Consider the following 72,089-nt stretch of genomic DNA (forward strand, 5'->3'; position numbering starts at 1 on the left):
GAGCCAGGCAGCAGGGTGAAGTATGGACTGAAGCGAGGAGGGACAGCAAGAAGGCTGATGCAGCAATCAAGGCAGGATAAAGATAAGTGCCTGATTAGCCTGGTAACAGTTTGGATGGAGAGGAAAGGGTGGATTTTGGTGAGGTTGGGAAGGTTGAACCATCAGGCTTTGGTGACGTGTTGAATGTGTGGGTTGATTGGGAGAGATAAAGTGGTGGAATGGGCAGAGGAAATGGTGTGGGGCTTCCAGGATGGAGAAGGGCTGTGTTTCCTTGCTCGGCTCCCAGCACCTGCTGTCTGCTATCTATTGGGTCATCAACAGTCAGAGCCCTCATTTTCTGTTATGCCGTTGAGTTGCCTCCGACTCATAGCAACACCGTGGGCACATCTCTCCCAGAATGCCCTACCTCCATCTGTAATCGTTCTGGTAGTGGATCCCTGGAGTTTTCTTGGTAAAAATACAGAAGTGATTTACCATTGCCTTCTTCCCTCCGCCCTTGACTCTCTCCCATGCTGCTCCTACTCAGCACAGAGGAGTTTTGACTTGAAGCAGATTGCCTGCCACTCGCTAGCCACTGGTCAAGCTAAAATGGAGTGGGCACACCTCTGCTTGACTCTCCCTCCTGCAGCTAAGACTGGTAGTATAGGAAACTCTCCAGATGCCATCCTGAGAGGGGTAGTCATGGCCCTACTTCTCCCATTTTTCCCCCACACCAAGCCCTGTGTGATGAGTCTAGACATCTCAGTAAATGACCGACCTCCCCTGCTCTTTTGAAAACTTACTCACCCCCACCACCGACAACTGGCTGCCACCAGTTGGCCTCTGGGGAGGGGAAGACAGCTGGAGGTGCTGCTGGTGATAATGATAAGAATGATAAGAATAATGATGGTATTTGTTAAGCGCTTATTATGTGCAAGGCACTGTTCAAAGCGCTGGGGTAGATACAAGGTAATCAGGTTATACCCCATGTGGGGCTCACAGATTTCATCCCCATTTTACAGATGAGGTCACTAAGGCACAGAGAAGTTAAGTGACTTGCCCAAAGTCACACAGCTGACGGCATTGGTCAGCACTGGTCTTACGGAGTGAGCTGTTTCTCAGCCCTGGAAACCACTGTCCCCTCGGGAGATTTGCCAGTCCTCTACCAGTCTCGACTATTCATTCAATTCATTCAATTGTATTTATAGAGAGCTTACTGCGTGCAGATCACTGTACTAAGCACTTGGGAAGCACAAGTTGGCGACATATAGAGACGGTCCCTACCCAACAATGGGCTCACAGTCTAGAAGGGGGAGACAGACAAAAAAACCAAACATGTAGATCGGTGTCAAAATCATCCGAACGAATAGAATTATAGCTTCCATATTGGTCATGGATAGGGGACAGATTCATTCATTCATTCATTCAATCGTATTTATTGAGTTCTGACTGTGTGCAGAGCACTGTACTAAGCGCTTGGGAAGTACAAGTTGGCAACATATAGAGACGGTCCCTACCCAACAACGGGATTATAGTCTAGAAGGGGGAGACAGACAACAAAACAAAACATGTGGACGGGTGTCAAGTCATCAGAACAAATAGAAATAAAGCTAGATGTACATCGTTGACAAAATGAATAGAATAGTAAATATGTACAAGTAAAATAAATAGAGTAATAAATCTGTTCAAACATATACACAGGTGCTGTGGGGAGGGGAAGGAGGTAGGGCAGGGGGAATGGGGAGGAGGAGAGGAAAAGGGGGGCTCAGTCTGAGAAGGCCTCCTGAAGGAGGTGAGCTCTCAGTAGGGCTTTGAAGGGAAGAAAAGAGCTATGGGAGGAAGAGTCAAGAAGAGGCCTACCCATTCCATTCCTAGCTTGGCTAGTGGCTGGCGATTGGAAGACAATCTGCTCCAAGTCAAAACTCACCCGTGCTGGGCAGCAGCGGCGTGGGAGAGAGTTGATGTCAGAGACTCAAGTTGACTGCGTGGAAGGAGGCAATGGTCAACCACTTCCAGATTTTGACCAAGAAAACTCTATGGATTCGCTCCCAGAACGATTGCAGATGGAGGTGAGGCGTCCCGGGAGAGATGTGTCCATGGCATCGCTATGGGTCGGAGACAGTTCGGCGGCATAAGACAAGACAAAAAACCTCTGAGTCTTTCTCTTTTATCTATGAGAGGAGTTAGCCTAGCTTGGACCAAAGCCACTGGCCTAATGGATAGAGCCCGGGCTTGGGAGTCAGAAGGACCTGGGATCTAATCCCAGCTCCGCCACTTGTCTGCTGTGTGACCTTGGGTGAGTCACTTCACTTCTCTGGGCCTCAGTTATCACATCTGTGAAATGGGGATTAAGACCGTGAGCCCCATGTGGGATACCTGATCACTTTGTACCTACCCCAGGGGTTAGAAAAGTGCCTGGCACAAAAGAAGCACTTGACAAATACCATAAAAAAAATTAGATTTCTTATTTCCAAGTTCCCCATCATTGCTATCAACCTTGATGACTGGGAGTTTTCTTTAGAAGGCAATGCATTTCAACTGCTCTTTCCTTTTATTATTTACAGAAGGCTTCATCTGATCTCTCTGGCTGAAAAGCACACTAAGTGCTAACACCCTGCTGAACACAGAATTTGTCTGCAGCAGTAGCGTGTACTGCTAGATGCAGGATTGCCTGAGCACAGTGTACAAAATTTATTGCTATAAAAATCAGCTCAAAAGATCCAAATGACTTTATGCCTATAATTTTACCTAGAACCCATTTTGATCTAGAGAGCTCAAACTACATTTCAAAGGAAACCTATGACAGCTCTGATATCAGCTGAAGCAGAATTGTCCTCTTCCTACTTCACTAAGTTTTTCTTGGGATTTGGAACTGACTGACGTATATCAGGGGCAGAAAGAAGAGCCCTTATTTTTGAGGAGATAGTTCCTATGAGCCACATGTTCAGCCATTTTCTTTGTCCTCGTTTAAGTAAAAAGAAGAGTTCTGTCAGTTTGAACCTTCTGGTTAGTAAGAAGAACAATGGAAACAATAGCTCCTTTTTTCTTTCTCTTCAATAAATGAATCTTCAGTGGGTGTGATTGAGATGAGTTTGTTCTCAGGTATTGGAAAATCGCAGTAATGAGGAAAGGGAAAGACTTTAATGGGGATGAAGCAGGAAATGGATTCAACTACCAATTCATTCATCCATTCAATTGTATTTATTGAGTGCTTACTGTGTGCAGAGCACTGTACTAAGCGCTTGGGAAGTACAAGTCGGCAACATATAAAGATGCTCCCTACCCAACAACGGGCTCACAGTCTAGAAGGGGGAGATAGACAACAAAACAAAACATGTAGACTGGTGTCAAAATCATCAGAACAAATAGAATTAAAGCTATATGCACATCATTAACAAAATAAATAGAATAGTCAATATGTACAAGTAAAATAAATAGAGTAATAAATCTGTACAAATATATACAAGTGCTATGGGGAGGGGAAGGAGGTAGGACGGGGGTATGGGGAGGAGGAGAGGAAAAAGGGGGCTCAGTCTAGGAAGGCCTCCTGGAAAAGGTGAGCTTTCAGTAGGGCTTTGAAGGGAGGAAGAGAGCTAGCTTGACGGATGTGCGGAGAGAGGGCATTCCAGGTCAGGGGAAGGACGTGGGCTGGGGGTCGACAGCGGGACAGGTGAGAACGAGGCCCAGTGAGGAGGTTAGCGGCGGCAGAGGAGCGGAGGCTGAGGGCTGGGCTGGAGAAGGAGAGAAGGGAGGTGAGGTAGGAGGGGGATTAATCAACTTTCTCCCTCCCACACACTTCAGCCCTCTAACCCCGTTGTACTCACTGTACCTCAAGCTCATCTTTATCACTGCTGATACATCTCTCACATCCTCCCTCTGTTCTGAAACTCCCTCCCTCTTTGTATCTGACATTCCACTCCCCTCCCCATTTTCAAAGTCCTACTAAAATCACATCTCCTCCAAGAGGCCTTCCCTAATTCCTCACATCCCTTATTTGCTCACCCTTTAGCAACACCTATGCACTTGGGTCTGTTCCCTTTAAGCACTTTGATTTTCACCCCATCCTCACAACACTTAAAAACATATCCATTTCTCACATCCCCAGTACAGTGAGGAGGTTAGCGGCAGCGGAGGAGCGGAGGGTGCGGGCTGGGCTGGAGAAGGAGAGAAAGGAGGTGAGGTAGGAGGGGGCGAGGTGATGGACAACCTTGAAGCCGAGGATGAGGAGTTTTTGCTTGATGCGTAGGTTGACTGGCAGCCACTGGAGATTTTTTTAGAATCACTAATTAGCACCTTCACACTCTCCCGGTAAACTGTGAGACCTGGAGGATGAGGTTGCTGAGAGAGGCTCTGTCCTGCTTATCTTCCTCAGCTGGGATGCCGGACCTGCTAAATGATTTTGAAAGGCTGAAGGACCTCAGTTCAGAAGCACTTGCTGGCTGTTGGCTCCGGGGGAGACCCTCCTCTGGCTCTCAGTAGGGTTTCTGTTCTTCACAGACACCTGAAAAGATTCGATTTATAAAGAGCGTATGGATCTGGGGAATTAGAAATATAGGGAATTTTTAAAATTTTGAATAAAAACCAGGATAATATATATCTGGGCCGCATGCAGCCCAAGTATCTACTCCACTATCACAATTCCCCATTGCTCTATTAACAATAACTGTGGTATTTGTAAAGCACTTACTATATGCCAATCACTGTACTAAGCACTGGGGTAGATACATGCAAATAGGGTTAGAAACAGTCCTGTCCCACGTGGGGCTCACAGTCTCAGTCCCCATTACACAGGTGAGATAATTGAGGCAGACCCGTGGCGGAGCCTGGATTAGAACCCATGACCTTATGACTCCCAGCCCTATGCTCTATCCACTATGTCATGCTACTTCTCTAATTGGGCATATCACTTTGTTTGTCTCACGTAATATTTGTATTTTTATTGATTCATCTTCATTCATTCATTCATTCATTCATTCATTCATTTAATCATATTTATTGAGTGCTTACTTTGTGCAGACCACTATACTAAGCGCTTGGGAAGTACAAGTTGGCAACATATAGAGAAGGTCCCTACCCAACAACAGGCTCACAGTCTAGAAGGGGGAAACAGACAACAAAACAAAACACGTAGACAGGTGTCAAGTCGTCAGAACAAATAGAATTAAAGCTAAATGCACATCATTAACAAAATAAATAGAATAGTAATTATGTACAAGTAAAATAAATAGAGTGATAAATCTGTACAGACATATATACAGGTGCTGCAGGGAAGGGAAGGAGGTAGGGCCAGGGGGATGGGGAGGAGGAGAGGAAAACATTGCCAACCACCAATCAATTGTATTTACTGAGCACCAAATACAGAGCCTTCACTGTACTAAGCATCCCCACCATGTTCTTAGACTGTGAACCCCTCTAGAACAAGGAGTTTATATTATATATTACAATATAATATAATCTGTATATTTTTCCCAGTGCTTAGTACAGAGCTTTGCACACAGGAGGTTCTTAACAAGCGCTATTTAATTTAGGAATGGATGATACAATTATTGTTGAGTTAATTACATCTTAATAATAATAATAATGATGGTATTTGTTAAGCACTTACTATGTGCCAAGCACTGTTCTAAGTGCTGGGGGGGATACAAGGTAATCAGGTTGTCCCACATGGGGCTCACAGTCTTAATTCCCAATTTAAAGATGAGGTAACTGAGGCACAGAGAAGTTAAGTGACTCGCCCAAAGTCACACAGCTGACAAGTGACAGAGCCGGGATTAGAACCCACGACCTGTGACTCCCAAGCCCGGGCTCTTTCTTGTGAGCCACACTGCTTCTCTCTTACAGCGTGGCTAGGGGGAAGCAGCATGGCAAGGGGGAAGCAGCATGGCTCAGTGGAAAAAGCACTAGCTTTGGAGTCAGAGTTCGTGGGTTCGAATCCCGGCTCCACCAATTGTCAGCTGTATGACTTTGGGCAAGGCACTTCACTTCTCTGTGCCTCAGTTACCTCATCTGTAAAATGGGGATTAAGATTGTGAGCCCCACGTGGGACAACCTGATCACCTTGTAACCTCCTCAGCACTTAGAACAGTGCTTTGCACATAGTAAGTGCTTAATAAATGCCATCATTATTATTATTATTATTAATGAGTCACTGCTCAACGAGGACCTCATCAAACTATGATGGTCCAATGTACCACACTATAAATTGCCAAAATCGATGAAAAAGTAGGGTTTTTCCACTGCCAGCCAAAATTCCTGCATCAGTTTTCAATAATTACTGTGATATAAGCACTGCACTAAGTGCTGAGCTAGATACAAGATAATCAGGTCCCGTGCTGGACCCCGTTTTGCAGATGAGGGAACTGGGAATCAATCAATCAATCAATCGTATTTATTGAGCGCTTACTGTGTGCAGAGCACTGTACTAAGCGCTTGGAAAGTCCAAGTAGGCAACATATAGAGATGGTCCCTACCCAACAGTGGGCTCACAGTCTAGAAGGGGGAGACAGAGAACAAAACCAAACATATTAACGAAATAAAATAAATAGAATAGATATGTACAAGGAAGATAAATAAATAGAGTAATAAATATGTACAAACAGTCCAAGGCCACAGGGCAGGCACGTGGCAGAGTGGAGATTAGAACCCAGGACCTCTTATTCCCGGGGGCGGGCCCTTTCCACTAGGGAACACTGCTTCTCTTAAAAAAAAGTTGCTTCTTTCAAGAAAGCATATGAATTTATAAGTATGATTGAAGAAATACAAAATGGAGAGGGGAGTTCATTGGTGCAGAGGTATTTATTCAGAAAGAGTTACCTCACTATGAGGTGCTTTATGAAGAAAAGAAGGTTGTTTTTGACCTAAATTGGACAGATGTTTTCTCTAAAGTCAAAATATTGGTATCTCAGTCAGCAGAACAGACTTCTACTTCTGAAGCTTCCTGCAAGGACTCACAATCATGTTACAAATCATTGATTTAATACAATGTTATGCTTTGAATGATTTTCATCAAGATTAAACAGTAGTTTGGCAATGTTTATCATTCTAGAATATAGCTCAGGAAGGAATTTCGTACTAGTTTTCCAGAGGTCCTGGGACCAAATTTAAAAGTCCATCCCACACTCAACCTATTCACAGTACAGGTATTTGATGACCAACCTCTCTGGATCCTACTTAAAAGCAGTTGTCATGTCCCAACCTCAGTGCTCAGGTATGTGGAATGCAAAGGAAAAAAAAATGCGAGAAAGTTCAAAAGACTTGAGAGGTGGAAAGCAGCTGGCTACCTCCCAGATACCAGACCATATGCTAACCATTCTCCGGTTTTGGGCCTCCAATTACTTTGAAAAAGTTATGACTAACAATTAAATTTTTATAAACGATGAGGGTGTCGTAGCTTTTTAAAAAGTAAACTCTGGAAAATAATCGGGGTTCCTTGGAGATAGGAATTTGGCCCAAAAAGACGTAAGTAGTAACGCTAGAATTGACCGTAGAATTTTCACCCTAAACATCCCCAGAGGCCAAGAGTAGGTTCTTGAATTTCTGTGTGTCTCTCCTACTCTGTAAAGCACATTGATAAGCTTCACCTATAAATCACTTGAAAAATTTTAATAATTGGTGTTTTTGAACTGGGCAGTGACATACTATCAACCAGACAAGCGTTTCTTAAGTTCACGTACATCTCTGTAACCCAGGCTTAAACTCTCCCGAATACAAATGACTACTAAGACAGCTAATATTAGGGTTGAAAATTTATTTTCCTTTTAGAAGTAGAATCTAATCGAATTTAGCAAAATATCTCTTGGCATAGATGCCAATTCCACGGGGGTTAAAGGGGAGTTTTTTGGGGTGGTTTTAGCTAGACTCCCAGCTTTACTCATCTCAGGTCTCTGTCAAGACTTGAGAGTTTCCATTCAGGTCTGAAAAAGCCCAGAATGGTGGGTTTCTGATCGATTAGCTCTTAGAAACATGTTTCCTCCCAATTAAAATCCCTGTCCCCTTTTTCTTTGCCATCAAAATGAAAAGTTGGCACCTCCATTTGGCCTCAGACCAATAGGTGAATTCTGATTTATTTATCTGAAGTAAATATGAATATAAATATGAATATAAATTTCGTATAAATATGAAATATGCTTTTAAAGATATGTTAAGTGCAGGGGAGATAATAATAATTATGGTATTTGTTAAGCACTTATTATGCATCAAGCATTCTTTTAAGAGAAGCAGCATGGCAGCATGGAGAGGCAGCATGGCTCAGTGGAAAGAGCCCGGGCTTTGGAGTCAGAGGTCATGGGTTCAAATCCCAGCTCCACCAATTCTCAGCTATGAGACTTTGGGCAAGTCACTTCACTTCTCTGGGCCTCAGTTACCTCATCTGGAAAATGGGGATGAAGACTGTGAGCCCCCTGGGGGACAACCTGATCACTTTGTAACCTCCCAGCGCTTAGAACAGTGCTGGGCACATGGATCTTTCACTTACTGTCTTTAAAATATTTTCTTTCTAGACTGTGAGCCCACTGTTGGGTAGGGACCGTCTCTATATGTTGCCAACTTGTACTTCCCAAGCGCTTAGTACAGTGCTCTGCACACAGTAAGCGCTCAATAAATACGATCGATTGATAGTAAGTGCTTAACAAATACCATCATCATCATTTTAAGCATTGGGGTAAATACAAGGTAATCAGGTCAGACACAGTCCTTGTCCCCGTTAACAGTCTAAGAGGGAGAACAGGTATTGAACCCCCATTTTACTGTTGAGGAAACTGAGGTGCAGAGAAGTTGACTCACCCAAGGTCACACAGCAGCCAAGTGATTCGAACCCAGCTCCTCGGCCTCCTGGGCCTTCGCTCTTTCCATTAGGGCACACAGGGAATGGTATTACAACTTGTCTCCCCCTTCTAGACTGTGAGCCCACTGTTGGGTAGGGACCATCTCTATATGTTGCCAACTTGTGCTTCCCAAGCACTTAGTACAGTGCTCTGCACGCAGTAAGCGCTCAATAAATATGATTGAATGAATGAACGAATGAACGAGAAATGGTTGTTCTCTACTTCACTGCTGTTTGGTCGTGACATTTGTACCAGGCTATGTTAGCAGCGTGGCCTAGTGGAAAGAGTCCAGGCTTTGGAGTCAGAGGTCATGGGTTCAAATCCCCGCTCCACCACTTGTCAGCTGTGTGACTTTGGGCAAGTCACTTCACTTCTCTGCACCTCAGTTATCTCATCTGTAAAATGGGGATTAAGACGTGAGCCCCCTGTGGGACAACCCGATCACCTTGTAATAATGATGATAATAATAATAATGACATTTATTAAGCACTTACTATGTGCAAAGCACTGTTCCAAGCTCTGGGGAGGTTACAGGGCAATCAGGTTGTCTCATGGGGGCTCACAGTCTTCATCCCCATTTTACAGATGAGGTAACTGAGGCACAGAGAATTTAAGTGACTTGCCCAAAGTCACACAGCTGACAAGTGGCAGATCCAGGATTCAAACCCATGACCTCTGACTCCAAAGCCCGTGCTCTTTCCACTGAACTATGCTTCTTCTCTTGTAACCTCCCCAGCGTTTAGAACAGTGCTTTGCACATAGTAAGCATTTAATAAATGCTATCATTATTGTTATTATCATTATTATTATTATTATTCATAAGATCTGATTTTGCTTTATCGCTTTCAGGTCAATCCGTAGAATCTCGGCAGGTCATGAATAAACCAGTTCCAGAGCCGCCCAGTGTGGACTTGATTTTCAACGAAGCCTACCTGAAGATGAAGAAGCAGTTCCCCGGATGTATTTCTGGAGAAGATCATGTGCAAGCAGTCCAGGCCTCTCTCAAATATCCCTCTCCTTTAAAAATTGAGAAAGAGAGTGATCTGCTTTTATTTCTTAATTCATCGGAGCAAGCCAGAGCACTTCAGTATAATTTCTTTGCTGAGAGAAACATGAAACAGTGGTTAAGTCTCTCTGAAGCATCCTGGAAAAGTATTTCAACCCATCCGGTCTGCAGCTGTTAGAGGTAAGGATATTGGATAGTCCAAATAACTGCTCATTCCGATCATGTAAAAGGTAAAAAGTCACTGCAGCAATGGAGTGAATAGATCGATAGCTCCCGGACCTTCTGAAAATGCCATTTGAACCAATCCTAAAATCAACAGATAAATAATAGAACCGATAGATAAATCAGTGTTCCCTGTTACTAATAATAATAATTTTAATGATAAATGGTATTTAAGTGGTTGCTCTGTGCCAAGCACAATAATTAGTGCTGGGGTTGAGAAAACATAAAGTGTACTGAACACAGTTCCCATCCAACATGGGGCTCCCAGTTTAAGGGGAAGACAGAACAGATATTTTATTCCCATTTTACAGAAGAGGTAACTGAGACAACTGAGAAGTTAAGTGACTTTTCCAAGGTCACACATCAGGCAAGTGAGCCCACTGTTGGGAAGGGACCGTTTCTATATGTTGCCAACTTGTACTTCCCAAGCGCTTAGTACAGTGCTCTGCACACAGTAAGCACTCAATAAATACAATTGAATGAATGAATGAATGATTAGAACCCAGATCAATCAATCCATGGTACTCATTAAGCACTTACTATGTAGGTAACATCTGTACCTACATCTGAACATCTGTAAAATGGGGATTAAGACTGTGAGCCCCACGTGGGACAATTTGATCACATTGTATCCCCCCAGCGCTTAGAACAGTGCTTTGCACATAGTAAGTGCTTAACAAATGCTATTATTATTATTATTATTATTATTATTATTATTATTATCTACAGAGTGCTATACCAAGCACTTGGGAGAGTACCGTAAGCTCACTGTGGACAGGGAATGTGTCTCTCTATTGTTATTTTGTATTTTCCCAAGTGTTTAGTACAGTGCTCTGTACACAGTAAGCACTCAATAAATATGATAGAATGACTTAGCAGACATGTTCCCTGCCCATAACTGAAATCAAACCTTAATCTCACTGGCCCATAACTGAAATCAAACCTTAATCTCACTGGTTTTTTTTTATTGCCAATTCAAATTCATGCTTGTCCTCCTTGCTCTTTCACTCCTTCTCACCACTATCCTTAACAACATGACCGGAACACGTGCTGAGCACTTCTGCTGTGTACAGAACACTTTCCTAGGTGCTTAGGAAACTTTTGCTAGAGATAAAGGACCCGACCTCCTCCTTATCCAGCCACTGGGGATTTAGAAAGTAGAGGGAGGAGAGTAGCAGAACTAGAAGATGTGTGCTCAATGCCCTATGGCCTCCGTGAATCTATACAGGGAATGTGTCCGTTTATTGTTGTATTGTACTCTCCCAAGCGCTTAGTACAGTGTTCTGCACACAGTAAGCACTCAATAAATATGATTGAATATACCTTCTGTGTCCTTTTGAATTGTCATGCTTTCAGAGATGGGACGGAGTCAATCAATCGATTTGTATTTATTATAATTAATAGTAGCAAGTGCTGTAGACCAGAGTTGGGGCAGGGGGGGAGCTCTGAACTGCTGTATCATGGTGTATCGCCTCCATATTCATTCATTCATTTATTTAATCATATTTATTGAGTGCTTACTGTGTGCAGAGCACTGTACTAAGCGCTTAGGAAGTACAAGTCGGCAACAAATAGAGATGGTCCCTACCCAACAACGGGTCACTCTCCCCACCTTCAGAGCCTTATTGAAGACACATCTCCTCCAAGAAGCCCACATTTTCCTCTTCTCCCACTCCCTTCTGCATCACTCTTGCCTTTGGATCCCACTTTCAGCCCCACAGCACTTATGTACATCTCTTTAATGTACTTATTTAATAATAATAATAATAATAATAATGCTATTTGTTAAGCGCTTACTATGTGCCGGGCACTGTACTAAGTGCTGGGGTAGATACAAGCAAATTGGGTTGGACAGAGGGACATGGCCTTATTCCCCGTTTTACAGATGAGGTAACTGGGTAGAGAGAAGTGAAGTGACTTACCTAAGGTCACACTGAAGACAAGGCAGAGCTAGGATTAGAACCCCTGACCTTCTGAGTCTCAGGCCCGTGTGCTATCCACTACGCCATGTCTGTCTCTGTGTCTCGACTGTAAGCTCTTTGTGGTCAGGGAACATGACTACCAACTCTCCTATACTCTCCCAAACAACTAGTAATAATAATAATAATAATAAAATAATGATGGCATTTATTAAGCGCTTACTATGTGCAAAGCACTGTACTAAGTGCTGGGGAGGTTACAAGGTGATCAGGCTGTCCCATGGGGGTGCTCACGGTCTTAATCCCCATTTTACAGATGCGGTAACTGAGGCCCAGAGAAGTGAAGTGACTTGCCCAAAGTCACATAGCTGACAATTGGTGGAGCAGGGATTTGAACCCATGACTACTACAGAGATAATAATAATGGTATTTATTAAGCGCTTACTATGTGCAAAGCACTGTTCTAAGCACTGGGGGGGGGGGGGTTACAAGGTGCTCAGGTTATCCCACGTGGGGCTCACAGTCTTAATCCCCATTTTACAGATGAGGTAACTGAGGCACAGAGAAGTTAAGTGACTTGCCCAAATCACACAGCTGACAATCGGTGGAGCTGGGATTTGAACCCATGACCTCTGACTCCAAAGCCCAGGCTCTTTCCACTGAGCCAGTCTCCTTCTCTGTGCACTGTGCACTTCTCTGTACAATACTGTGCACGCAGTGAGTGCTCAATAAATGCCATTAATTGGCTGCGCAGGGTGATTATTTACTTCCTCTGGGCAGGGAATATGTCCTTTTTATTGTTGTATTGTACTCTCCCAAGCGCTTAGTACAGCACTCTGCACACTGTAAGCACTCAGTAAATCCGATTGATCGAATGAATGGAGTTTTAAAAACTCCTTCCTCGTGGAAGCCTAGTTATATATTCTGCTGAGGCTGCTGACATTTATTTGCACTTTACTGTGTGTTTCACCTCCCCCGTGGAGAGTCGTCACGCTTTTTTTCGGGAAACATGTATTGAAGAAATCCCCAGTACTTTGCCATAATTGCTTCAGCTTGTGAAAAGGAGCCAGACTCAACAGTTACAACTATTCCTACTTGGAGTAAAGCGACTACACAACATTTGCCTTTTTTCCCCACCCTATCACCATCTCCAGTTGACACTCCCATTACCAAGCCCCTTCTAATGGCCAGGATTTTTGTACATTTGGAAGCGAGGGGCTCTTTCAACAAGCGAGCCAACTGGAGGTCGACGACAAGAGGACAGCGGGCCAAGACGTTTATTTTTTCATATGTGTTTCCTTGTAATGGCATGAACTAGTAAAGGGGGGCTTCGTCAGGGTTATAGCTTCTCTGCTCTTGACTTGCAAGCTGATGTGGTCCATTGAAAGTCTTTAAAGAACACCGTATACTTGGATTTTACCTGATACAGCTGGTATTCATTCACGCATTCATTCATTTATCCCCTGGGCCTGGAATGCCCTCCCTCTGCCCATCATCATCATCATCAATCGTATTTATTGAGCGCTTACTATGTGCAGAGCACTGTACTAAGCACTTGGGAAGTACAAATTGGCAACATATAGGGACAGTCCCTACCCAACAGTGGGCTCACAGTCTAAAAGAGTGGGCTCACAGTTTAAAAGTCTTGCCCATCCACCCAGCTAGCTCTCTTCCTCCCTTCAAGGCCCTACTGAGAGCTCACCTCCTCCAGGAGGCCTTCCCACACTCAGCCCCTTCCTTCCTCTCCCCCTTGTCACCCTTTCCATCTCCCCCATCTTTCCTCCTTCCCTTCCCCACAGCACCTGTATATATGTATAGATGTTTGTACATATTTATTACTCTATTTATTTATTTATTTATTTATTTATCTTACTTGTACATATCTATTCTATTTATTTTATTTTGTTAGTATGTTTGGTTTTGTTCTCTGTCTCCCCCTTCTAGACTGTGAGCCCGCTGTTGGGTAGGGACCGTCTCTATGTGTTGCCGACTTGTACTTCCCAAGCACTTAGTACAGTGCTCTGCACACAGTAAGTGCTCAATAAACATGATTGATTGATTGATTCATTCATTCATTCATTCAGAAGCATTGTGGCTCAGTGGAAAGAGCCCGGGCTTTGGAGTCAGAGGTCATGGGTTCGAATCCCGGCTCTGCCACATGTCTGCTGTGTAACCTTGGGCAAGTCACTGAGCCCACTGTTGGGTAGGGACTGTCTCTATATGTTGCCAACTTGTACTTCCCAAGAGCTTAGTACAGTGCTCTGCACACAGTAAGCGCTCAATAAATACGATTGGTTGATTGATTGATTCTCTGAGCCTCAGTTACCTCACCTGCAAAAACAGGGATTAAGACTGTGAGCCCCATGTGGGACAACTTGGTCACATTGTATCCCCTCAGCGCTTAGAACAGTGCTTTGCACATAGTAAGCGCTTAACAACTGCCATCATTATTATTATTTAATCATTTAATCCTATTTATTGAGCGCTTACTGTGTGCAGAGCACTGTACTAAGCGCTTGGAAAGTACAGTTCGGCAACAGATAGAGACAATCCCTACCCAACAACAGGCTCACAGTCTAGAAGGGGGAGACAGACGACAAAACAAAACAAGTCGACAGGCATCAATAGCATCAAAAATAGATAAATATGTTGCCAACTTGTACTTCCCAAGCACTTAGTACAGTGCTCTGCACACAAAGTAAGCGCTCAATGAATACGATTGATTGATTGATTGATAAATAGAATTATAGAGATGTACACATTATTAATAAAATAGAGTAATAAATAAGTACAAATATACACAAGTGCCGTGGGGCAGGGAAGGGGGTAGAGCAGAGGGGCGACGGGGAGAGGAGGAGGAGCAGAGGACAAGGGGAGCTCAGTCTGGGAAGGCCTCCTGGAGGAGGTGAGCTCTCAGTAATAATAATAATAATAATAATAATAATAATAATAATAATAATAATAATGGCATTTGTTAAGTGCTTACTATGTGCAAAGCACTGTTCTAAGCGCTGGGGAGGTTACAGGGTAATTAAGTTGTCCCAAGGGGTGCTCACGGTTTTAATCCCCATTTTGCAGATAAGGTAACTGAAGCACAGAGAAGTGACGTGACTTACCCAAAGTCACACGGCTGACTGTTGGCAGAGCCGGGATTTAATAATAATAATAATAATAATAATAATAATAATAATAATAATGGCATTTGTTAAGTGCTTACTATGTGCAAAGCACTGTTCTAAGTGCTGGGGAGGTTACAGGGTAATTAAATTGTCCCATGGGGTGCTCACAGTTTTAATCCCCATTTTGCAGATGAGGTAACTGAGGCACAGAGGAGTGACGTGACTTGCCCAAAGTCACATGGCTGACAGTTGGCAGAGCCGGGATTTAATAATAATAATAATAATGATGGCATTTGTTAAGCGCTTACTATGTGCAAAGCACTGTTCTAAGCGCTGCGAAGGTTACAAGGTAATCAGGTTGTCCCACGAGGGGCTCACAGTTTTAATCCCCATTTTACAGATGAGGTAAATAAGGCACAAAGAAGTGACGTGACTTGCCCAAAGTCACACGGCTGACAGTTGGCAGAGCTGGGATTTAATAATAATAATGATGGCATTTGTTAAGCACTTACTATGGGCCAAGCACTGTTCTAAGCGCTGGGAAGGTTACAAGGTAATCAAGTTGTCCCACAGGGGGCTCACAGTTTTCATCCCCATTTTACAGATGAGGGAACTGAGGCACAGAAAAGTGACGTGGCTTGCCCAAAGTCACACGGCTGACAGTTGGCGGAGCCGGGATTTAATAATAATCATAATAATGATGGCATTTGTTAAGCGCTTACTATGTGCAAAGCACTGTTCTAAGCGCTGCGAAGGTTAGGGATTTGAAAGGAGGAAGAGAGCTAGTTTGGCGGGCGTGAGGAGGGAGGGCATTCCAGGCCAGAGGTAGGATGTGGGCCGGGGGTCGACGGCGGGACAGGAGAAAAGGAGGCCCAGTGAGCGGCAGGGCCCCAGGGCAAAGTAATGAGTGCAGTTGGATAGTTAGTGTCTGGCTGCAGTATGATAATAATAATAATAATGATGGTCCTTGTTAAGTGCTTACTCTGTGCCAAGCATTGCTCAAAGCACTGTGGTAGATACAAGCAAATTGGGTCGGACACCATCCCTGTCCCACGTGGGGCTCACCGTCTTAATCCCCATTTTACAGATGAGATAACTGAGGCCCAGAGAAGTGAAGTGACTTACCCAAGGTCACTCAGCAGGCAGGTGGCAGAGCTGCAATTAGAACCCAGGTCCTTCTGACTCCCAGCCCCTGCTCTGTCCACTGGGCCATGCTGATGCAGTGTAGGTTGGGGGAGGGTGAAAATTCTTCTTCTTTAAATGAGCGAAACAAGGAGCAGCCCACACTAGAATCCCCATCACTCATTCATTCATATTTATTAAGTGCTTACTTTGTGCAGAGCACTGCAATCAGCACTTGGGAGAGTACACTTGTCCGCCGTGTGACCTTGGGCAAGCTACTTAACTTCTCTGTGCCTCAGTTACTTCATCTGTAAAATGGGGATTAAGATTGTTAGGCTCACCTGGGACAATCTGATTACTTTGTATCTACCCCTGAGCTTAGAACAGTGCTCGGCACATAGTAACAAATACCATAATTATCATTATCATTATCATTATTATTGTTATTACCTTGTATCTTGTATCTTTTAGACTGTGAGCCCACTGTTGGGTAAGGACTGTCTCTATATGTTGCCAACTTGTACTTCCCAAGCGCTTAGTACAGTGCTCTGCACACAGTAAGCGCTCAATAAATACAATTGATTGATTGATTTATTGATCTACCTCCATGCTTAGAACAGTACTCAGCACATAGTAAGCAGTTGGGTAGGGATCATCTCTATATGTTACCATCTTGTACTTCCCAAGAGCTTAGTACATTACTCTGTACACAGTAAGCGCTCAATAAATATGATTGAATGAATGAATGAAATACCAAAATTATCATTATTATTGTTATTACCTTGTATCTACCTCTGTGATTAGAACAGTGCTCTGCACATAGTAAGCAGTTGGGTTGGGACCGTCTCTATATGTTGACAACTTGTACTTCCCAAGAACTTAGTACATTGTTCTGCACACAGTAAGCGCTCAATAAATACGATTGAATGAATGAATGAAATACCAAAATTATCATTATTATTGTTATTACCTTGTATCTACCCCTGTGCTTAGAACAGTGCTCGGCACATAGTAAGCAGTTGGGTAGGGACCATCTCTATATGTTGCCAACTTGTACTTCCCAAGTGCTTAGTACATTGCTCTGCACACAGTAAGCGCTCAATAAATACGATTGAATGAATGAATGAAATACCAAAATTATCATTATTATTGTTATTACCTTGTATCTACCTCCATGCTTAGAACAGTGCTCGGCACATAGTAAGCAGTTGGGTAGGGACCGTCTCTATATGTTACCAACTTGTACTTCCCAAGAGCTTAGTACATTGCTCTGCACACAGTAAGCGCTCAATAAATACGATTGAATGAATGAATGAAATACCAAAATTATCATTATTATTGTTATTACCTTGTATCTACCCCCGTGCTTAGAACAGTGCTCGGCACATAGTAAGCAGTTGGGTAGGGACCGTCTCTATATGCTGCCAATTTGTACTTCCCAAGCACTTAGTACATTGCCCTGCACACAGTAAGCGCTCAATAAATATGATTGAATGAATGAATGAAATACCAAAATTATCATTATTATTGTTATTACCTTGTATCTACCCCCGTGCATAGAACAGTGCTCGGCACATAGTAAGCACTTAACAAATACCATAATTATCATTATTATTGTTATTACCTTGTATCTACCCCCGTGCTTAGAACAGTGCTCGGCACATAGTAAGCACTTAACAAATACCATAAATATCATTATTATTGTTGTTGGAATTGAACAATAAACAGACACATTCCCTGCCCACAGTGAGCTTACAGTTTTGAAGATGAGCTACTTAGAGTCAGCCATGGCTGGGGCCATCCTGGGCCCAACAGAAGGAAAGAAACAAGTGCCCATCCTGCCCACCCTGAGGGAGAGATCGTCTCCTTACCCACCCCAACCCTAGGGCACCCACAGAAAAGTGACGCGTCTGACCGGGGAAGTAGATTGATTTGTTTAGACTGTGAGCCCACTGTTGGGTAGGGACCGTCTCTATATGTTGCCAACTTGTACTTCCCAAGCGCTTAGTACAGTGCTCTGCACACAGTAAGCGCTCAATAAATACGATTGATGATGATGATGATGATTTGTTTAGACTGTGAGCCCACTGTTGGGTAGGGACCGTCTCTGTATGTTGCCAACTTGTACTTCCCAAGCGCTTAGTACAGTGCTCTGCACACAGTAAAAGCTCAATAAATACGATTGATTGATTGACTGATTGTGAAACATGTCACCGCACCGCTCGGAGCTCCACTGGTAGGGGAGTAACCGAAGCCCTCAGCGTTGTTGTCACAACAGACAATGACGTTCCCCCACCGTTCAAAGTCTCATTGAAGGCACACCTCCTCCAAGAGGTCTTCCCTGACTCGATGTGGGCAGGGAATGAGTCCGCTTAGTCATAATAATAATAATAATGATGGCATTTACTAAGCGCTTAGTATGTGCAAAGCACTGTTCTAAGCGCTGGGGGGGTTACAGGGTGATCAGGTTGTCCCTTGGGGGGCTCACAATCCCCATTTTACAGATGAGGTAACTGAGGCACAGAGAAGTGAAGTGACTTGCCCAAAGTCACACAGCTGACAATTGGCGGAGCCGGGATTTGAACCCCTGACCTCTGACTCCAAAGCCCGGGCTCTTTCCACTGAGCCACGCTGCAATGCTCTGCCCACAGTAAGTGTTCAATAAATACCACTAATTGATTGAACTATGGTTTCTCACCAGCATCTAAAATCTGGGCATTAATACTAATAATAATTAGGGTGTTTGTTAAGCACTATGTGCCAGCCCTTGTACTAAGCACTGGGGTGGATACAAGCAAATTAGTCCCTGTCCCATGTGGGGCTCACAGTCTCGATCCCCATTTTACAGTAAGCGCTCAATAAATATTATCGAAGGAGTCTATTCTATTCTCACCCTGGAACCCTCACCCTTACTCTCCCTGGAACTATCTTCCGACTGGCCATTTTCTCTCCATTTCCAAATCCTTTCTAAAATCATATCTTGTCCAGGAGGGCTTTCTTCATTAATCTCTAATTTCCCCGCTTTGCATCCTCAAATTGCCCTTTCAGCGCTTCAGCACTTTAGCACTGACAACCCTTGTAGCACTTAAGTATCTTATATAATTTATTACTCCCGCATATCTCTAACTTATTTAAGTTAAATAAGTTAACTTATTTATTTCATTATGAACTCCTTGAGGACAGGAGTCATCGATTCTAATCCTATTTTTCTCTCCCAAATGCTAATTCACAAATGCACTCAGAAAGCCAAATGAATGGTGCTGATTGAATTTTGCCTTTCTTTTCCAGAGGTGGTGGAACAGATTTGAATTTATAATATGCAAGTCTTCGGTTTTTTTTTTTAAAAAAATGCCCCATGATACAACCATCGGTGGGATGGGGAAGTTGGAGACAAGAAGGGAAAAGGAGGATGTGAATAGGTTGGAAGGGCGCAGAATCCCAAAGTGGTGGTCAGCATTCAGAAAATCCGTTTTGTGTGATCACTGCTGTGTGTTTTGGAGAATTATGAGGAGAGTGATTTTCTTCACATTGCCTCGGCTCTTGCTGAAAAGTTTCATTCATTCATTGAATCATATTTATTGAGCGCTTACTGTGTGCAGAGCACTGTACTAAGCACTTGGAAAGTACAATTTGGCAACAGATGGAGACAATCCCTATCCAACAATGGGCTCACAGTCTAGAAGTGGGAGACAGACAACAAAACAAAACAAGTAGACAGGCATACTTCCCAAGCGCTTAGTACAGTGCTGTGCACACAGTAAGCACTCAATAAATACAATTGAATGAATCAAGAGCATCAAGTACCAGATACCTCTCCTCATTGGCTTGGCAATCCTTCCTCTCCGGGGAGGATTTGATGCTTTTCCCACTGACAAATTCTTCATCAGATAATAATGATGGTATTTGTTAAGCGCTTACTATGTGGCAAGCGCTGTTCTAAGCGCTGGGGGAGGCACAAGGGAATCAGATTGTCCCACATGGGGCTCACAGTCTTAATCCCCATTTTACAGATGAGGTAACTGAGGCCCAGAGAAGTGAAGTGACTTGCCCAAAGTCACACAACTGACAAGTGGTGGAGCCAGAATTAGAACCCACAGCCTCTGACTCCCAAGCCCGGGCTCTTTCCACTAAGCCACGCTGCTTCATCTGCTCTCAGATGAATCTACAGCAGGGTTTTTTTTTGACTACTTTTATTTATTTATATTGATGTCTGTCTCCTCCTCTAGTCTGTTAGCTCGTTGTGGGCAGGAATGTGCCTGTTGTCATATTGTACTCTCCCAAGCGCTTAGTACAGTGATTTGCACACAGTAAGTGCTCAAGAAATATGACTGAATGAATGAATGAACTACCTGCTAGAACTTATTTTGACATTTTTCAAAAGCCATATTTTTGCAAGGATAGATTGGCACACTCTGTTGTGAAAGAAAGGTCATATTTAGATTATAAACTCCTTATGGACAGTGATCCTGTTTAATCATCGTTTCTACGGTCCCAAGTCTTAGTACAGTGGTCTGCCCACTTTAGGCACTCAGTATATACTACTGATTGATTAATGTCAGTCACTTAACTACCTCTTGACTTTAAATAATTTTTTTAAAGTCACTCTCACATTTCCCTGCAGCATCTGGGAAGCAGTACGGCCTAGTGGCTAGAGGACAGACCTGGGTGTCAGCAGGTCCTGGGTTCTAATCCCAGCTCCACTACTTGTCTGCTGTGTGACCATGGACAAGTCACTTAACTTCTCTGTGCCTCAGTTACCTCCATCTGTCTAATGGGGATAAAGACCGTGATCCCTATGTGGTACAGGGACTGGGTCCAACCTGAATAGCTTGTACCTGCCCCAGTGCTTAGAACAATCCTTCATATAAAGCAAGTGCTCAACAAATATCATCATCGTCATTATTATTACTATTATTATCTGGTGATATTTGCCGTTGTTCTTGGAGAAACCAAAATTCCTGACTTGAATCACTCTCTCCAGTTTCCTCTTTACAGCACTGCTCAGATCCTACAACACAAAGAGTGGAACAGCCTGGCCACTAAACTTCCGAATTGCTTCAGAGTGGGGCTGAGAAAGTGTATCTTGGAAATCCCGTTACTTCCACAGCGTTTCTGTAATCAATCAATCAATCGTATTTATTGAGCGCTTACTGTGTGCAGAGCACTGTACTAAGTGCTTGGGAAGTCCAAGTTGGCAACATATAGAGACGGTCCCTACCCAACAGTGGGCTCACAGCGTAGAAGGGGGAGACAGAGAACAAAAAAAAACCCATATTAACAAAATAAAATAAATAGGATAGATATGTACAAGTAAAATAAATAAATAAAATCTGTAGAATTTAGAACCCTCTACCTCACCAAACTCAGAAAGGAGCCTGTCAGTGGTATCTAGATTTTCAACAACCTGTTCAATAGCAAGTCAGCGTGACTTAGTGGAAAGAGCACGGGCTTGGGAGTCAGAGGATGTGGGTTCTAATCCCACCTCTGCCACGTCTGCTGTGTGACCTTGGGCAAGTCACTTAACTTCTCTGTGCCTCAGGTACCTCATCTGTAAAATGGAGATTAAAAGTACGAACCACACGTTGGACAACCTGATCACCCTGTGTCTACTCCAGCGCTCAGAACAGTGCTTGGCACATAGTAAGCGCTTAACAAATACCATCATTATAAAGTCACTTTACTTCTCTGGGCTTCAGTTACCTCATCTGTAAAATGGGGATTGAGACTGTAAGCCCCCTGTGGGACAGGGACTGTGTCTAACCCAATTTGCCTGTATCTACCCCTGTGCTTAGTACAGTGCCTGGCACAGAGTAAACACTTAACAAATACCAAAGTTATTATTATTATATTATTATTATCATTATTATTAATAACTGGAAGCAGAGAAAGCCACCTTGGTCACAATGAATGCTCCTCAAAAATGACATTCTTTCACTTCAACATAGACACAAAAGTCACCCAACTTTCCTTTTCTGTTTGCAGCCACACTAATGTCAGCATAGACTTTGAGAATGACTTTTGTGCCTGTCCACTCCTTTTTGCCTGTCTACTTGTTTTGTTTTGTTGCCTGTCTCCCCCTTCTAGACTGTGAGCCCATTGTTGGGTAGGGATTGTCTTTATCTGTTGCCGAATTGTACTTTCCAAGCGCTTAGTACAATGCTCTGCACACTGTAAGGGCTCAATAAATACGGTTGAATGAATGAATGAATTTTGTGTCAGTATCACAGACTCTTGTGTTGCATAAAACATAAGCAATATGGTCTAGTGGAAAGAGCATGGACCTGGGATTCGCACTACCATCCTTCCCGTCTCACAAGCCCGCAACCTTGGTGTCATCCTCGACTCCGCTCTCTCATTCACCCCTCACATCCAAGCCGTCACCAAAACCTGCCGGTCTCACCTCCGCAACATGGCCAAGACCCGCCCTTTCCTCTCCATCCAAACTGCTACCTTGCTGGTTCGATCTCTCATCCTATCCCGACTGGATTACCGTATCAGCCTCCTCTCTGATCTCCCATCCTCCTGTCTCTCCCGGCTTCAGACTATACTTCACTCTGCTGTCCAGATTATCTTTGTACAGAAATGCTCTGGGCATTCAATCATATTTATTGAAAGCTTACTGTGTGCAGAGCACTGTACTAAGCACTTGGGAAGTACAAGTCGGCAACATGTAGAGACAGTCCCTACCCAACAATGGGCTCACATCATCAATCGTATTTATTGAGCTTTTACTGTGTCACAGTCTAGAAGGGGGAGACAGACAACAAAAGAAAACATGTAGACAGATGACAAAACACGTATTCAGGTGTTTTACTCCCCTCCTCAAAAATCTCCAATGACGGCCTGTCAACCTATGTATCAAGCAAAAACTCCTCACTCTCAGCTTCAAGGCTGCCCATCCCCTCGCCCCCTCCTACCTCATCTCCCTTCTTTCCTTCTCCAGCCCAGCCCGCACCCTCCGCTCTTCTGCCACCGCTAACCTCCTCACTGGGCTTCGTTCTCCCCGTCCCGCCATCGACCCCTGCACACGTCCTTCCCCTGTCCTGGAATGCCCTCCCTCCGCACATCCGCCAAGCTAGCTCTCTTCCTCCCTTCAAAGCCCTACTGAGAGCTCACCTCCTCCAGGAGGCCTTCCCACACTCAGCCCCCTTTTTCCTCTCTTCCTCCCCATCCCCCTCCTCTACCCTACCTCCTTCCCTCCCCACAGCACTTGTATATATGTTTGTACAGATTTATTACTCTATTTATTTTACTTGTACATATTTACTATTCTACTTATTTTGTTAATGATGCGCATATAGTTTTAATTCTATTTGTTCTGACGATTTTGACACCTGTCTACATGTTTTGCTTTGTTGTCTGTCTCCCCCTTCTAGATTGTGAGCCTATTTTTGGGAGGGACCATCTCTATGTGTTGCCAACTTGTACTTCCCAAGCGCTTACTACAGTGCTCTGCACACAATAAGCTCTCAATAAATACCATTGAATGAATGAATGAATGAATGAATAATCCTGGCTCTGCCACTTGTCTACTGTGTGACCTTGGGCAAGTCATTTCACTCTCACATTTCCCTGCAGCATCTGGGAAGCAGCATGGCCTAGTGGCTAGAGGACGGACCTGACTGTCAGCAGGTCCTGGATTCTAATCCTGGCTCTGCCACTTGTCTGCTGTGTGACCTTGGGCAAGTCACTTTACTTCTCTGCAGCTCAGTTACCTCATCTGTAAAGTGGGGATTAAGGCTGTGGGCCCCAAGTGGGAAATGGACTGTGTTCAACCTTCTATCTACCCTGGCACATAGTGAGTGCTTACCGAATACTATAAAAAAAATTGGGGATTCATCCTGTTCTCCTTCCTGCTTAGACTGTGAGTCCCATGTGTGACCTGATTCTCTTGTATCTTCCCCAAGAAGATACTTGACATATAATGTGTTACAACTATTATTCTTATTATTATTTTATAATGATGGTGATTTCCTGTGGATCCCATTCCCTCAACATTTTTCTGACAGCCTCCCAAGATATTTCAGTGGAAAAGAGCAAAAGACACACTCAGAGCTATTGTGATGCATGAGTGTGTATGTATGCGTATATGTATATATATATATGTATATATATATGTGTGTGTGTATATATGTGTGTATATATGTATATATGTGTGTGTATATATATGTGTGCATATATGTGTATATATATGTATATATATGTGTGTATATATATATGTGTGTGTGTGTATATATATATATATATATATATATATATATATATGTAGGTTTTCAGGGGGAGGGCGGCAGTGGGGCCCAGAGGCAGCAACTGCAGCTAGAGCTGCTACATCCATATTTTTAAAAAAAATTGAGGCCAGTTACCTCCCTCTCCACCTGCTAAATGCAGGTAAAATCTCTTACCTGCATTCATTATATCCTGTGATTTTTTTTTGGCCTGGATTTAATCATGAGTATCTTGTTTCAATGTAGGTAACATTTTCTTGCTCAGAGTAGACCAGCTGAATACTGAAACATAATTAAATGGAAAGACACAAGCTCCACAGGGAAATTTGCGCTTCAGTGTTGCAAGAAGACACCTTCTGGACCCTGAAACGCTGGAGCTGGGTCTATCGGATCAGACTGTGAAATCACACCCAGTTAAGGCAGCAGTCAAGTTTGCAGAAAAGGTTTCGGGCTTCTCTATTTCAGTCAATTGGCAACCAATCAATCAATCGTAATTATTGAGCACTTGACGTGTGCAGAGCACTGTACTAAGCATTTGGGGGAGTATTTTATAACAGATTTTGGAGCAAATTAAACCAAAGTGGTCTTTGGAAGGCCAAATGACTCGACTTGGATTAGCATATTTTGGACACATCATCAGGAGGACTAATTCTCTGGAGAAGACACAAAAGCTAGGAAAAGTTCAGGGAAAATGTGGCAGAGGCAGACTGGCAGCTAGATGGATAGAGCCCAGAACAACGATAACGGAAAGATTGCAGGTTATGGCAGAGGGCAGGACGTTCTGGAGAAAGTATATCCATGGAGTCACTATGAATCAGAAATGACTCAATCAATCAATCGTATTTATTGAGCACTTACTGTGTGCAGAGCACTGTACTAAGCGCTTGGGAAGTACAAGTTGGGAACATATAGAGACGGTCCCTACCCAACAGTGGGCTCACAGTCTAGAGGGGGAGTCAGACCTTAATACAGATAAACAAATTATGAATATGTACAGAAGTGTTCCTTTTTTTCTTAATTCAAATAATATATATAAATATATTATATTAATTATATAATAGTTTTATATTTTCTATTTTATTAAATATACATATTTAATGTATAATATATATGCATTATATATATGTATAAAACATAAATGTCCTGATATGGTGCATATTTTCCATAAATAAGTGGCACCAGGAAGGAGGAGAGAGTTGAATAAATTCTTTGCTTTCCCTTCTGTGTTGCCTGTGCAATTGGATCAGTACCTTCTAAGCACTTGATATTCAATTAATTGAACACATATTTGTTAAATACTTACTATATGCCGAGCACTGTATTAAGCACTTGGGAAAGTACAATACAACAGAGTTAGTAGACATGTATCTCGCCCACAAGGAGCTTATGGTCGACGGTGGGACAGGCGAGAGCGAGGTACAGTGAGGAGGTTAGCGGCAGAGGAGCGGAGGGTCTCTACACATCCGCCAAGCTTGCTCTCTTCCTCCCTTCAAAGCCCTACTGAGAGCTCACCTCCTCCAGGAGGCCTTCCCACACTGATCCCCCTTTTTCCTCTCCTCCTCCTCATCCCCCCCACCCTACCTCCTTCCCCTCCCCACAGCATCTGTATATATCTTTGTACAGATTAATTACTCTATTTATTTTACTTGTCCATATTTACTATTCTATTTATTTTGTTAATGATGTGCATTTAGCTTTAATTCTATTTGTTCGGACGACTTGACACCCGTCCACATGTTTTGTTTTGTTGTCTGTCTCCCCCTTCTAGACAGTGAGCCCGTTGTTGGGTAGGGACCTTCTCTATATGTTGCCACCTTGTACTTCAATCAATCAATCAATCGTATTTATTGAGCGCTTACTGTGTGCAGAGCACTGTACTAAGCGCTTGGGAAGTACAAGTTGGCAACATATAGAGACAGTCCCTACCCAACAGTGGGCTCACAGTCTAAAAGAGACATTTGTTAAGCACTTACTATGTGCAGAGCACTGTTCTAAGCGCTGGGGGGGATACAAGGTGATCAAGTTGTCCCACGTGGGGCTCACAGTCTTAATCCCCATTTTACAGATGAGGGAACTGAGGCTCAGAGAAGTTAAGTGACTTGCCCAAGGTCACACAGCAGACATGTGGTGGAGCCGGGATTCGAACTCATGACCCTTGGCTCCAAAGCCCGTGCTTTTTCCAATGAGCCACGCTGCTTCTCTTAAGGGCTTCCCAAGCCCTTAGTACAGTGCTCTGCACACAGCAAGCGCTCAATAAATATGATTGAATGAATGGAGAGACGGACCTTAAAATAAATAACGGATATGTACATAATTGTTGTGGAGCTGAGGATGGGTGACTATCAAGTGCTTGAAAGGTGTAAATACATGTGTAAGGGTGACACAGAAGGAAGAGAGAGAAGGGGTAATCAATCAATAGTATGGGAAATCAGTCAATAGTATTTGAGCATTTACTGTGTGCACAGAGCTCTAATAATAATAATTATAATAACTGTTGTATTAGTTAAGCCCTTACTATGCACCAAGCATGGCTTAGTGGAAAGAGCCCGGGCTTGGGAGTCAAAGGTTGTGGGTTCAAATCCCGGCTCCGCCACTTGTCAGCTGTGTGACTTTGGATAAGTCACTTAACTTCTCTGTGCCTCAGTTACCTCGTCTGTAAAATGAGGATGAAGACTGTGAGTCCCAGATGGGACAACCTGATTACCCTGTATGTACCCCAGCACTCACTTAGAACAGAGATCGGCACTGAGCTCCGGGTTTACCCACTCTGTTGCTTCTCTTCATCATCAATCGTATTTATTGAGCGCTTACTGTGTGCAGAGCACTGTACTAAGCGCTTGGGAAGTACAAATTGGCACCATATAGAGGGCTCACTTGTTTCTCTTCCTTCTCCCTTCTGCTTCCCCCATGTGGTCCTACATTAGTTTTTCCGCCAGACAGGTCGGGCAAGGGAAGGGAAAGGATGGGATTTGGTTAGGATAATGGGGTGAGAGAAGGTGGAGAATTACCTCTATAATTCATTCATTCATTCAATTATATTTATCGAGCACTTAGTGTGTGCAGAGCACTGTACTAAGCGCTTGGGAAGTACAAATCGGCAACATATAGAGACGGTCCCTACCCAACGACGGGCTCACAGTCTCTATAAGCAACCTTTCTTCGCTTCATCATAGGAGAAGCAGCATGGCTCAGTGGAAAGAGCCCAGGCTTGGGAGTCAGAGGTCATCGGTTCTAATCCTGGCTTCCCCACTTGTCAGCTGTGTGACTTTGGGCAAGCCACTTAACTTCTCTGGGCCTCAGTTACCTCATCTGTAAAATGGGGATTAAAGCTGTGAGCCCCAAATGGGACAGCCTGATTACCTTGTAACTAGTTCAGAGCTTAGAACAGTGCTTGGTACATAGTTAAGCACTTAACAAATACCATCATCATTATTATTGTTGTATCCCCCCCAGCTCTTAGAACAGTGCTTGGCACATAGTAGGTGCTTAAAAAATTCTATCATCATTATTATCATTATCGTATCTACTCCAGTTCTTAGAACAGTGCTTGGCACATAGTAAGCACTTAACAAATGCCATCATCATTATTATTATTATTGTATCAACTCCAGTGCTTAGAACAGTGCTTGGCACATAGTAAGTGCTTAAAAAATTCCATCATCATTATTATCATTATCGTATCTACTCCAGCTCTTAGAACAGTGCTTGGCACATAGTAAGCGCTTAACAAATACCATCATCATTATTATTATTATTGTATCAACCCCAGTGCTTAGAACAGTGCTTGGCACAAAGTAAGCGCTTAACAAATTCCATCATCATTATTATCATTATCGTATCTACCCCAGCTCTTAGAACAGTGCTTGGCACATAGTAAGCGCTTAACAAATACCATCATCATTATTATTATTATTGTATCAACCCCAGTGCTTAGAACAGTGCTTGGCACATAGTAAGTGCTTAAAAAATTCCATCATCATTATTATCATTATTGTATCTACCCCAGCTCTTAGAACGGTGCTTGGCACATAATAGGTGCTTAACAAATTCCATAATCATTATTATCATTATCATATCTACCCCAGCTCTTAGAACAGTGCTTGGCACATAGTAGGCACTTAACAAATACCATTATCATTATTATCATTATTGTATCTATTCCAGTGCTTAGAACAGTGCTTGGCACATAGTAAGTGCTTTAACAAATACCACTATTATAATTGTTAGTATCTATCAATCATACTTACTACTAGTAGTAGTATTACTATTACTTATAATCGTACTTATTATTATTAGTAGTAGTATTACTATTACTATAATAATAATAATAATAATGGCATTTATTAAGCGCTTACTATGTGCAGAGCACTGTTCTAAGCGCTGGGGAATTTACAAGGTGATCAGGTTGTCCCCCGTGGGGCTCACAGTCTTCATCCCCATTTTACAGATGAGGGAACTGAGGCCCAGAGAAGTTAAGTGACTTGCCCAAAGTCACACAGTTGACAAGTGGTGGAGCCGGGATTTGAACCCATGACCTCTGACTCCAAAGCCCGTGCTTTTTCCACTGAGCCACGCTGCTTCTATGTTACTACTATATTACTACTATTACTGTTACTACTATATTACTACTATTACTACTATTACTACTATTATTACTACTACTACTGCCCCCAGATCTAGGCTCCAGTTAATCTATCATTTGTATGTAGTAGTAGTAATAGCAGTACTATTACTACTATTATTATTATTACTACTACTAATAAGCACGAATGATAGATTAACTGGAGCCTAGATCTAGGAGTCGTTTAGGCCCAAGAGGCAACTTCTCACTCTTGGCTTCAAGGTTGTCCATCCCCTCGCCCCCTCCTACCTCACCTCCCTTCTCTCCTTCTCCAGCCCAGCCCGCACCCTCCGCTCCTCTGCCGCTGCTAACCTCCTCACTGGGCCTCGTTCTCGCCTGTCAATCAATCAATCAATCAATCGTATTTATTGAGCGCTTACTGTGTGCAGAGCACTGTACTAAGCACTTGGGAAGTACAAGTTGGGGGAAGTACAAGTACACTGTGTAGCATTATTACTGCTATGGTTATTATTACTGTTGTTGTTGTAATTCACTCATTCATTCCCCGGCCCATGTCCTCCCCCTGGGCTGGAATGCCCTCCCTCTGCCCATCCACCAAGCTAGCTCTCTTCCTCCATTCAAAGCCCTACTGAGAGCTCACCTCCTCCAGGAGGCCTTCCTAGACTGAGCCCCCTTTTTCCTCTCCTCCTCCCCAACCCCCCGGCCCTGCCCCCTTTCCCTCCCCACAGCACGTGTATATATTTGTACAGCTTTATTACTCTATTTTACTTGTATATTTTAAAACTCCATTTTGTTAATGATGTGCATATAGCTGTAATTCTATTTATTCTGATAGTTTGACACCTGTCTCCATGTTTTGTTCTGTTGTCTGTCTCCCCCTTCTAGACTGTGAGCCCACTGTTGGGAAGGGACCGTATCTATATGTTGCCGACTTGTACTTCCCAAGCGCTGAGTCCAGCGGTGGGTAATAACTTGAGTCATTTTGGCCTCAACATTGCTACAGATTTCAAACCACCAGCATCGGGGCATTGGTTCACATATCAAACCTTCATGGGGCAGGACTTGTTGAGAAGAATGGGTGCCAGCAGGAGACACAAATAAATGTCCTACAGTGCACTAAAATAAGGGACCCGAAGAAAAGCTAGACTGAAGAAGTGCCTTAGAGAGACAATAATGCGAACCTTCAAATTCTGGGATATATTATGTTTTGCTTTGTTTTGTCTGTCTCCCCCTTCTAGACTGTGAGCCCGTTGTTGGGTAGGGACAGTCTCTATATGTTGCCGACTTGGACTTCCCAAGCGCTCAGTACAGTGCTCTGCATTCATTCATTCATTCATTCAATTGTATTTATTGAGCGCTTACTGTGTGCAGAGCACTGTACTAAGCGCTTGGGAAGTACAAGTTGGCAACATATAGAGACGGTCCCTACCCAACAGCGGGCTCACAGACAACGAAACAAAACACACTAACAAAATAAAATAGAGTAATAGTAAGATAAATAGAGTAATAAATATGTACAAACATATATACTCAGTAAATAAATATGATTAGCATGGCTCAGTGGAAAGAGCCTGGGCTTTGGAGTCTGAGATCATGGGTTCAAATCCTGGTTCCGCCACTTGTCAGCTGTGTGACTTTGGGCAAGTCACTTAACTTCTCTGGGCCTCAGTTCCCTCATCTATAAAATGAGGATGAAGAATACGAGAGCCCCACGCGGGACAACCTGATTAACTTGTATCTACCCCAGCGCTTAGAACAGTGCTTTGCATATAGTAAGCGCTTAACAAATACCGACATTATTATTATGATGATGATGATTGCATGAATGAATGAATGAAGTGTTCTGCACACGGTAAGCGCTCAATAAATACGATTGAATGAACGAAGGGATGAAGTGCTCTGCACACAGTAAGCGCTCAATAAATACGATTGAATGAATGAAGGGATGCTCTTGCAGAATTCATTCCCAGTAGCATTACACAGTGTACCCGCTGGATGGCGTTCAAATATTGACGAATCACCCCTCTCAAAATTTAAAGTTTTTAGGGTGTCGAGGGGAAGAAGGTAGGGCTATTTCATTGTCACCCCTGATGCCCTAAACTGCCTTTCAAAATGCATTGGAACACACGTCCAGTGTCAAGGGAGGTTTCTCGGTGGACATCCTTACCGTTGAAATAATAATAATAACAATAATGGCATTTGTTAAGCTCTTACTATGTGCAAAGCACTGCTCTAAGCGCTGGGGAGGATACCAGGTGATCAGGTTGTCCCACGGGGGGCTCACAGTCTTAATCCCCGTTTTACAGATGAGGGAACTGAGGCTCAGGGAAGTTAAGTGAGTTGCCCAAGGTCACGCAGCAGACATGTGGCAGCGTGGCTCAGTGGAAAGAACCCGGGCTTTGGAGTCAGAGGTCATGGGTTCAAATCCCGGCTCCGCCAATTGTCAGCTGGGTGACTTTGGGCAAGTCACTTCACCTCTCTGGGCCTCAGTTACCTCATCTGTAAAATGGGGATTAAGACTGCGAGCCCCCCAGTGGGGCAACCTGATCACCTTGTAACCTCCCCAGAGCTTAGAACAGTGCTTGGCACATAGTAAGCGCTTAATAAATGCCATCATTATTATTATTATTATGTGGCGGAGCAGGATTTGAACCCTTGAAAGTCCATTTATTTTAATATTTTCTGAAGATATTTTCTAGGCCGCATAGATGGATTCCGATTTACAAAGAGGGAGACACAGCACCTCTCCCCAAATGTTTTTTTCTCTGCTGAGCTTAAGCTGACCCATACGAAAGGTGGAATTTAAGGACCTGACGGTGAATCTGATTGCTCTTCGCCCTGACTTAAAAGCCTTCACCATCTAAAGGAGACAGGTGGTGCCAAGGTGAACTAGCACACATCAAGGGTGAAAACAAGTCCATGCCTCCCTATTTCAATCTCTCCTCCTCCCTCCCCATTAGGGATTTTTTGGCAGTTGAGTTTTAGAAAACGATGCAGGAGGAAGGGGTAAATGAGGTTTGGGACAAGAGATGGATTCCACCTGGCAGAAAGAAAACTGGAGCATGTTTTTACAAGGTGGAGTCAATGGAGAAAAATGTGTTTTGATTCCAAGAAATCCAAGGCAATTTTCACCGCCTGCTTTGGCACCTGGCCCTTGTTCTTAGGGACGGAGAACTTAATTCTCACCTCGACAACTCTGTTAACTGATGGATAGGGAGGGTCTTCCCAACCAAAGTCATATTCCTGTCCCCATACGTATATATGTTTGTACATATTTATTACTCTATTTATTTATTTATTTTACTTGTACATATCTATTCTATTTATTTTATTTTGTTAGTATGTTTGGTTTTGTTCTCTGTCTCCCCCTTTTAGACTGTGAGCCCACTGTTGGGTAGGGACTGTCTCTATATGTTACCAATTTGTACTTCCCAAGCGCTTAGTACAGTGCTCTGCACATAGTAAGCGCTCAATAAATACGATTGATGATGATGATGCCAGTCTCTTCCAGCCTTCTGCATTGCCATGACTTGCTCCTTTCATTCATCCCCGCGCCCAGTCCCACAGCATTTATGTCCATATCTGTCATTTATTCATTTATTTATATTAATGTCTGTCTATCCCTCTAGACTGTAAACTCTTTGGGCAGACCTGTCTGTTGTATTGTTATATCGTACTCTCCCAAATGCTTAGTATAGTGCCTTGCGCACAGTAAGTGCTCAATAAATAGGATTGTCTGACTCAAACCATTGAAGATGATAAACCTATCTGTGAAGTCTCTCAAGTGAGGGGAAGAATTTCAAGGTTGAAATTATCTGTTTACAAGCGTATCTGTGTACGCTTGATGCGTTCAATTTAGTTATTCAGGTATTTCATCCTTTCTATTTGTATTAATGCCTGCTACAGCCTTATTCTTCCTCCAGGTTTCAGCGTTCCTAAATATTTTCCTTTTGTCTTTCTTCCTCAATCAATTGTGCACTATTTGAGGGCAGGGGATGTATGTCCGGCTACATCTGAACTCCTCCAAGTGCTTGGAACAATGCTTAAAACTCAGCTGGTGCTGAGTGGTAACTCTTTTCCAGGGCAGTTCAGGTTGTTCATCTTTCGAGCACAGAGATGGACCAGCATATATCCAGTGAACCGTTCTGTCGAACAACCAAAGGGGTTCCTGTTTCAATTTCCCCTCCTCTCTTGACATTCAATATGTTTGGCTGCTAAATTTGAGGAAAATGGGGCAAAAGTTGAAGGAATAAAATGAGGAATGGGATAAGGGATGGATTCCAGTTGGCCAGAGGAAAACTCGAGGACGTTTTTACAAGGTGGAGTAAATGGATGGACAGTCATTTTTGGCTTTAAGAAATCCAAAGCAAGTTTCACCACATAAAATGCCTGCTCTTATGCCAAACACGTGTTATAAATTAACCTGAATAGTTAAGTTTGTTTCCTTTCTGAACACTCTTAAACTACTAAAGCTTAGAATCTCAGCAGGTATCTATCTCCTTACCAACACACACACACTTTACATAGCCAACCTCTTTGGATCTTTCCCACCAGTTTTAATAGAAAAATCTTGAGCTTTTCTACATAATCCGGGAGAAGAAGTGTGGCCGGCATGTGCCTGGGAGTCAGAGGATCTGTGTTCTAATCCTGGTTCCACTTATCTGCTGTGTGACCTTGGGGAAGTCACTTCACTTCTCTGTGCTTTAATTACCTCACCTGTAAACTGGGGATTAAGGCTGAGCCCCGGGAACGTGCCCAACCCAATTATTTTGAATCTACCCCAGAGTTTAGCACAGTGCCTGGCACCTAGTGAGTGCTTAACGAACATCACAAAAAATTATTTCTGTTTTGAAAGAACAATAATACTTGCTACCATATTCATACAGCTCTTGCTCCAACCATTCAGAGTAAATTATTCAAAAAGGACTGCCATAAATAATTTATGAACCACAGGATGAAAAAACAACTGAATATAGAATTCCTCTCCCAGTTTGTCTCTCCCATTTGGTACGGCTGAGGCAAGGCTTTGGCAGTTTAATCATTTTTAATTTCGAAAAATACTGGTATTAAATCAGCAAATATAATTGCCACTGAAATTGAGAAGGCTTTCTGGGCATTTGTTTCCACTTTTTCCAGTCCCTGGAGAAGTCAGTGAGAAATGTATATTTCAGTGAGGAGATTGTTGGTCCCTCAGTATAATAATGATTGTGGTATTTGTTAAATACTAAGTGCCAAGTACTATACTAAGTTCCGGGAGAGCTACGAGATAATCAGGTCAGCCATAGTCCCCGTCCCACATTGGGCTCACAGTTTAAGGGGGAGACAGGACAGGTATTCCAGTTCCATTTTACAGATGAGGAAACTGAGGTCTTCCCTAACTCCTCATTTCCCCACTCTATTCTTCCTCCCTTCTGCGTCGCCTATGCACCTTGGTTCTATAGCCTCTAAGTACTTTGCTACTTACCACTCCCCCATCTCCACAGCACCGATGAAATATTCTCATATGTCTGCCATTTCCCCATCTGTAATTTATTTTATTATTATTATTAATATTATTGTTGTTGTATAATTATATATCATTATAATAATAATAATTGTGGTATTTGTTAAACCACTTACTATGTTCCCAGCACTGTTCTGAGTGCTGGGGTAGATACAAAGTAATCAGGTTGAGTCCCACATGGGGCTCGCACTCTTAATCCCCATTTGACGGATGAGGCAACTGAGGCATGGAAAAGTGAAGTGACTGGAACAAGGTCACCCAGCAGACATGTGTAAGAGCTGCAATTAGAACCCACATCCTCTGATTCCCAGGCCCGCTCTTTCTACCAGGCCATGCTGGTCCTAGCGTCTGTCTGTCAATCAATCAGTATTAATAATAATAATAATAATAATAATAATATTGGCATTTGTTAAGCGCTTACTATGTGCAAAGCACTGTTCTAAGCGCTGGGGGGTGGATACAAAGTGGTCAGGTTGTCCCACGTGGGGCTCACAGTCTGAATCCCCATTTTACAGATGAGGTAACTGAAGCTCAGAGAAGTTAAGTGACTTGCCCAAGGTCACAGAGCAGACATATGGCGGAGCCGGGATTTGAACCCATGACCTCTGACTCCAAAGCCCGTGCTCTTTCCACTGAGCCATATTGGTATGCATTGAGTGCTTATGATGATCAGTTCACTGTACTAAACATTTGGGAGAGTACAACAGTACAACACACTTGGTAGACACAATCCCTGGCCCCAGGGAGTCTACAATCTAGCAGGGGAGGCAGACATTAAAATAAATTCATAGGAAATGAGAGGAAATGAGAGAATATAAGAGAAGCAACGTGACTCAGTGGAAAGAGCCCGGGCTTTGGAGTTAAAGGTCATGGGTTCAAATCCTGGCTCTGCCAATTAGCTGGGTGACTTTGGGCAAGTCACTTCACTTCTCTGGGCCTCAGTTACCTCATCTGGAAAATGGGGATGAAGACTGTGAGTCCCCCGTGGGACAACCCGATCACCTCGTAACCTCCCCAGTGCTCAGAACAGTGCTTTGCACATAGTGAGCACCTAATAAATACCATCATTATTACTATTATTATTATATGTACATAAGTGTGTGTTGTGGGGCTGAGGGTGGGGAGTATACTAATAATAATTATTATTATGGCATTTATTAAGCGCTTCTTATGTGCCAGGCACTTTTCTAAGCACTGGGGCGGATATAAGTAAATAAGGTTGGACACAGTCCCTTGTCCCACTTGGGGCTCACAATCTTAATCCCCTTTTTACAGATGAGGTAACTGAAGCCCAGAGAAGTGAAGTGAGTTGCCCAAGTTCACACAGCAGACAAGTCCCTTCCCACCCCACAGCACTTGTGTATATATGTACATATTTATTATTCTATTTATTTTATTAAAGATGTGTATCTATCTATAATTCTATCTATTTATATTGATGCTATGGATGCCTGTCTACTTGTTTTGTTTTGTTGTCTGTCTCCCTGCTCCTAGACCGTGAGCCTATTGTTGGGTAGAGATTGTCTCTGTTGTCAAATTGTACTCTCCAAGTGCTTAGTACAGTGCTCTGCACACGGTAAGTGCACAATATATACGATTGAATGAATGAAAGTGGCGGAGCTGGGATTAGAACCCATGACCTTCTGACTCCTGCGCCCGTGCTCTATTCACTACGCCATGCTGCTTCTCTAAATGCTTAATAATAAAATAATAATAATGATGACATTTATTAAGCACTTACTATGTGCAAAGCACTGTTCTAAGTGCTGGGGAGGTTACAAAGTGATCAGGTTGTCCCATGGGGGGTTCACAGTCTTAATCCCCATTTTATAGATGAGGTCACTGAGGCACAGAGAAGTTAAGTGACTTGCCCAAAGTCACACAGCTGACAATGGGCAGAGCGGGATTTGAACGCTTAGAACAGTGCTTTGCACATAGTAAGCGCTTAATAAATGCCATTATTATTATTATTAACCCATGACCTCTGACTCCAAAGCCCTTAAGAGGCAGAGTTCCAAGTGCATAAGGAACATAGAAGGGAGGGTGAATAGGGAGAAGCGTGACTTAGTGGAAAGGGCCCGGGCTTTGGAGTCAGAGGTCATGGGTTCAAATCCCGGCTCTGCCACTAGTCAGCTGTGTAACTTTGGGCAAGTCACTTCACTTCTCTGGGCCTCAGTTACCTCCTCTGGAAAATGGGGATGAAGACTGTGAGCCCTCCGTGGGGAAATCTGATCACCTTGTGCTTAGAACAGTGCTTCGCACATAGTAAGCACTTAATAAATACCAAAAAATAAAATAAAACAGGGGACGGGAGAGGCCCCTTGAAGGAGATGCGATTTTTGGAGGGGTTGGAAGTTGGGGAGAGTGGTGGTCTGTCAGCTAGGAAGGGAAAGGGAATTCCAGGCCAGAAGGAGGGCACGGGCAAGGAGTTGGCAGTGAGACAGATGAGATCAAGGTACAACGAGTAAGTTGGCATTAGAGGAGCCATATGTGTGGGCTGGTTTATAGTACGTAATAATGGTGATATTTGTTAAGCACTTACTATGTGCCAAACACTGTTCTAAGCACTAGGATCAGCAAGGAGGTAGGAGGGGAAGAGCTGATTGAGTGCCTTCAAGCTGATGTTAAGAAGTTTCTGTTTGATGCGGAGGTAATAATAATAATAATGGTGTTTATTAAGCGCTTACTAAGTGCAAAACACTGTTGTAAGTGCTGGAGAAGTTACAAGGTGATCAGGTTGTCCCGCTGGGGGCTCACAGTCTTAATCCCCATTTTGCAGATGAGGTACCTGAGGCCCAGAGAAGTGAAGTGACTTGCCCAAAGTCACACAGCTGACAATTGGCAGAGCCGGGATTTGAACCCATGACCTCTGACTCCAAAGCTCATGCTCTTTCCACTGAGCCACGCTGCTGCTCGTGGGTGGATGGGTAAACAATGTTGCCAACTTGTACTTCCCAAGCGCTTAGTATAGTGCTCTGCACACAGTAAGCGCTCAATAAATACGATTGAATGAATGAATGAATGTGAACTGAACTTTTTTCAGAAAAATGACCCAGGCAGCAGAGTGAAGTATGGACTGGAGTGGGGAGAGACAGCGGGCAGGGAGGTCAGCAAGGAGGCTGATGGAGAAGGATGAGAAGCAGCGTGGCTCAGTGGAAAGAGCCCGGGCTTTGGACTCAGAAGTCATGGGTTCAAATCCCTTCTCCACCAATTGTCAGCTGTGTGACTGTGGGCAAGTCATTAACTTCTCTGTGCCTCAGTTACCTCATCTGGAAAATGGGGATTAAGACCGTGAGCCCCCGTGGGACAACCTGATCATCTTGTATCCTCCCCAGCGCTGAGAACAGTGCTTTGCACATAGTAAGCACTTAATAAATGTCATCATTATTATTTATTAGTTCAGTGGTGTCCCCTATCCACTGTAAACTCCTTGTAGGCAGTGATCACGTCTACCTGCTCTACTGTATTGTACTTTCCCAAGTGCTTAGTACAGTGTTCTGCTCACAGCAAACATTCAACAACATGGCTTAGTGGGTAGATCATGGGGCCAGGAGTCAGAAGGACCTTGGTTCTAATTCCGACTCCATCATATATCTGCTGTGTGACCTTGGGCAAGTTACTTCACTTCTCTGGGCCTCATTTTACCTCATCTGTCAAATGGGGATTAAGACTGTGAGCCCCATATGGGACACGGACTGTGTCCAACCTGATTACTCTGTATCTACCCCAGTGCTTAGAACAGTGCCTGGCCTATAGTAAGTGCTTAACAAGTACCATAATTATTATCATTATTATCAATTTCCTCATAATTGTCTCCCCCATTACACTGTAAGCTCCTTGAGGAGAGATACCATGTCTATTACTTGTTGTGAGCAGGGAATGCATCTGTTGATTGTTGTTTTAATAATAATAATAATGATGGCATTTATCAAGTGCTTAATATGTGCGCTTAGGTTACAAGGTGATCAGGTTGTCCCACAGGGGGCTCACAGTCTTAATCCCCATTTTACAGATGAGGGAACCGAGGCCCAGTGAAGTGAAGTGACTTGCCCAAAGTCACCCAGCTGACAATTGGGGGAGCCGGGATTTGAACCCATGGCCTCGGACTCCAAAGCCCGGGCTCTTTCCACTGAGCCACGCTGCTTCTCTTTTGTTCTCTCCCAAGCACTTAGCCCAGTGCTCTGCACACAGTAAGTGCTCAATAAATACGATTGAATAATAATAATAGTGTGGTATTTGTTAAGCATTTCATTCATTCATTCATTCAATCATATTTATTGAGCGCTTACTATGTGCAGAGCACTGTACTAATAAGCACTTACTATGTGCCAGGCACTGTACTAAGCGTTGGGGTGGATATGAGAAGCGGCGTGGCTCAGTGGAAAGAGCCCGGGCTTTGGAGTCAGAGATCATGGGTTCAAATCCTGGCTCCGCCACTTGTCAGCTGGGTGACTTTAGGCAAGTCACTTCACTTCTCTGGGCCTCAGTTCCCTCATCTGGAAAATGGGGATGAAGACTATGAACCCCCCGTGGGACAACCTGATCACCTGGTAACCTCCCCAGCACTTAGAACAATGCTTTGCACATGGTAAGCACTTAATAAATACCATCATTATTATTATATGAGCAAATCGGCTTGAACACAGTCCCTGTCCCATGTGGGGCTCACTGTCTCCAGCCCCATTTTCCAGAAGAGGGAACCGAGGCCCAGAGAAGTGACTTGCTCAAGGTCACACAGCAGGAAAGGGGCAGAATCAGGATTATAACTCCCGGCCCATGCTCTATCCACTATGCCATGCCGCTTCGGCCCGCTGAGGCCGATCACCTTCCATCGTTGCTCCTTCTTCCCACCTCTTCCCACCAGTCTCCCGATCCTAAAACTCATCCATCCCATGTCCCTCTACACACTGAAGGAATGAACGCACAAATACTACTTTATTGGACTTCCCCACACACTTAGTGAAGTGCTCTGCACACAGTAAGCACTTCATTCACAAGCCCTTCATTCATTCATTCATTCAATCGTATTTATTGAGCACTTACTATGTGCCTTCCCACTATCCCTCCATACAGCTCCAACTGCTCTGCCGGCCAATCCCTGCAATTTGGGCTTGGGTCTGCTGCAAACCCAGCTGAAAAGATGCACATGTATTTCATCCACATGGACTCCGAAGGGATTGTTTATGAGGTTTTATAGAGTGTCTTGAGTTCTTGGTAGATTTATAAATGTCTATTAAATAAATCTGCAATTCACTCTGCTGATGCCTTGGCCTTTGAGGACTGAGAAAGACAAGAGATGGAGAGCACGCTTTTTAACTTTGGCTTTTCATTCTTGTCTAACTCTGTGTGCGGTTTAAATATGCCTTATTGTACAGCAAATAAAAATAATAATAATGGCATTTATTAAGCACTTACTATGTGCAAAGCACTGTTCTAAGCGCTGGGGAGGTTACAAGGTGATCAGGTTGTCCCTGATGGGGCTCACACTCTTAATCCCCATTTTACAGATGAGGTAACTGAGGCGCAGAGAAGTGAAGTGACTTGCCCAAAGTCACACAGCTGACAATTGGCAGAGCAGGGATTTAAACCCATGACCTCTGACTCCAAAGCCCGGGCTCTTTCCACTGAGTCATGCTGCTTCTCCAATGAACGCTCCAAGAAAAAGATACATTTTAAACAGGAAATAGGTGTTCCCCTAAGGCAGAAGTGCTCGGTTAATTCCTCCCCGTCAAATGTACAGTTAACCCTGAGAGCCGGTTGTCTACTTGGTGAAACGTCCAAGGTCCTGGGCTTAGAATCACAGGGTCAGATTTTAATGCCCGGGCCACGCATGGCAGGCATTAAAAAATTTGTGTTCTGAGTCTGAAATGCTGAAAAATGCACCCTGGCCCCAGGCTAACATAATAATAATAATGGCATTTATTAAGCGCTTACTATGTGCAAAGCACTGCTCTAAGTGCTGGGGGGGGGGTTACAAGGTGATTAGGTTGTCCCACGGGGGGTTCACAGTCTTCGTTCCGATTTTACAGATGAGGTAACTGAGGCACAGAGAAGTTAAGTGACTTGCCCAAAGTCACACAGCTGACAACTGACGGAGCCGGGATTTGAACCCATGTCCTTTGACTCCAAAGCCCGTGCTCTTTCCACTGAGCCACGCTGCTTCTCTAACATGTTTGAGGGGTTGTGGTACCTTTAAATAGACAGGGAAGTGGCTGAGCACAAATCAGGCCCAGAGTAATAGCAGCGAAAGAAGCAAAAGCCCCCACCTAAAATACATTTAAATATTTTCACTGGTCTTGGTTTTATCACCCCACATAGTTCCTTGGGTCACAGGCCAGTGATTTAAGCACAAACCATGCCAAGCTCTTATTTCTTCTCCAGTTTCCACAACTTCCCATGGCAAACGTGTGTACGCCTTACATACCCTAATACTAAACCGTCCACATATATTGGTATTTGTTAAGCACTTACTCTGTGCCAGGCACTGTACTAAGCGCTGGGGTCGATACAAGATCATCAGGTTGGACTCAGTCCCTGTCCCACATGGGACTCACGGTCTCGATCCCCATTTTGCAGATGAGGTCACTGAGGCACGGAGAAGTGAAGTGACTTGCCCAGGGTCACACAGCAGACATATACCCAGTCCCTCCTTTCTCCTGTCTGTAATTCATTTTAATATGTCTCCCCCAGTAGATTGTAAGCTCCTTGAAGGCGGAGCTCATGTCTACTAATTCTACTCGACTCTCCCAAGCCCTAAATACAGCACTCTACCCACAATTAAACAGGTATGCACACGTACGTATACACACATCACACATGTATATTTGTACTTCGTATTTGAAGATGACACCGCTGACTGTGCAATTCACCTATGACTGTGTGTGTGTGTATTTATTTTATTTTGTTAATATGTTTTGTTTTGTTGTCTGTCTCCCCTTTCTAGACTGTGAGCCCGCTGTTGGGTAAGGACCGCCTCTATATGTTGCCAATTTGTACTTCCCAAGTGCTTAGTACAGTGCTCTGCACACAGTATGTGCTCAATAAATATGATTGAATGAATGAATGAGTGTATGACCAAAGCATTATAGCTTAGTGGATAGAGCATGGGCCTGGGAATCAGAAGGACCTGGGTTCTAATCCCAACTTTACCACTTGTCTGCTGTGTGACCTGGGGTAAGTCACTTCACTTCTCTGGGCCTCCGTTACCTGATCTGGAAAATGGGGTTTGAGACTGTGAGCCCCATGGGGGACAGGGACTGTGTCCAAACTGATTAACTTGTATCTACCCCAGAGTTTAGAACAGTGCTTGGGCACATAGTAAGTACTTAATGAGCACCGTAATTATTATTACTGAGAAAATCAATGCACTCCGGGACACCTCATGCAAACAAAAGAACTGTGCCTGTGTTGCTATGCTTAATTTTTGCAGTGCCTGGTAATAATGATGACGGCATTTGTTAAGTGCTTACTATGTGCAAAGCACCGTTCTAAGTGCTGGAGAGGTTACAAGGTGATCAGGTAGCCCCAAGGGGGGCTCACGGTTTTAATCCCCATTTTCCAGATGAGGTAACTAAGGCCCAGAGAAGTGAAGTGACTTGCCCAAAGTCACACAGCTGACAGTTGGCGGAGCCGGGATTTGAACTCACGACCTCTGACTACAAAGCCCGTACTCTTTCCACTGAGCCACTACTGTTTCCTCTTTTTTTGCCTTGTCTCTTCTTTACAAAAGTTGCTTGTAAAGGGCCACTTCTTTCTTGATGGCAGAAAACCATGTTGGCCTATGCCGAGCAATTGACTGAGAGAAGCTTTCAGTTTTGAAGCAACATTGGCTGACATTCTGTTTTGCCCTGTCCTTAAGACGCTTCCTCTGCCCTCTTTGGTCTTCCAGTTTCAGCTCTCCACAATCAATGGTGTTTACTGAACGCTTACTAAGTGCAGAGCACTGTACTAAGCACTTGGGAGGGTTAAACAGAATGGTCAGGCACATTATAATAATAATGATGGCATTTATTAAGTGCTTACTATGTGCAAAGCACATAAGTGCTGGGGAGGTTACAAGGTGATCAGGTTGTCCCACGGTGGGCTCACAGTCTTCATCCCCATTTTACAGATGAGGGAACTGAGGCCCAGAGAAGTGAAGTGACTTGCCCAAAGTCACACAGCTGACAACTGGCAGAGCCAGGATTTGAACCCACGACCTCTGACTCCAATGCCCAGGCTCTTTCCACTGAGCCACGCGGCTTCTCTGGTTCAATATGTTATGGTATTGACACCTGTCTACTGGTTCTGTTTTGCTGTCTATCTCCCCCTTCTAGACTGTGAGCCCGTTGTCGGGTAGGGACTGTACATGTTGCCGAATTGTACTTTCCAAGCGTTTAGTATAGTGCTCTGCACACAGTAAGTGCTCAATAAATATGATGGAATGAATGAATGCATGAAGTTCCCTGAGTTGGCAGACCCTCTTCTCAATCTTGTCTATCTCACCACCGACCTCTCACCCCACATCCTGTCTCTGGCCTGAGATACCCTCCCTCTTCATACCCAATAATTATTCCTCCCACCTTCAAAGAGGCCCATCTCCTCCAAGAGGTCTTCCCTGATTAAGCCCTCCTTTCCCCTTCTCCCACTCCCTTCTGCATCACCTTGACTTACTCCCTTCATTCATCCCCCACACCATCCCCACAGCACTTATTCATTCATTCACTCACTCAATCATATTTATTGAGCACTTACTGAATGCAGAGCACTGTACTAAGCACTTGGAAAGTATACTACAGCAATAGAGACAATCCCTGCCCACAACAGGTTTATAGTCCAGAGGTGGGGAGGCAGACATCAATACAAGTAAGCAGGCATCAATATAAATAAATAGAATTAATAATAATAACAGTGATGGCATTTGTTAAGCGCTTACTTTGTGCAAAGCACTGTTCTAAGCGCTGGGGAGGATACAAGGGGATCAGATTGTCCCATGTGGGGCTCACAGTCTTCATCCCCATTTTACAGATGAGGTAACTGAGGCACAGAGAAGTGAAGTGACTTGCCCAAAGTCACACAGCTGACAGTTGGCGGAGTCGGAATTTGAACCCATGACCTCTGACTCCTAAGCCCGTGCTCTTTCCATTGAGCCACACTCCTTCAGATATATACATCTATATATATATATGAATTGAATGGGTAGGCTTTTGCCTGACTCTTCCACCCGTAGCCAAGATGACTCCAGGGGCCATCCTGAAAGGGGAGGGCTTCATTGCTTGGCTTAATAATGATGATTACGAATTTTTTAAATGCTTACTATGTTCCAGACACTCCTAAGTGCTGGGGTGGATACAAGCAAATTGCTTTGGACACAGTCCCTGTCCCATGTGGGTATCAGGGTCTCACTTCCCTTCCCAATCCCAGGGGATGGGCAGTGCCCCATCTAGACTGTGAGCCCGCTGTAGGGTAGGGACCGGCTCTATATGTTGCCAACTTGTCCTTCCCAAGCGCTTAGTCCCGTACTCTGCATGCAGTAAGCGCTCAATAAATACGATTGAATGAATGAATGAATCTGCCGAAGGGCCGATGGGGTGGGTTTGCTGGCAGGCCACCCCCAGCCCCGGTGTGAGCCGGGTGGTTGGGAATTAGGTGGGGCCAGCTGGAAGGGCTGTTGGTTGTCTTCTGGAGCATGGCTAGTACAGTGCTCTGCCCACAGCGCTCAGTAAATGCTATTGAATCAATGTCTCAATAAATGGGCTGCTCGGTAGAAAAGTAAGAGGCGCCGTGCGACCTCGGAACTGCCGAGGACTCTCCCTGGGGGTACATGGAGCCCCCGATCCCATCCCAGGAATCCTCTGCAAAGTTTCTCGGGGACTTTATTTGTACATATTTATTCTATTTATTTTATTTTGTTAATATGTTTTGTTTTGTTGTCTGTCTCCCCCTTCTAAAAAAGAAATAATAATAATGGCATTTATTAAGCGCTTACTATGTGCAAAGCACTGTTCTAAGCGCTGGGGAGGTTACAGGGTGATCAGGTTGTCCCATGTGGGGCTCACAGTCTTAATCCCCATTTTACGGATGAGGTAACTGAGGCACAAAGAAGTTAAGCGACTTGCCCAAAGTCACACAGCTGACAGTTGGCGAAGCCGGGATTTGAACCCATGACCTCTGACTCCAAAGCCCGGGCTCTTTCCACTGAGCCACGGGGACCGTCTCTATATGTTGCCAACTTGTCCTTCCCAAGCACTTAGTACAGTGCTCTGCACACAGTAAGCGCTCAATAAATACGATTGAATGAATGAAAATGAATGAACTCCCCATTTTACAGACGAGGTAACTGAGGCCCAGTGACCTTCACTCAGCAGTTAATTGGTGGAGCCGGGATTAGAACCTATGACTTTTTGACTCCGGGGACCGGGCTCTAACCACTAAGCCGTGCTGCTACTCTTGCCATTTGATACTGAGCTTGACCTCGAAAATGAGGCTGGGGGGGGACCGCTGAGGGAGCCAGGTGAGACCCCTGCATTGTGAGGTTCAGAAGCTACAACCATCGTGAAATTTGGACAGCACTACAGCTCCATAGTGCTTTAGTTTGGTCTTTATATTGCCAACATGTACTTCCCAAGCGCTTAGTACAGTGCTCTGCACACAGTAAGCGCTCAATAAATACGATTGAATGAATGAATGAATGAATGGAGCCTGCCACCCCCCCTGGTGCCATCCTCTGGTTGACAGTATTCCAAAGGATGTGCTCAGTCCTTTTAATCAATCAATCAATCAGTGGTATTTATTGAGCACTTACTAATAATAATAATGATGGTATTTGTTAAGCACTTACTATGTGCAAAGCACTGTTCTAAGCACTGGGGGGATACAAAGTGATCAGATTGTCCCACCTGGGGCTCACAGTCTTCATCCCCATTTTACAGATGAGGGAACTGAGGCAGAGAGAAGTTGTGACTTGCCCAAAGTCTCACAGCTGACAATCGGCGGAGCCAGGATTTGAACCCACGACCACTGACTCCAAAGCCCGGGCTCTTTCCACTGAGCCACACTGCTTCTCATTACTAGAAGTCTTACTACGGCCTAGTGACAAGGGCAGGGGCTTGGGAGTCAGAGGACGTGGTTGCTAATCCCGGCTCTGCCACTTGTCTGCTGTGTGACTTTGGGCAAGTCACTTAATCTCTCTGGGCCTCAGTTCCCTCATCTGTAAAATGGGGATTAAGACTGTGAGCCCCATGTGGGACAACCTGATTACCTCGTATCTACCCTGGCGCTTAGAAGAGTGGTTGGCACTCTTTAGAAAGCAGTTGACTTTTTAGACTGTGAGCCCACTGTTGTGTCGGGACTGTCTCTATATGTTGCCAACTTGTACTTCCCAAGCGCTTAGTACAGTGCTCTGCACACAGTAAGCGCTCAATAAATATGATTGATTGATTGATTAGCACATAGTAAGCGCTTAACATTTACCATTATTATATGTAGGCCACTGTAATACTTGTTTGGGAGAGTACATTACAGCAGAATTTGAAATGGATATTCAAATTATTATACCAGCATATTATTGATCGTTTCTCCTCCTTTCAACTATTTCCCTATTCATTAATTTTTTATTGTTGTTGTTTTTAATGGTATTAAGTGCTTACTATGTGCTAGGCACTGTACTAAGAGCTGGGGTAAATGCAGGGTAGGTTGGACACAGTCCGCTTAGTGCAGTGCTAAGCGCTTAGTACAGTGCTCTGCACATAGTAAGAGCTCAATAAATACGATTGATGATGACATGATGCTCACAGTTTTCATGCCCACTTTACAGATGAGGTAACTGAGGCACAGAGAAGTGAAGTGATTTGCCCAAGATCACAGAGCAGACAAGTGGCAGAGACAGGATTAGAACCCAAGTCCTTCTGACTCTCAGGCCTGTGTTCTATCCTCAAGGCAGTGCTTCTTCTCTCAAGGGGAAATGAGGGCAAAACAAAGAACATAAATGTGATTTTCTGCTCCTTTCGCCTCCTCCCTTCTGCGGTTGGTCTAGGGGTGGGCCAGCAGCAGGAGGAAGGAAATGGTACTCAGTGAAACTTAATCCAGCTGGGTCGCAATCAGTCTTTGGAGAGGAGTCATCTGATTCCAAACCTTCGAAATGACGGGTTGAAAGATGGCCAGGTAACTGGAGGGAAAGAAAGGAAATCATTTTGGCTTAGGTAGTAAAGCTGCCAGTTTCCCAGCAAACACTGTGGCTTTCCGAGAGGACTTTGCCTTCACTGCTGGGGGTGGAAATATGGACTTCATAAGTAATTGATCAGATTCTAATCTTCTCTCTGCTTCTGCTGGGTTTGGACCTTGCTTGGGAAAGATCCATCCCTGCTTTGCTGCCAATCTGACCTAAAGGTATTTGGTGAGTTATTTTTTGCCTCCTCTCTGCTGTGGTAAAGTGAGATAATAATAATAATAATGGTATTTGTTAAGCACTTACTATATGCAAAGCAATGTTCTAAGCGCTTGGGAGGTGACAAGGTGATCAGGTTGTCCCAGGGGGGCTCACAGTTTTAATCCCCATTTGACAGATGAGGTAACTGAGGCACGGAGAAGTTAAGTGACTTGTCCAAAGTCACACAGCTGACAGTTGGTGGAGCCAGGATTTGAACCCATGACCTCTGACTCCAAAGTCCGGGCTCTTTCCACTGAGCCACGCTGCTCAGTGGAAGAAGAAGAAGAAGAAGAGTATTAAGTGTTTACTAAATGCCAAGCATTGTTTTAAGCGCTGGAGTAGATTCAGGGTAATCAGGTTGTTGCTCGTGGGGCTCACGCTTTTAATCCCCATTTTACAGATGAGGTAACTGAGGCCCAGAGGATAATAATAATAATAATAATGGCATTTATTAAGCACTTACTATGTGCAAAGCACTGTTCTAAAGGCTGGGGAGGTTACAAGGTGATCAGGTTGTCCCATGGGGGCCTCACAGTCTTAATCCCCATTTTACAGATGAGCGAACTGAGGCCCAGAGAAGTTAAGTGACTTGCCCAAAGTCACCCAGCTGACAAGTGGCAGAGCCGGGATTTGAACCCATGAACTCTGACTCCAAAGCCCGGGCTCTTTCCACTGAGTCACGCTGCTTCTCTAAAGTGAAGTGACTTGCCCAAGGTCACACAGCAGACAAGTGGAGGAACCGGGATTAGAACCCACGTCCTCTGATTCCCAAGCCCGGGCTCTTAATGCTGCTAGAGGCATAAGGATGAGCTTATCCTGTTTCCAAGCAGAGTAAAAGTGACCATGGGTTTTGAGGGCCTGGTCTCGGCAAATAGTAAGGATCCTCTAATCCATCAATCAATCAGGCTTATTTATTGATCACTCACTGTGTGCAGAGCACCGTATTAAGCACTTGGGAAAGTACAGCAGAACAATGCCCCACATGGGGCTCGCAGTTTTTATGCCCATTTTACAGATGCGGTATCTGAGGCACAGAGAGTTAGTAGACACATCCCCTGCCCACAGCAAGCTTGTAGTCCAAAGGGGGACACAGACAATAATAGAAATAAATAAATTATGGATATGTACATAAATGCTGTGGGGCTGAGGAAGGGGTGAATAAAAAGAGCAAATTCAAGTGCGAGGGTGATACAGAAGGGAGTGGGAAAAGAGGGACTTTTATTTTAGACTGTGAGCCCACTGTTGGGTAGGGACTGTCTCTATATGTTGCCAATTTGTACTTCCCAAGCGCTTAGTACAGTGCTCTGCACATAGTAAGCGCTCAATAAATACGATTGATGATGGTATTTGTTTAGCATTTACTATGTGCCAGGCACTGTACTAATTGCTGCGGTGGATACAAGTTAATAATAATAATGGCATTTGTTAAGCACTTACTATGTGCAAAGGACTGTTGTAAGCTCTGGGAAGGTTACTAGCTGATCAGGTTGTCCCAAGTGGGGCTCACAGTCTTAATCCCCATTTTACAGATGAGGTAACTGAGGCACAGAGAAGTTAACTAACTTGCCCAAAGTCACACAGCTGACAATTGGTAGAGCCGGAATTTGAACCCATGACCTCTGACTCTCAAGCCCGTGCTCTTTCCACTGAGCCATGCTGCTTCTCAAGTTGGACATAGTCCCTGTCTGACATGGGGCTCACAGTCTTCATCCTCATTGTACAGATGAAGAAACTGAGGCCCAGAGAAGTGAAATGGCTTTCCGTAAGTCACACAAGACAGGTGGTGAAGCCGGGATCAGAACCCAGGTCCTCTGACTCCCGGGGCCTTGTTCTTTCCACTAGGCCACACCGCTTTACCAACTTCTCCCCCTCTAGTCTATAAGCTCATTGTGGGCAGGGAATATGTTTTTTTTTAACGGCATTTATTAAGCACTTACTATGTGCAAAGCACTGTTCTAAGCGCTGGGGAGGTTACAAGGTGATCAGATTGTCCCTCATGGGGCTCACAGTCTTAATCCCCATTTTACGGATCAGGTAGCTGAGGCCCAGAGAAGTGAAGTGACTTGCCCAAAGTCACACAGCTGACAGTTGGCGGAGCTGGGATTTGAACCCACGACCTCTGACTCCGAAGCCCGTGTTCTTTCCATTAAGTCACGCTGCTTCTCTGTTTGTTGTACTCTCCCAGGATAGTGCTCTGCACACAGTAAGCGCTCAATAAATACGACTAACTTCAGCTGGTAAATCTCATTTTCCATTCTTTTAAATTATAATTTTGATTAAACATAAGTGGCCGGCCAGCATCCTGCCTGGGAAACTATTTCAGCAATGTTTGCCAGGGTTTTTATAGAGCTGTTCACACAGGCTAGTATTTTCTTTCCTTTTTTTTTTTAATGGTTTTTGTTAAGCGCTTACTAAGTGCTTAGTACAGTGCTCTGCACACGTAAGCGCTCAATAAATGATTGAATTAATTGAATGAATGAATGCCAAGCCTTGTTCTAAGCACTAAGCGTTGTTCTAAGAGCTGGGCCTTCTGAATTTCTCTGGGAAAGGGAGGGTCTGCGACTCAAATACTCATTCACTGGGGGTGAAAGAGTCTCCAGGTCATAATCCTGGTCATCCCAACACACAGGCTCATGTCTCCTGAAAAAACATAGGTCAGGCATGACCCTAGCAGGACTCCATTCAATTGTATTTATTGAGCACTTACTGCGTGCAGAGCACGCTTGCAGCGTGGCTTAGTGGAAAGAGCCCGGGCTTGGGAGTCAGAGGTTGTGGGTTCTAATCCCAGCTCCGCCACTTGTCAGCTGTGTGACTTCGGGCAAGTCACTTGACTTCTCTGGGCCTCAGTTCCCTCATCTGTAAAAATGGGGTTTAAGACTGTGAGTCCCAAGTGGGACAACCTGATTACCCTGTATCTACTCCAGCACTTAGAACAGTGCTTGGCACATAGTAAGTGCTTAACAAATACCATCGTTATTATTCTCCTCCTCCAACTCCTATCACTTCCCTTTGTTTCTTCCCTTGGGGGAATAAAGGGGCAAACTCAAATCAGTCATTTTGCAAGGAGGCATTCAATCGTATTTATTGAGCACTTACTGTGTGCAGAGCACTGTACTAAGCACTTGATTTTGGTATTTAAGCGCTTACTATGTGACAAGCCCTGTTCTAAGCACTGGGGAGGATACAAGGTGATCAGGTTGTCTCACGTGGGGCTCACAATCTGAATCCCCATTTTCCAGATGAGGTAACTGAGGCCCAGAGAAGTGAAGTGACTTGCCCAAAGTCACCCAGATGACAGTTGGTGGAGCCGGGATTTGAACCCAGGTCCTTCTGACCCCCAAGCCTGGGCTCTTTCCATTGATCCACACTGCTTCATTGTGGCCTAGTGGATCAACCGTGGGCCCAGGAGTCAAAAAGACCTATATTTTCATCCCGGCTTTGCTGCTTGTCTGCTGTGTGATCTTGGGCAAGTCACTTCACTTCTCTGGGCCTCAGTTCCCTCATCCGAAAAATGGGGACTAGGACTGTGAGCCCCATGAGGAACATGGACAGTATCCAACACAATTAGCTTATATCTTCCCCAGCGCTTAGTGACAGTGTCTGGCACATAGCATTTAATAAATGTCATGAGAAAAATAAAATCACATTTTTTACTTCTAAGTTCTTTACAATGAACTTTAATGATTGGGAGTTGGCTTTAGAAGGTAATGCATTGAAACTACCCTTGTCTTTTACTACTTAAAGGAGCCCTCATCTGATCACTGGCTGAAAATTCATTCATTCAATCGTATTTATTGAGTGCTTACGGTGTGCAGAGCACTGGACTAAGCGCTTGGGAAGTACAAGTTGGCCACATAGAGACGGTGCCTACCCAACAACAGGCTCACAGTCTAGAAGGGGGAGACAGACAACAAAACAAAACATGCAGACAGGTGTCAAAGTCGTCAGAACAAATAGAATTAAAGCTATATGCACATCATTAACAAAAATCAATAGAATAGTAAATATGTACAAGTAAAATAAATAGAGTAATAAATCTGTACAAATATATATATGTACACAGGTGCTGTGGGGAGGGGAAGGAGGTAGGGTGGGGGTGATGGGGAGGAGGAGAGGAAAAAGCCCACTGTTGGGTAGGGACTGTCTCTATATGTTGCCAATTTGTACTTCCCAAGCGCTTAGTACAGTGCTCTGCACATAGTAAGTGCTCAATAAATACGATTGATGATGATGATGAAGGCCTCTTGGAGGAGGTGAGTTCTCAGTAGGGCTTTGAAGGGAGGAAGAGGGCTAGCTTGGCAGATGTGTGGAGGGAGGGCATTCCAGGACACACCAAATGCTAATATACTATGACACACCTACTTTTCTTGAGCAGAAATGTAGAGACTTTTGAAGGATGGAGGATGATCTGAATACACACTACAAAATTTATCACTCTAATTTGTCACTAGAATAATTTGTCACTCCCCCTATAGAATGTAACTTCATTAGGGGCAGGAAATGTCTGTTATATTGTACTGCACTCTCCCAAGCGCTTAGTGCAGTGCTCTGGGTAAATTAAGTGCTCCATAAATATGATTCACTGACTGACGATAAACTCAGCTCAAAAGGCCTGGATATCTCATGCTTATGAATCCCATCTTGAACTCGTTTTGATCTTGCGTTCTCAAATCTTGTGTTCAAAGGAATCCTCTGACAGCTGTGATATCAGCTGAAATGAAACTGCCCTCTTCCTACTTTGCAGAGTTTCCACAGGATCTGGTACGGGCTGTTGATGATCAGGGGCGCAAAAGCGGGTCCTTTAGAGCTGATGAAATAGTTCCCGCGAACCACATGTTCGGCCATTTTCTCTCTGTCCTAATCCAAGTAAACAAGAAAATTTCCACCACTTTGAACCTTCTGTTTCAGGAGAGAAACAATGGGAACAATACTTACTTTCTCTCCAATAAATGAGTCTTTAGTGGTGTGATTGAGTAGTTTTTGTCACGACTGGAAATGAGTCTGTTCTCGGGTTTTGGAAAAATCACGGTAATGAGGAAAGGGGAAGACTCTAATGGGGAAGGAGCAGGAAATGCATTCAATTACCAATGATATTAGAATCGCTAATTAGCTCCTTTGCGCTCTCCCCTGTTCTGTACACTGTAAGGCCCGGAGGGTGAGCCTGCTGAGAGAGGCTCTGGCCTGCTGATATCTTTCTCAGCCGGGATGCTCGGAGCCACTAAATGACTCTGAAAGGCTGAAGGGCCTCAGTTCAGAAGGACTTTGAAAATATGCCCCTGCTGTCTCCGGGGGAGACCTTCCCCTGGCTCTCTGGAAGGTTTCTGCTCTTCACAGACACCTGAAAACATTTGGTTTATAAATAGTGTATGGATCTGGGGAATTAGAAATGCATGGACTTCAGGGGTTAGCTCTTGAATGTGTTCTTTCAATTTTGAAAAAGGCAGGTTCACATTTATGGAATGGTTTCCTTCAGGTTTTCGCTTTTAATTTTATGATTTGTCCTTGGCTTTCCAGTTGAGTTTTATATGAGGGAGTCTGGTTTCCTGCTAGCCTGTTCCTGTCCACCGTCTGCTCCCATCACCTCGCTAGGGGCAGGGAATGTGTCTACCAACTCTGTAGTATTGTACTCTCCCAAGCGCTTAGTACAGTGCTCTGTACCGTACTAAGCACTTGGGCGAATACAACAAAGTTAGCAGACACATTCCCTGCCTACGAAGACCTCACAGTCTCACTGGCTACACAAGATTTAAGTCAACAGCGTGGCATAGTGGAAAGAGGAGGGGTCTGAGAGACAGAGGACTTGGGTTCTAATCTTGGCTCTGCCAAATGCTTGCTGTGTGACCTTGAATAAATTTATTTATTTATTTTATTTGTACATATCTATTCTATTTATTTTATTTTGTTAGTATGTTTGGTTTGTTCTCTGTCTCCCCCTTTTAGACTGTGAGCCCACTGTTGGGTAGGGCCTGTCTCTATATGTTGCCAATTTGTACTTCCCAATCGCTTAGTACAGTGCTCTGCACATAGTAAGCGCTCAATAAATACGATTGATGATGATGATGATGATGATGATGAATAAGTCACTTAACTTCTCTGGGCCCAAGTTCTCCCATTCTCCCTCCTACTTAAACTCTCTAAATGTGAGAGTTGATGAAATGAATATGATCATCATTTCATACAATGAAATGAATGGTCAACAACACATTTAGAGAAGGGGAAGCAGCATGGCTCAGTGGAAAGAGCCTGGGCTTTGGAGTCAGAGGTCATGGGTTCAAATCCCGGCCCCGCCACTTGTCAGCTGTGTGACTTTGTGCAAGTCACTTAACTTCTCCGTTCCTCCGTTACCTCATCTGTAAAATGGGGATTAAGACTGTGAGCCCCCTGTGGGACAACCTGATCACCTTGTAAACTCCCCAGCACTTAGAACAGTGCTTTGCACATAGTAAGTGCTTAATAAATGCTATTATTATTATTATTATTATTATTATTATTATTATTATTATTATTATTAAACTGTGAGCCCCACATAGGACAGGGACTGGGTCCAACCTAATTAACTTGTATCTACCCCAGTGTTTGGCCTATAGTAAGCACTTAAATGCCATTTAGAAAAAACACTCCATAAATATTATTGATCATCATCATCATCAATCGTATTTATTGAGTGCTTACTGTGTGCAGAGCACTGTACTAAGCACTTGGGAAGTATAAATTTGTAACATATTGATGATAGCAATTACAGAGTTCCAAGGCCTGGAAGTGGTAACTGTGAACAGAGGGATCTGGGAGGAGAATGTGAGAGGGAATCTGAGATACCTGAGAGGATCAAGGTACCCCAGAGAAATGCCCTTGACTCCAGAGGAATTGGGGAGAATTGGGTGGATCTCCCCAAAAGCGGCATCAAGTGACATCATATTAACGCTGGAGGACAGAATAACGTATGTGAAGTCTCCGGTTTGGGTCCAGTTTTTTCAGTGTCATCAGTAGATCAGTCAGTGTTACTTATCGTATGTGCAGAGCACTGTACTAAGCACTTGGGAGAATACAATACAACCGACTTAGCAGATACGTTCCCTGCCCACAAAGCTCTCACAGTCTCACTGGCCACTCTAGATTTAAGTACAGCAACATCTGTTAGGAAAGTGTTTCTGCATGATAATTTCACCTCAGCAGCCATTTACTAGTGAAACCTATGATGAAATGAATGGTCAACAACACATTTAGAGAAGCAGCATGTCCCACTGGAAAGAGCCCAGGCTTTGGAGTCAGAGGTCATGGGTTCAAACCCCAGCTCTGCCAATTGTCAGCTGTGTGACTTTGGGCAAGTCACTTAACTTCTCTGTGCCTCAGTTACCTAATCTGTAAAATGGGGATTAAGACTGTGAGCCCCCCGTGGGACAACCTGATCGCCTTGTAACCTCCCCGGCGCTTAGAACAGTGCTTTGCACATAGTAAGCACTTAATAAATGCCATCATCATCATCTACTTGATATTGAGAACTATGCTTTGGGTTTGAAGATGTTGCTACTAGGAGTGAAACTTTCACTGTGTGTGTATTCGTTTGAGTGCTTACTGAGTGCAAAGCACTCTACTGAGTGCTTGAGAGAGTATAGTACAATAAACAGACACACTCCCTGCTCAAAAGACCATTTGCAAGACTAACAATCCCTTCTGCAGTGTGCAGCTAACTTTCCCCTTGCTCTGAGGGTGGATCTTTTTACCCGCAGTGTTCCACACTGTCTTTTTTTTGTTGTCACTATCTTCTATTGGAATGCCTCTATTTCAAAACGGTTATTCCATTTCTAATTGCTGATCGCTAAGCCGCCTTGTTTTCAGCTGCTGTCTCCCAGCTGTCCTCTAATTCATTTTCATTCAATCGTATTTATTGAACACTTACTGTGTGCAGAGCACTGTACTAAGCGCTTGGGAAGTACAAGTTGGCAACATACAGAGATAGTTCCTACCCAACAACGGGCTCACAGTCTAGAAGGGGGAGACAGACAACAAAACAAAACATAATATATCCCAGAATTTGAGGGTTCACATTATTGTCTCTCTAAAGCACTTCTTCAATCAAGCTTTTTACAATTCCCTTATTTTAGTGCATTTTAGGACATTTATTTATGTCTCCTGCAGGCACCCATTCTTCTCAACAAGTCCTGCCCCATGAAGGTTTGATATGTCAACCAATGCCCCGATGCTGGTTGTTTGAAATCTGTAGCAATGTTAAGGCCAAACTGACTAAAGATATTACTCACCTCCATCAATCCAGACCTTAATAATGTCCAAAGCTTGGTTTTAAAAGTAGGACTCTATATCAGAGTGACCAGACTATTAGCACTTATGATAGAGATAAGAAAGGCCTTTTCTTAGGGGTCCCAGTTACCTAAGACTACTCCAGACTTTTTACAGAGCTGGGAGGAGAAACCCCTTAGAAAAAACAAAAACAGTATAAAATTTTTTTAAAAAAAACAACTTCGGAGAAGTTCAGGTAAACCACTGTAGTTTTTCTATAGGATTGTCTATCTCCTTTTTTTCTACTTATTTAATTACATTTTTTAACCTCTTATTTTTCTCTTCTTTTTTTCTCATGTGTAAGAGCCTTTTTTGTGTCTCTTCAGGGTATATTTTTAAATCATCGTTATTTTTGTTTTTAATAATAATAATAATAATAGTATTTTTTAAGTGCCAGGCACTGTTCTGAGCACTGAGGTAGATACAAGGTAATTGGGTTGGATACGTTCCCTGTCCCCCACAGGGCTCACAGTCTTAAACCCCATTTTACAGATGAGGGAATTGAGGCAAAGAGAAGTGAAGTGACTTGCCTAAGGTCACACAGCAGACAAGTGGCAGAGCCTGGATTAGAACCCCATGACCTTCTGATTTTCAGGTCCATATTATTTCTACTAGGCCATGCTGCTTCAGTGTCATTAAATGTCACTTACCTTTTATTTTGTTTTTTACCTTTACAAAGAACTACCTTCTCAGTGACCTACTATCTTTTTTCAAATCGCCCAGTGTTTGGGTTTGTACTGTTTCTTCCTTAGTGAATGGAGAAAGGGGCTGAGAGCCAGGAGACCTGGGTTCTTAATCCCCCATCTACCACTTGCCTGCTGTGTTACCTTAGACAAATCATTTATTTCTCTGGCCTCGATTTCCTCATTTGTAAAATGGAGAATAAATACCTCTTCCCTCTCCTGAGGGACTGGGTCCAACCTAATTACCTCGTGCCTACCCGCAGCACTTAGCACAGCACTTAGCACACAGTACACACTTAATAAATATAATTATATAAATATAATAAATATAAAAATAAAAACCCTGTATATATGTTTGTACATATTTACTACTCTATTTTATTTGTACATATTTATTCTATTTATTTTATTTTGTTAATTGTTTTGTTTTGTTGTCTGTCTCCCCCTTCTAGACTGTGAGTCCCCTGCTGGGTAGGGACCGTCTCTATATGTTGCCAACTTGTACTTCCCAAGCACTTAGTACAGTGCTCTGCACACAGTAAGTGCTCAATAAATACGATTGAATGAATGAATAAATAACACAATATAATAATACCGTCCTCTTTTCAATGTTGTGGCTCATTATATTTGGCAAACATTTGTTCCCTCTCCTTTTGGGCTTGTCTTCCCAGTTGTGCCTTCTTTTTTTCTTTTCATCTTTTCTTCAGAGAAGCAGCGTGGCTTAATGGCAAGAGCCCGGGCTTGGGAGCCAGAGGTCATGGGTTCAAATCCCGGCTCCGCCAGTGGTCAGCTGTGTGACTTTGGGCAAGTCACTTCACTTCTCTGAGCCTCAGTTCCCTCATCTGTAAAATGGGGATTAAGACTGTGAGCCCCACGTGGGACAACTTGATCACCTTGTATCCCCCCAGTGCTTAGAACAGTGCTCTGCACATAGTAAGCGCTTAATAAATGCCATTATTATTATTATTATTATTATTCTAATCCTGGCTCCGCCACTGGTCAGCTGTGTGACTTTGAGCAAGCCCTTTAACTTCTCTGTGCCTCAGTGACCTCATCTGTATAATGGGATGAAGACTGTGAGCCCTGTGTGGGACAACCTGATTACCTTGCATCTACACAGTGCATGGCACAGAGTAAGCGCTTAACAAATACCATTATTATTATTCTTTCTTTATTTTAATGGTATTTGTTAATCACTTACTATGTGCCAGACCCTGTACTAAACGCTGGGGAAGATAAAACGTAATCAGATTGGATATAGTTCCTGTCCTACGTGGGGCTCACACTCTTAATAATTCATTCATTCATTTATTCATTCAATCATATTTATTGAGCAATTACTGAGTGCAAAGCACTATACTGAGTGCTTGGGAGAGTACAATTCAACAACAGACATATTCCCTGCCCACAGTGAACTAACAGTCTAGAGGAGCTCAAAGTCTAGATGACTGTGGTATTTGTGGTATTTGTGAAGCACTTACTATGTGCCAGGCACTGTTCTAAGCGCAGGGGCAGAAACAAGGCAGTAGAGGAAAAAATAATAATAATTAGGTCAGACATAGTTCCTCTCCCTCATAGAGCTCACGGTCAATCAATCAATCAATCAATCGTATTTATTGAGCACTTACTGTATGCAGATCACTGTACTAAGCGCTTGGGAAGTACAATTTGGCAACATATAGAGACGGTCCCTACCTAACAGTGGGCTCACAGTCTAGAAGGGGGAGACAGAGAACAAAACCAAACATATTAACAAAATAAAATAAATAGAATAAATATGTACAAATAAAATAAATAGAATAATAAATATATACAAACATATTTACATATACAGGTGCTGTGGGGAGGGGAAGGAGGTAAGGTGGGGGGATGGAGAGGGGAAGGAGGGGGCTCAATCTGGGAAGGCCTCCTGGAGGAGGTGAGTTCTCAGTAGGGTCTTGAAGGGAGGAAGAGAGCTAGCTTGGTGGATGTGGGGAGGGAGGGCATTCCAGGACAGGGGGAGGACGTGGGCCGGGGGTCGACGGTGGGACACGCAAGAACGAGGCACAGTGAGGAGGTTAGCAGCAGAGGAGCGGAGGGTGCAGGCTGGGCTGGAGAAGGAGAGAAGGGAGGTGAGGTAGGAGGGGGTGAGGGGATGGACAGCCTTGAAGCCCAGGGTGAGGAGTTTCTGCCTGATGCGTAGGTTGATTGGTAACCACTGCAGATTTTTGAGGAGGGGTGTAACATGCCCAGAGAGTTTCTGAACAAAGACAATCCGGGCAGCAGCGTCAAGTATGGATTGAAGTGGGGAGAGACAAGAGGATGGGAGATCGGAGAGGAGGCTGATACAGTAGTCCAAATGGGATAGGATGAGAGCTTGAACGAGCAGGGTAGCGGTTTGGATGGAGAGAAAAGGGCGGAGCTTGGCAATGTTGTGGAGCTGAGACCAGCAGGTTTTGGTGACGGCTTGGATGTGAGGGGTGAACGAGAGAGCGGAGTCGAGGATGACACCAAGGTTGCGGGCTTGTGAGACGGGAAGGATGGTAGTGCCGTCAACAGTGATGGGAAAGTCAGGGAGAGGGCAGGGTTTGGGAGGGAAGACAAGAAGTTCAGTCTTGGACATGTTGAGTTTTAGGTGGCGGGCAGACATCCAGATGGAGATGTCCTGAAGACAGGAGGAGATGCGAGCCTGGAGTGAGGGGGAGAGAGCAGGGGCAGAGATGTAGATTTGGGTGTCATCAGCCTAGAGATGATAGTTGAAGCCTTAATCCCCATTTTGCCTATGAGGGAACTGAGGCACAGAGGAGATAAGCGATTTGCCCAAGATCCCACAGCAGTCAAGTGACAGACCTGGGGTAAGAACCCATGACCTCTGACAATCAGGCTGTGCTCTTTCCACGAGGTCACTCTGCCTCTCAGTCTTTATCTCCATTTTATAGATGAGGTAACTGAAGCACAGAGAAGTTACGTGACTTGCCCAAGGTCTTGCAGCAGAAAAATGGTAGACGGGATTAGAACCCTTCTTCCTACCAGATTGGTCAGCAACTACCAAATGGGCTTAAGCATGGGCTCTGATTGGGACAGTTGGCCGCCAAATGGACACTAGAAACACGAAGGCGGATAGGCAAGCAGCCTGCTGAGAATATCATCTCTCCTCCCCATTTCCCTTGCTCTCTGTGAGTATATCACAATCAATGACGGTTTTCATATTCTGTTCAGTTCTTTGTAGTAAAAATAAACCTTCCATCTGGAAGTGTTTTCATTTTCCCGAGTTGTTATTTAGAATTACTCATCCACTCTATCGAGCAACAGAGGCCTGAATATACTACTGTAACATTTTTCTCATATTTCATTGAAGTCTTCTGTCTATTGCCTATATGAAAATATTCCATATTTCATAAATACGTAATTACAGAGTGATGCAATATTTGAATTTTTCCACTACATTATTTGGTTATGTTATGCTTCCTTAATAGATCAAACAGATGATTTGCTGCAGCAATCACTCCCTTTGAGATTCATTCATTCATGCAACCGTATTTTATAAAGCGCTTACTGTGTGCAGAGCACTGTACTAAGTGCTTGGGAAGTACAAGTTGGCAACATATAGAGACAGTCCGAGATGCGTAGAGGTCTTTAACCCCAATCTCCCCTGCTTGTCTTCGGGCTTGTGATCAATCTTGGCTTCCCTAAGCTTCTCTTCTTCTTTTTTTAAGGCATTTGTTAAGCGCTTACTGTGTGCCAGGCACTGTACTAAGCACTGGGGTAAATGCAAGCTAATCAATTTGGGCAGAGTCCATGTCCCGTGTGGGGCTCACAGCCTTACCTCATCTGTAAAATGGGGATTAACTGAGGCCCAGATAAGTGACTTGCCCCAGGTCACAGAGCAGATAAATGGGGAAGTTGGGTTTAGAACCCAGGTTCTTCTGACTCCCACGCCCCCGGTCTATCCACTAGTCCACTCTGCTGTGGCTGTTGGCATTTATTTATACCCTACTGTGCATTTCACCTCCCCCATGAAGACTGTTTTGTGCATCCTGTCAGGAAATAAGCCTTGAAGGGGTGGGGAGGATGGTGGAGATTGCTAGTTGACGGTGAGCAGGCATGGCAGCCAACTTGGTTAGGACTACTTGGGTGCCATATTCCAAGTGGTGGCTACAAGCGCTTAGTAAAGTGCTCTGCACATAGTAAGTGCTCAATAAATATGATTGATGATGATCAGGAGATGCGTCCGTTGACCCCCCCCCCACCCCGGCCCCCGCAACTGCCTACTGTTTTGAGGCTCCGGCTTCCTCAGTTACCCTCTGAAACCAAGTCTGCATTGGACGAATTCAAATATGTTCATTTTCTTTACTAAGCCTGAGAGAAGACGTTCCCCATATCTTTCCCAGGATACTGCGAAGTCCTCAACCCTCTTTTTGCAACATAAGTGTTGACTGCCTCTGGTCAAGTTGAGGATTACAGCACAAGTCACCGGGCTTTCAGTAGATTCCATTTCAAAGCTTCACGTCAACAGCTGCTTCCTGCAAATGTTCACCCTTGGGCAGCCAGGATGACAAGACGAAAAAAGTCTCTGTTATGATTGGTGTCCCCATTGGGACTAAACCCTTAGAGAGTGTCTATTTTTGGCTCTGCTTCTTGATGTTTCCCTCCTCAAAGACTGTATTTCGCTGCTGCCGTCTTGCCATATTTATTGGCAGGCAGTCTTAAAACTTATACTGACAGGTGAGTCCCTGAAAGCAGCTGATGAGATGGGTTGAGCAAAATGGAAATGAACAACCCGTGGGTGTGCCCACGCGAAAGGTTAGATTGTCTTTTTCAAATGGGTCCGGAAGCGTGTGATGTGTCAATCAGTCAATCAGTCATTTATTGAGAGCTTATGGTGTGCAGAGCATTGCACTAAGTGCTTGGGGGAGAACAATCTAACAGAGCTGCTGCAGTTTTCTCCCAGTTTTCAAATGCAAGGCCTAATGATGTGCATCTGGCTTTACTTCTATTTATTCTGATGACTTGACACCTGTCCACATGTTTTGTTTTGTTGTCTGTCTCCCACCTTCTAGACTGTGAGCCCATTGTTGGGTAGGGACCGTCTCTATATGTTGCCAACTTGTACTTCCCAAGTGCTTAGTACAGTGCTCTGCACACAGTAAGCTCTCAATAAATACGATTGAATGAAAGCACAGGCCTGGGAGTCATTCAATTGCATTTATTGTGCGCTTAGTGTGCAGAGCACTGTACTAAGCGCTTGGAAAGTACAATTCGGCAACAGAGACAATCCCTACCCAACAACGGGCTCACAGTCTAGAAGGGGGAGACAGACAACAAAATGAAACAAGTAGACAGGCTTCAGTAGCATCAAAATAAATAGAATTATAGATATATACACAGATATATTTTACAAAGACTGTTTGGAGAACAGGGGCATGTTGTCAGTTATGTCTGCAGCACAGAAGCATTTGGAACCCCTAGTAGTTCCAGATTCTAGACAGTGCTCTGCACACCATAAAGTGATCAATAAATATGTCAATGAATAAATTTTACTTCCAAAATTTGGCTGCCAAGATTCTGAAACTGCTTCATGGACATGGAAGCAGACGCTTGGATGCCCTTTCAAATCAGAAGATCCTGGATTCTAATCCCGGCTCTGCCACTTGTCAGCTGGGTGACCTTGGGCAAGTCACTTAATTTCTTTCCGCCTCAGTTCTCTCATCTGTAATATGGGGACTAAAACCACGAGCCCCATGTGGGACAGGGACTGACTGTCCAGCCCAATTTGCTTGTGTTCACCCCAGCACTTAGTACAGTGTCTGGCATATACTAAGCACTTAACGAATACCACAATTGTTGTTAATTATCATTATTTTTCTTTTGTATTTATTGAGTGCATTCTGTGCGCAAAGCACTGTACTGTTACTATTGTTATTATTTAATCAATCAATCAATCGCATTTATTGAGCGCTTACTGTGTGCAGAGCACTGTACTAAGTGCTTGGGAAGTACAAGTCGGCAACACATAGAGACAGTCCCTACCCAACAGCGGGTTCACAGTCTAGAAAGCGGAGACAGAGAACAAAACCAAACATACTAACAAAATAAAATCAATAGAATAGATATGTATAGGTAAAATAAATAAATAAATAGAGTAATAAATATGTACAAACATATATACATATATACAGGTGCTGTGGGGAAGGGAAGGAGGTAAGATGGGATGGAGAGGGGGACGAGGGGGAGAGGAAGGAAGGGGCTCAGTCTGGGAAGGCCTCCTGGAGGAGGTGAGCTCTCAGTAGGGCCTTGAAGGGAGGCCCTTATTATTATATAATAATAATATATTATTATATGAGGCTTTGTTCAATTCATTCAGTCGTATTTATTGAACTATTACTGTGTGCAAAGCACTGCTCAATGCAACCTCTGGCCCCTTGTTTTCAGTTGCCCAGTTTTGACGCACCACAGAGCTGCTGTTTAGGTATCCTGCTGCATCCAAACTTCACACAGGTCCCATCCAAAGAAACTGTATTAAGGTGAGCACAGCGTCGTGCCAGGAAATGGCCTTCTGGGAGTCATTGTTTGTGATCCTGGCTCGCACCTTGAATTGAGTACGGCAAGTGAGTGATGGTAAAAGACCTGCTCAAAGAATCAGATAATAATCATCATCATAACTGTGGTATTCATTAAGCACTTACTATATGCCAGGCACTGTACCAAGTGCTAGGGGATTAAGACTGTGAGCCCCACATGGGACAACCTGATTGCCTTGTATCCCCCCAGCGCTTAAAACAGTGCTTTGCACATAGTAAGTGCTTAACAAATACCATTATTATTATTATTATTATTCACTGCACCATGCTGCTTAAGCCTTGTTCTAAGCACTGGGTAAATACAAGCTAATCAATTTGGTCACAGATCCTGTCCCACACGGGGTTCACACTCTTAATCCCCAATTTACAGATGAGGTAACTGAGGCCCAGAGAAGTGAAGTTACTCACCCAAGGTCACACAGCGGACATGTGGGAGAGCCAAGATCAGAATCCAGATCCTTCTTACTCCCAGGCCTGTGCTCTATCCATGAAGCCACACTGCCTTGCGTAGCACGCTCCCCCTCATAATGACCACCGGTCCATACGAGCTTTGTTGCTAGTTCATAGTTCAGGTCATGAGCAGAATCTGGGGGCGGCGGCGGGGTCTGTTCTGGGGAATAGAGAAAGAACGATTAGTTCGTATCTGTTCCGGTACTAGGAAAAGTTGGAGCTGAGTGGATTGGGTACTCACCGCAAGATGATGCTGACACTGTGATTTCAGAAAGTACCCTATATTGCATGTGTAGCTAACTGTTGACTCATTTAGAAGATGGTAGTTCATCATACAAAAGGTTGGTTGTTTTTTTTAGAATTTTAATTTAGCTAAAGTTGTGTTGCAGGATTCTGGAGAGCTTAGCGCTTACAGCAGCTTTGTCAGAAATAGAGCCATCTCTGATTCTAGGCAGGCATTATCCATTTGGAAATGAGCTGCAGTTGGGAGGGGGATGTACAACTCCAAGGTCATTTGGGATGATTAAAGTTCAGCAGATTATCATGTATTTAGCAACCAATATCCTTCCTCGGACCTAAAATTATATAAATTGCACTGCAACCCCTTAGTCAATGTGAATATTGCTCTATTACTTCAGCATAAATAGCAAAATGAGATATTTTTGTCTACATTTGCATATTCAGTTCACAGAGACCAGCCAGATTATATTTCCCTTACCATTGATGGGGACTTGAATGACAGTAATTAGGCAACTGGACCTGGTGCTTTTTCTAAGTCACACAGGTATTTTAATTTAAAAACTGACTAATTTAATCAAGAGAATGATTTCACTTTCATTATTAAGGTGGGTGTATCACGATGAAGTGTTAGTAAAAGCCTAATGAAGAGCTTGAGTTTGCAAATTGTTCTTTCTTGTGTTTGTCATAGCGTAAATTGTGCCTCATTTATTTAAAGCTTTGTGCTATCATGTTGCCAACTTGTACTTCCCAAGCGCTTAGTACAGTGCTCTGCACACAGTAAGTGCTCAATAAATACGATTGATTGATTGATCATATCTACCCCTTTTTTAAGGGGCTATACCACCAGATACAAATATATCTGATTTCTTTGTCAATCAATGGTATTCAATGGCTAGAAGCATCATGGCCAAGTGGAAAGAGCACGGGCTTGAGAGTAAGAGGACCTGGGTTCTAATTCTGGCTCTGCCACTTATCTGCGATGTAACCTTGGGCAAGTCACTTCACTCCTTGTGCTTCAGTTACCTCACCTGCAAAATGGGGATTCAATACCTATTCTACCTCCTACTTAGACTGTGAGTCTCATGTAGGACATGATTATCTTCTAGCTACCCCAGAGCTTAGTACAGTGCTTGACACTTAATAAGCACTTCACAAATCTCACTACTATCATTTACTGAGAGCCTACGGTGTGCAGTGCACTGTGCTAAGTGCTTGGGAGAGTAAAATAGTAGCAGACAGGTATACTCTGATATATATTACAATCACTGCTCTCAAGGGGTTTTCATAGAACCAGAGTAGTTAGCCATGGACCAAGGAGTTCAAGTCTTTGAGGAGAGCCCTAAATAGGCAACTTCAAGTAGAAAAATAATAATAATTGGGGTGATTAAGTGTTTACTGTGTGCCAGGCACCGTCAAAGTGCTGGAGTAGATACAAGGTAATCGGATTGGGCACAGTCCCTGTCCCACATGGAGCTCACCATTTTAACAGTAATAATAATAATAATAGTTATGGTATTTGTTAAGCACTTAGTATGTGCCAGGTACTGTACTAAGCGCTGGGATGGATACAAGCAAATTGGGTTGGACACAGTCCCTGTCCCACATGGGGCTCACAGTTTCAATCCCCGTTTTGAGGCCCAGAGAAGTGAAGTGACTTGCCCAGGGTCACACAGCAGACAAGTGGCAGAGCTGGGATTAGAACCTATGACTGTCTGACTGTAGGCCCGTGCTCTAACCACTATGCCAATCCCTGTTTGACAGATGAGGTAACTGAGGTAAAGAGAAGTGAAGTGACTTGCCCAAGGTCGCCCAGCAGACAAGTGGTGGAGCTGGGATTAGAACTCATGCTCTTCTGATTCCCAGGCTCGCGCTCCATCCACTAAGCCACATTGCCATCAGGGCAGGTAATGGAGTGGATTTGAACGCCGGGGTGGAGCCTCGGTTGGCCTCGGGCATCCGGGAGCTGCAGAGCCTGATCGAAGGCCCATCTCCTCCAAGAGGCCTTCCCTGACTGAGCCCTCCTTTCCTCTTTTCCCACTCCCTTCTGCGTCGCCCCAACTTGCTCCATTTATTCACCCCTCTCTCAGCCCCACAGCACTTCTTTACTGTACTATCCTTAAATTTATTTATTAATGTTAACATCTGCCTCCCCCTCTAGACTGTAAGTTTGCTGTGTGCAGGGAATGTGTCTACCAACTCTGTTATAATTGTTAGATTGCAATAATAATAATGGTATTTGTTAAGCACTTACTAGGTGTCAAGCACTGTTCTAAATGCTGGGGTAGAGACAAGTTAATCAGGTTGGACACAGTCCCTGTCCCATGTGGGGCTCACAGTCTTTATTAATCGTTATATTGAAATAATAATAAGAAGAATGATTGTAATAATGATGGTATTTAAGTACTTACTATGTGTCAAGAACTGTTCTAAGCGCTGGGGAATATACAAATTAATCTGGTTGGACACAGCCCCTGTCCCACATGGGGCTCACAGTCTTAATCCCCATTTTACAGATGAGGTAATTGAGGTACAGAGAAGGGAAGTGACTTGCCCAGGGTCATCCAGACGACAAGTGGTGGACCCAAAAATAGAAATCCCAAGCCCATGGTCTATCCACTAGGCATGTTGCTTCATTCCATCAATCAATCATATTTATTGAGCACTCTCTCTGTACAGAGCAATCTCTCAAGCACTTACTACAGTGCTCTGCACATAGAGAGTGCTCAATGAATATGATAGACTGATTTGATCGAAGTTTTGGGATTGGAGACATTCCTCTGGTTTTCCCTCAAGAAAACAGAACGCATTTAGTCAGTACCCTCTCAGCTCCGCTCAACCTGTTCTTCTCTAGAATAAATAATCCTCATTCTTTCACCTTTCAACATAGATCGTACTTTCCTAATCTCTCAATCATCTTTGCTCTTCTTGGCAGTGTTTACCGAATTGGGGATGGAAAAAAGAGGATCCTATTTGCATAATGACATGCATAATTGTCTGGACCATTTCCATACATTAGGCATCTGTTTGAAAGGCTGAAAGGCAGCGGGATGGCTTGCGGGTCTCGGGATTGAGGAGGAGGATGAGCCAAAGTCCAGTTTTTCAGCTGGCCTCTCTGGCGTGGACACAGGATTTGTTGCCTTTAAATCAGTTACATTGATTTTCACAGGATTTGTTGCCTTTAAGTCGGTTACATTGATTTTAAGTTTCCAGCCTCCCTTCACCTTGGATTCCACCTCTGAGTTCTATGGCTTGGAAGAGACACTTGCATTCAGTGGGGTCTGGGAGGGGTATAATAAATAATAATTATTAATAATAATAGTAATAATGGTATCTAAGTGCTTATTATGTGCCAAGCACTGTTCTAACCACTGGGGTAGATACAAGGTAACCAAGTTGTCCCACGTAGGGCTCACAGTCTTATAGAGAAGCAGCGTGGCTCAGTGGAAAAGAGCCCGGGCTCTGGAGTCAGAGGTCATGGGTTCAAATCCTGGCTCCGCAACTTGTCAGCTGTGTGACTTTGGGCAAGTCACTTCACTTCTCTGGGCCTCAGTGACCTCATCTGTAAAATGGGGATTAAGACTGTGAGCCCCCCGTGGGACAACCTGATCACCTTGTAACCTCCCCAGTGTTTAGAACAGTGCTAAGCACTTCATAAATGCCATTATTATAATTATTATTATTATTAATCCCCATTTTACAGATGGAGTAACTGAGGCACAGTGAAGTGACTTACCCAAGGTCACACAGCAGTCAAGAGGTGGAGCGGAATTAGAACTCATGTCCTTTGACTCCCAAATCTGTGTTTTTGCCACTAGGCCATGACAAACTGGAGCAAGTATGTGGCCCCCTGGCTTCGGGTGTACTCCCCCTAAATGGGGTATATGATATCTTTAGTCTAATGCCGTCGAATCGTCTCCGACCCATAGTGATGCCATGGACACATCTCTCCCAAACGTCCCACTTCCATCTGCAAGCGTTCTGGTGGTGTTTCCATGGGGTTTTCTTGGTCAAAATATGGAAGTGGTTGACTGTCACCTCCTTCCACGCAGCCAACTTGAGTCTCCGCTCTTGACTCTCTCCCACGCTGCCGCTGCCCAGCACGGGTGAGTTTTGACTTGTAGCAGATTGCCTTCCACTCGCTAGCCCCTGGCCAAGCTAGGAATGGAATGGGTAGCCCTCTGCTTGACTCTCCCTCCCATAGCTGAGACTGGTAGAGGGCTGAAAACTCTAGTATATAATATACAGAGGTGATATAATATCTTTACTATATATATATATATATATATATATTTGTGTGTGTGTGTGTGTGTGTGTGTGTGTGTGTATAATATCCATATAATATGAAGAGGGGATAGAATATCTTTACTATATATATACATGTATATAATATCTACATAATATACAGAGGGGATATAATATCTTTACTATATATATACATGTATATAATATCTATATAATATACAGAGGGGATATAATATCTTTACTATATATAGTATATATGTGTGTGTGTATATATATGTATATATATGTGTGTGTATATAATATCTATATAATATAAAGAGGGGATAGAATATCTTTACTATATATACATGTATATAATATCTACATAATATACAGAGGGGATATAATATCTTTACTATATATATACATGTATATAATATCTATATAATACACAGAGGGGATATAATATCTTTACTATATATATAGTATATATGTGTGTGTATATATATGTATATGTGTGTGTGTGTATATAATATCTATATAATATAAAGAGGGGATAGAATATCTTTACTATATATATACATGTATATAATATCTACATAATATACAGAGGGGTATAATATCTTTACTACATATATACATGTATATAATATCTATATAATATACAGAGGGGATATAATATCTTACCTATATATATAGTGTATATATATATATATATAGTATATATATATGTGTGTGTGTGTATATAATATCTATATAATATAAAGAGGGGATAGAATATCTTTACTATATATATATACATGTATATAATATCTACATAATATACAGAGAGGGGATATAATATCTTTACTATATATATACATGTATATAATATCTATATAATATACAGAGGGGATATAATATCTTTACTATTATAAGTATATATACTATATATACTATACTATTTTATATAGATATAAAACACACAGTATTTGTTAGGCTTTTATTCATTCACTGTACTAAACACTGAGGTAGATGCAAGCTAATCAGGCTGGACACAGTCCTTGTCCCACATGGGGCTCGCAGTAATGATAATAATAATGGTATTTAAGTGCTTATTATGTGTCTAGCACTATACTAAGCGCTGGAGGGGATACAAGCAAATCGAGTAGGACACAGTCCCTGTCCCATGTAGGGCTCACAGTCTCCATCCCCATTTTACAGATGAGGGAACTGAGGCAGAGAGAAGTGAAGTGACTTGCTCAGGGTCACACAGCAGACAAGTGGCAGAGTCAGGATTAGAACCCAGGACCTTCTGACTCCCAGGCCCATTCTCTATTCCCAAAACCTTGCTGCTTCTCAATGGTATATCCAACATACTACTTTATTCTTATTCTTATATTGATTACTTCTCCAATTCCCACCCCACCTTCATTATTATCATCATCATCATCACTGGTATTTATTGAGCGCTCACTATTTGCAAACTATATTACTGTTACTATTTGCTCAAAAACATGTTTTGTTTCGTAGTCTGCCTCCCCCTTCTAGACTGTGAGTCCGTTTGGTAGGGACCGCCTCTATATGTTGCCAATTTGTACTTCCCGAGTGCTTAGTACAGTGTTCTGCACACAGTAAGCGCTCAATAAAAATAATTGAATGAATGAATGAATGCTCTAGACTGTAAGCTCGCTATGGCAGGGAATGTGTTTTATATTGCGCTCTCCCAAGCACTTAGTACAGTCATGGGCTTGAATCCCGGCTCTGCCACATGTCTGTTGTGTGACCTTGGGCAAATCACTTATATGTTGCCAACTTGTACTTCCCAAGCGCTTAGTACAGTGCTCTTCACACAGTAAGCACTCAACAAATACGATTGATTGATTCTCTGAGCCTCAGTTACCTCATCTGTAAAATGGGGATTAAGACTGTGAGCCCCACGTGGGACAACTTGATCCCATTAAATCCCCCCAGTGCTTAGAACAGTGCTTTGCACATAGTAAGCGCTTAACAAATTATTATTAGTATTACAGTGCTCTGCTCACACTAAGCATTCACTAAATGTGATCGACGGACTGACTGCAGGCACTAAGTGCTTGGGAAAATACAACAGAGTTGACAGCGTCAGGGAATGTGTCTTATGGACGATTATATTGTACTCGCCCAAGTGCTTAGTTCAGTGCTCTGCACTCAATAAATACTGACCGAAAGACATTCCCTGCCCACAGTGAGCTTACAGCCTGGAGGGGGAGACAGATGTTAGCATCAATAAATTATTTATAATATAACTTAAAAGCATATACACAATTTAAAGATTGTAAAATGCCCAATGCCACAATAATAACGATAATAATGATTTATTATGCACTTACTATGTAACAAGGACCGTACTTAGTACTGGAGTAGATAGAGGGCAATCAAGACAGATACAGTCCCTGTCCCTTATGGGGGTCACAGGCTAAGGAGGAGGGAGAACAGGGATTGAATCCCCATTGTACAGATGAAGAAACTGAGGCAGAGAAGTTGTGACTTGCCAAAGATTACCTAGTAGGCCAGTGGCAGAGGCAGGATTAGAACCCAGGTCCTCTAATTTCCAGGCCTGTGCCCTGTTCATTAGGTCACGCAAATACTAATGCTCCCACAAATTATTTTTCTTTTTCTCCTTCCTACTAATTGGCCCTTTTCACCCTCTAATTGTTCCCCTTTCCACTCCCAAGAGAAACAGCCTGACTAGTGGAAATCATAATAATAATGATAGTGTGATGATGGTATTTAAGTGCTTACTATCAATCAATCAATCAATCAATCAATCGTATTTATTGAGCGCTTACTATGTGCAGAACACTGTACTAAGCGCTTGGGAAGTACAAATCGGCATCACATAGAGACAGTCCCTACCCGATAGTGGGCTCACAGTCTAAAAGGGGGAGACAGAGAACAGAACCAAACATACCAACAAAATAAAATAAGTAGGATAGAAATGTACAAGTAAAATAAATAAATAAATAAATAAATAAACAGAGTAATAAATATGTACAACCATATATACATATATACAGGTGCTGTGGGGAGGGGAAGGCGGTAAGGCGGGGGGGATGGAGAGGGGGACGAGGGGGAGAGGAAAGAAGGGGCTCAATCTGGGAAGGCCTCCTGGAGGAGGTGAGCTCTCAGCAGGGCCTTGAAGGGAGGAAGAGAGCTAGCTTGGCGGATGGGCAGAGGGAGGGCATTCCAGGCCCGGGGGATGACGTGGGCCGGGGGGTCGATGGCGGGACAGGCGAGAGCGAGGTACAGTGAGGAGATTAGTGGTGGAGGAGCGGAGGGTGCGGGCTGGGCAGTAGAAGGAGAGAAGGGAGGTGACGTAGGAGGGGGCGAGGTGATGGACAGCCTTGAAGCCCAGGGTGAGGAGTTTCTGCCTGATGCGCAGATTGATCGGTAGCCATTGGAGGTTTTTGAGGAGGGGAGTGATATGTCCAGAGCGTTTCTGGACAAAGATAATCCGGGCAGCAGCATGAAGTATGGATTGAAGTGGAGAGAGACACGAGGATGGGAGATCAGAGAGAAGGCTAGTGCAGTAGTCCAGACGGGATAGGATGAGAGCTTGAATTAGCAGGGTAGCGGTTTGGATGGAGAGGAAAGGGCGGATCTTGGCAATGTTGCGGAGCTGAGACCGGCAGGTTTTGGTGACGGCTTGGATGTGAGGGGTGAATGAGAGAGCGGAGTCGAGGACGACACCAAGGTTGCGGGCTTGTGAGACGGGAAGGATGGTAGTGCCGTCAACAGAGATGGGAAAGTCAGGGAGAGGACAAGGTTTGGGAGGGAAGACAAGGAGCTCAGTCTTCGACATGTTGAGCTTTAGGTGGCGGGCGGACATCCAGATGGAGATGTCCTGAAGGCAGGAGGAGATGCGAGCCTGGAGGGAGGGGGAGAGAGCAGGGGGCAGAGATGTAGATCTGGGTGTCATCAGCGTAGAGGTGATAGTTGAAGCCGTGGGAGCGAATGAGGTCACCAAGGGAGTGAGTGTAGATTGAGAACAGAAGGGGACCAAGCACTGAACCTTGGGGAACTCCCACAGTAAGAGGATGGGAGGGGGAGGAGGAGCCTGCAAAAGAGACTGAGAAAGAACGACCGGAGAGATAAGAGGAGAACCAGGAGAGGACGGAGTCTGTGAAGCCAAGGTCAGATAACGTGTTGAGGAGAAGGGGGTGGTCCACAGTGTCAAAGGCAGCTGAGAGGTCGAGGAGGATTAGGACAGAGTATGAGCCGTTGGATTTGGCAAGCAGGAGGTCATTGGTGACCTTTGAGAGCGCAGTTTCCGTGGAATGAAGGGGACGGAAGCCAGACTGGAGGGGGTCGAGGAGAGAGTTGTTGCTTACTATGTGCCATGCACTGTTCTAAACGCTGGGGTACATAAAGGGTAATCAGGTTGTCCCACTTGGGGCTCACAGTCTTAATCCCCATTTTACGGATGAGGTAACTGAGGCCCAGAGAAGTGAAGTGACTTGCCGAAAGTCACACAGCTGACATGCGGAGGAACCGGGATTAGAACCCATGACCTCAGACGCCCAAGCCTGGGCTCTTTCCACTGAACCACGCTGCTTCTCCTGCTATAATCCTTCTCCTAAAGCACAGGGGCCTTGGAGCCAGAGGACCTGGGTTCTAATCCTGACTCTGCCACTTGCCTGATGTGGAACCTTGGATCTCTGGGCCTCGGTTTCCTGATCTGTAAAATGGGGATTCGATACCTGTGCTCCCTCCT

This window comes from Tachyglossus aculeatus, chromosome 1, assembly GCF_015852505.1.
Source record: "Tachyglossus aculeatus isolate mTacAcu1 chromosome 1, mTacAcu1.pri, whole genome shotgun sequence".
Classification (NCBI taxonomy): Eukaryota; Metazoa; Chordata; class Mammalia; order Monotremata; family Tachyglossidae; genus Tachyglossus; species Tachyglossus aculeatus.